Genomic DNA, 72,089 nt, shown 5'->3' on the forward strand with positions numbered 1-72,089 from the left:
AAGTTACTTAAATTCCTGGCTGGTTCATCTTGTCCACAAAGCCAGCACTAAACAGACGGCCACATTTGGACTCATTTTGAGCCAGAGCAATCTGGCTGAGATCTATGCAGCTACGACACTAGCAACGGCCTGAAACTTCTCTGTCCCCTTCCTATAGCTTTTGCTCTTTTACAGTACAAAGCTTAAATATACTAATGTACTGTGAAATGTTTTGTGCTTTATGAAAGGTGGAAGCAGGTATCCTGAAGTGAATCTCTTAGCAAAATGCGTGTGCTTGTGTGAAAGCGATGAGTTTCAACGATATAGTCACTTCAGCCATTAAATTCTTGTTTGATTTCCTGTATTTTAAAGTCATAGCTATTCTTCAGAACGTTTTGAACAGTGTGGAGTAGTGCTAATTCCTGTTGGCTGTATTGCCAAGATGCCTAAAGAGAAAATTGAAGAAGGCTGTAGTTGGTAGGTTGTCTCTTGGCAGTTTTCCTTCCACCCGTTTGGAACTTCTCTCACAGAAAACTGCACCTACTGGATCAGTTTCAGTGAACTGAAATCGTTAATTTCCTTAGCACCCTATTAAAGCCTATTCATTTTGAAACCATTACTGGAATATAATTTCTTTAATAACAGAAATGTGGTGTCTTATTCTGGTGAATAGTAAAAACCCCAAGAACAAAATCCTTTTCAAATCGAAGTATAACAGGCAACTACATGAAAAAAATGATGCGATCAAATTGTATCATTTCAGTTTTACTTTGGCAAATAGATAATACAATCATAGTGTGAGAGCATGAAGAATATGTAGCTCTCCCTTTTTTTGAAATGTGTAGAATGACATTGCTCAGGAAAACATCTTCCACCACAGTTGATAATGCTTTTTCTTTTTATACTTACTAAGGAATCTGTTGTTTGCTGCAGCTGTGTCATAGCTGAATAACATTAATATTTTAATTGGACTTTTTAAGGGTGTGTGGTGTTAGGGTTTCATTTGTTCTCAAGTCAGCTTGGATTTTATGAGGCTATGGCTTTCCTTAAAGAACTGCCCTAGGTGCTTCACCTAGGTTATCTAAAGACATTAGCACATCATTTAGTTGCTTGAAAGTTTAACCAGCGTTTTGCTGTTCAAATGCTTAGTAGGATTAAAGACATTATCACATCAAAAGACCGAGTTTTGCCTTCGTCTGCATCTTCCACCTCCTACTCCCTCCCCTTCCTCCATGACTGCCTAAATTGCCTCTCAATTTAATTCAGAGTGAATTGACTTTCAGTCTCTGAACAAAAAATAAAAAAGTAAAGCCGATTTAAAAGATTTCAATTGAAAAAGAATCCTGTCGACTTTTCCCCACTGGAATTTCTCGACAAGAAGTGTCGGGGATTGACTTCGCTTGGCCGTGTCAGCGCAAAACACTTCTGGAAACAGTTTCCTCAAGAGCTCTTCGTGGACTCCTAAAACCTGCATCCCCCCCGGCTTTGAAACGCTAATTTCAGGCTAATCTAATTAGGCTAATGACTTGCACGCCACCGTGCAAAAAAGCTGGGACAATCCTCGAGATTTTCCTGCCTCCCAGACTTGCACTTTCTTCGTTGAATCCGGCTGGCTCTGAACAGCAAGAAGTACAAACTTCCATTTCACTGGAGGGAACGGGTCTTGAAATAGGCGGGCTGCTTAGCAGCCATCCTTGCCCTGCAGTTGAGGGAGACGTTGAAAAGAAAGTAGGTTTTGGTGGTGAAGGAGCAAAGCATACTTAAATATCGATTACGTATTGTCTGTGTCTCAGCAGGTTTGTCTGTTTCTCAGCGGGGTGAGTCTTCATTCAGCAGGGCACAAAGCTAGTGAGATCGGCCAACACAACGGGCGCGCAGGAGCCGGCTCTGCTCCGCCCTGCGCCTGCATCGTTTACAGCAAAGATCGCAAGCCTAGGCGTGGAGAAAGGTAGCCTGGTCCCCTCGTAAAGAGGAACGGGCCAAAATCTGTCCAAACGCTGAGCAAGTTGTGAACTCATCCTTCTTTTTAAGTGCCGACCGGGAGGAGTAAACCTGAGCGTGTGCAAGCCAGGCTCTGCGCTCCTTGTCCCAAGTTTGATTAACTTAGAATCTGGCAAGTCTTCCCGTTCGGCATTTACTTACTTGGCTTTCTGCGTTTTCTGAGCTTGCGTGGCACAATCACAAAGCAGACCGAAAGATCTCATATCGTTAAAAATATTGAGCCGCAAGGTAGCGGAAAGCCGGCCACAGAAGTTATGTCAAAGGACTTTCGTTTACCTCTCACGGACAGCCAGAGTCAAGCCTGTCAATAACGCCCCCACCCCCCCCTTAAAATGACAGATGTTTCCCAGGTTTGTGACTGTTTGTTCTGTTTACTGGATATTAACTGATTTGCTTATGATGTGTCAGCCCGACACTCTTTCTTTTCTTCAAGATCGTTCCCAGAGATATTTTTCTCATTTCTCTTTCAGACTCAGCCTTTCCCCCTCCTGCCGGGAGGAAATGTAACGCGTTTTATTTATTTTTTCTTTTCTTTTATTTTTTTTTTCTTATCTTTGTTGCTGCCTCGAGAGCCCGGTGACTCCAACCGCACGTCGCACTGTAGTTCGTCCGCCCCGCCGCCCCCCCCTCCCCGGGCATCGCCGGGGTGCGCGGTGCCCCCCGCCCCGGCCACAGACAGCCCCTCCCCGCCCCGCACAACACAGCGTTGGTCCCGAGGGGAAGCCCCCCCCCCCCCCAAGGGCACCCGCTGCCCGGGGCGGAGCTGCGGGGAGGAGATTTGGAGGGGGCGGGGGCTGGTTTGGGGGGGGGAGCCGCGGTGGGTTTCTCAGCGGTGTGTCGTGTTCCGTCCCCGTCCCCGTCCCCCCCAGAGGGGAGGAGGCGGCGGGGAGTGATGGACAGCGGCGGCCGCGGGGCCGCTCCGCCGGCGGCGCCGGGGGACGGAGGGGACCCGGCAAGACACCCCCCCCCCCCCCCCCCCCGCCGCGGAAGGGCGGGATGGAGGGGGGGGGGACGGAAGGGGAGGGGAAGGGGGGAGGGAGAAGGCGAGGGGAGAGCGGAGCGGCAGAGCAGGTGGGAGCGGCGCGGGAGAGCGGCGGAGCGAGGGGGCAGCGGCTCGGCGAGCGGCGCCGGGAGGGCCGCCCCCGCCGCCCGGGGCTGCGCGCTGGGCAGGGGCGGTGGGGATGGGCGGGCGCGGGGCGGCTCAGACAGCCGCCGTCCTCCGAGCCCCGGCCGCCTCCCGCCGCGCTATATAGGGGAGGGAGGGGTGGCGGAGGACGGGGGGGGTTGCCCGGCGTGGCCGAAGCGCACGGGGCGGAGATGCCTCCTGCCCGGGGAGCGCACAAGCGACTGGCGCCTCTTCCCATGCCCGTCTCCTGAAGGGACCCCTCCTCACCCCCCCTCCCCGGACCCCTGCCCGGCATGGATGTGGCCAACAACACTACCTCCCCAGCGCGGTCCCCCGAGGGGCCCGGCGGCCCCGGCCTCGCCGAGGTGACCCTGGGCTACCAGCTGCTCACCTCCCTGCTCCTGGGCACGCTCATCCTGTGCGCCGTCAGCGGCAACGCCTGCGTGATCGCGGCCATCGCCCTGGAGCGCTCCCTGCAAACAGTGGCCAACTATCTCATCGGCTCGCTGGCCGTCACCGACCTCATGGTGTCCGTGCTGGTGCTGCCCATGGCGGCCCTCTACCAGGTGCTGAACAAGTGGACGCTGGGGCAGGTCACCTGCGACATCTTCATCTCGCTGGACGTGCTGTGCTGCACCTCTTCCATCCTGCACCTGTGCGCCATCGCCTTGGACAGGTACTGGGCCATCACGGACCCCATCGACTATGTCAACAAGCGGACTCCCCGGAGGGCCGCCGCGCTCATCAGCCTGACCTGGCTCATCGGCTTCCTGATCTCCATCCCGCCCATGCTGGGCTGGAGGACGCCCGAGGACCGCTCGGACCCCGATGCCTGCACCATCAGCAAGGACCACGGGTACACCATCTACTCCACCTTCGGCGCCTTCTACATCCCTCTCTTCCTCATGCTGGTGCTCTACGGCCGCATCTTTAAGGCGGCCCGCTTCAGGATCCGCAAGACCGTCAAGAAAGCTGAGAAGAAGAGGATGGCCGACACCTGCCTCACCCTCTCCCCGGCCGCCCTGCAGAAGAAGAGCAACGGGGAGCCCGGCAAGAGCTGGCGGCGGACGGTGGAGCCCAAGCCCGGCGCCTGTGTCAACGGCGCGGTGCGACTGGGCGAGGACGGGGCCGCCCTTGAGATCATCGAGGTCCAGCGCTGCGGCAGCTCCTCCAAGACTCACCTGCCGCTGCCCAGCGAAGCGTGTGGCTCCCCGCCGCCCCCCTCCTTCGAGAGGCGCAACGAGAAGAACACGGAGGCCAAGCGGAGGATGGCTCTGTCCCGCGAGAGGAAGACTGTCAAGACCCTGGGCATCATCATGGGGACCTTCATCCTCTGCTGGCTGCCGTTCTTCATCGTGGCGCTGGTCCTACCCTTTTGTGACAGTAAGTGCTACATGCCCGAGTGGCTGGGGGCAGTCATCAACTGGCTGGGCTACTCCAACTCCCTCCTCAACCCCATCATCTATGCCTATTTCAACAAAGACTTCCAAAGTGCTTTTAAGAAAATTATCAAGTGCAAGTTCTGCAGGCAGTGAAGCCCGATGCTCCGGGACGGGGGCAGCGGGGGTCGTGCCGCTCACTCCATCCGCCCGGCTGTCCCCGCCGCGGTGTCCCTTCCTCCCCCGCCCAGCCTCCCCCCCCCCCCCCCCCCCGACGCCAGCAGAAGAGCGGGGGGCTCCTGGATCCCCCCCTCGGCATCGTGCCCGAGTACCCTCGCTCCTCCGCCCGTCGGACAAGCCCCGCGGGGCAGGGCAGGGGTCCACCGGGGACGGCGGGGGGACCCTCGGGCCGGGGAGGGGCGGCTTCGCGGCGGCCCTCGCCTCGCCTGGCCCCGCCGGGTCTCCGCTGCCGGGCGCCGGCGCTCCCGCCTCCCCCCCCCCCCCCGTCCTTCTGGGCAGATTTAGGGTTTGCAGGTCGTTGCTTGTGGTCGCTGTAAACCACGGTGTCTGCCCGAGTAGCATCGGTAAAAATAAACCACCCTATGCAGAAAGCCGCCGCGTCGGGGGTTTCGCTCGGATTGACGAGGAGGCGGCGGGGGGGCTCAGAGCCCGAGCTCGGTCTGGCGGTGTGAGTATGGAGGATGGAGGCCACTTCCCGAGCGGAGGAAGGGGCTTCGGGCTCCTCGCTTCCCGGGCTGTGAAACCATCGAGTGGATTTTCCTAGGAGGAAAAGCGACCGTGTTTTGTCACCTCGCAAGCTACGTTAGAGCAACACCCCCGTCTGCGTTATGTCTGTCTAACAGCTCTCCTGCTACGCTAGGACCTTCCAGTTCACCGGGCTTCCCTTCGTCAGAGCGCGCGGAGGTGATGCGGCTCCAAGCACAACCGCACGCCTCGTTATACGGGGATATTTTTTTAAAATGCCTTTGACCAAGGGTTTCCCACCGAGGAAAGGCTTGGCGCTGTGCAGCTGGCTCTGAGCTCGCCGCGCACGCAGCGGCACAGGGAGTTCCAACAGCCTGCGGGGTAGCGTTGCTTTCCTCCTTCTTACTTTTTTTTTTTTTTTTTTTTTTTTTTTTTTTAATAAGCCGCTTGAAAGTTTCTCCGGAGACTTTGCGGTTGCTTCGGAGGCAGCCAGCTGCGGCCCGTTTTGCTCGGGGGTGATGGGGGGGTGGGAACCCCAACCCACAGACAAGAACAAACCGAACCCAACCGATCGGCCGCGACTCCGCCGTGTGCTCCGCAGCGGCTGGGCGTCCCGGCGCGGCTCCGACGGGCCAGGGTCTCTCATCCATCCCCTCCATACCCCCCCTCCCACCCCATCGGCGATCCCAGCTGCTTGGCCCCGGGAAACCCGGGGTGCTTCCTTCTCCTTCCCCGCCCGGCCCGGGCCCGGAGCGGGACAGCCCTGCCGGACACACAACCGCTCCGCCCGGCCGGCCGCCCTGCCCCGTCCCCGCCGTGCCCCCGGCTCTTTCCCCGGCTGCGGCCGGGGCCTGGGGCCGTTGTCGGGCCGGAGGATGCTGCCGCGGGCAGCCTGAAGTGAATGCTTGACCAAATATACACACATATTTATTTTTTTTTTCCTGTTTATTTTTGTGTAATCTGTGTTACCTATAGGTAAACGGGAATGTTAAATCTGTGCGTCGCGTGAATGTAACTGTCCGGTCATTTCTGAACTTCAGCCGCTGATATTAAACGACAATAGTGCTTTTAACAGCCTCAGATATACAGCTGATTTTCTGAAAATCTTCTTTGACCTCATTTTCGCAGTTAAAGTGATCATTGATCGTATATCCTCTTTGATCGCTCCTAACCACGTGTGTCCCAGATACCCCTGAAGCGCCGGCCTGTCCGAAGAGCCCGCCTGCGGCCATCGGAGGGAGACGGAGCTTCTCCGGAGCGCTGGGACGTACCGCGACTCCGGGACCCCGACACCCGCCCTGGGGTGCGGGATGGGCAGAGCCGCCGGGCTCCTCGGGACAGGGCCGGGGGCGGGAGCGGGTGCGGGGACGGGAGCAGGGATCCGAGGGGGACGGGAGCCCGGGCCGTGACGGTGGGAGAGGTGCCCCCTCCCCCGAGTGCCGCCGACTCCAGCGAGTGCGTTTCTGCACGTTTTGCCCTTCTTTTTAAAATAAAACCAAAATTCTTTTTTTCTTTTTTTCTTTCCTGCAAACTCCTCGGGAACGATCGCAGCTGGGAAAGCACGGCCGCCCTCCGGCCCCGCACGCCAGACCGCCCGGGGTCCCTCCCTGCGCCCGGAGGGCTGGCACCTGGCTGCGGGAGGGGGGACGCCCGCCCCCCGCCCGGAGCCCCGGGACCTCCAGGCAGGGCCCACCCGGAGCCGCATCGGGCAGGGCGGGAAGGGGGGGTGCAGCTCCTGTGCCCCCTCCACCTGCCTCTGTCCCCACCCCGTCCCCCCGTCCCCGTCCAGCTTAGCCGCCTGCCTGCCGGTGCGGGCGGGACGGAGGGAGCGGCCCCGGACCCCTGCCAGCCTCCGCCAGGCGGAGGGTCCGCCGGAGCCCCGTCCAGCCGGGGACGGTGGTACTCTGAGCGGCTTTACGCTTCCTGCTCTCTCGGCTGTTTCGTTTTTTTTTTCTCCCCCTTATTAAATTCCGTGATGCGGAGAGAACGGACTGCTTTAAAGGACGGGGCTTTTTGTTTTTGTGCTGTAGTTTTCAAAGTCCTAATTTCATTTCCACTGAGATTTAAAAAAAAACTAACCAAACAGTGGATTTACTGTTTTTCGAGGGAGAAATCAATGCTACATTAAATGAAGATTTGTGGTTGGTCGCAGTATTGTATTTGCTCCACTAACGAGCAACCTCCTCACAGTTTAGAGAGCTTCTTCAGTTTTAAAGGACTTATGGAAGCTCAAGCAATGAACAGAGAAGAATCCAAATAGGCAGTGAAAGGTTCTATGTTTTGAATAGGGCTGCAGAAAATTGAGTTTTAAAGACTTGAGTCAGTTGTGAATACCAAAGATGGGCGAAGAAGGGCTTTAACCTTTGCTTCCTTTAAAAATGCTTCTTTAGCCTGCTGTAAAACAAGAAGGAAGTTCCATAACTTTGAATGTTCTCTGCTCTGTGGCTCCAGTCCAGGCTGAGTTTGGGTCTGAATCCACATCTGACAGGAAGCACTGGCAGAACAAGCCAAGCACACGTGCACTGTCCAACAGTACTTATGGTTGGGGATGGGGAGACAAAGGTCTAGGAAAAAGCAAAAGATGTGCTGGCACAATCTATGCTGGAAGAAACTGCAAAATGGATTTTGTGACCATTCAATTTCTCCTATTTAAATAGAAATCTTTCCCGTAAAATGTTTAAGAGCACCTACTTTTCCCCATCATTCCCGTCCTGACAGAAACGTGGCTGTAAGTCTGGCAGAAGCAATAACAAAATCACCCAAACAAATGCTCCCCTCTATCTCCTCATAGTTTAAAAACCTGGTCTTTAGAGTCTGCAGTTTTGAACATTGCTCAAGGCAATGTTTTGAGTCTTACGTTAAAACACATAACCAAGAAATTTATCCCTCAGAGAGAAGAAACAGAAAAGGATGCTGCAGCTGAGTTTCTGGTTCATAGCTGCTTGGAGAAGCATTTTTGACAGTATGGGTGGCTATTACCTCTTTGGATACAGCTGGAGAAAATCCAAAATGGCTGTTGTGTAGCATGCAAACAGTCCTGGTGGGGCTCTGTGAAATCTAGAAGCGATCACACCTCTCATACTCTCAAAAAATACTGTATCTTCTCTCTTTCTGGATCTTAGCCCAGGTCACCCTGCTTGGGTATATGTTGCTGTGATCCTCACCTTGTCTTGCTGCCTGCACCTGAGCTCCTGCTCTCTGTAGGCAGCCCACGTGACTTCCAGCCACAGAGACAGGCAGCTCCGCAGCGTGAAATTCCTTCTGTTGGACTGGAAGCAAAAAACTTCTGGTGGATGATCCTTTCCACAGCAAGAATATAGTCTGAACTATTTGACCTAAAGGGATGGCTTCTTGACTTGGGCAGTGAGGGACGGAAGATTTGTTGATGTTTTCATACCTTGCTCAATTAAGAGAAAAGGCAAATGCTCGGGCATGTGAAGGGCTGGAGACTCAACGCTTACAAACATTTACATGTGGCCACAAATCCCAGCCTTGCAGATGTCTGTGCCAAGTTAGTTTGGCAGGCTGTCAGCATTGTCCTGTAGAATGTAGATGAGGGATGTGAAACAGATGGATTATAAAATATTTTAAAAATTACTAAACCTGAACAAAATCTGATAGGACTACAAAAAAATGAGGAAAAGGCACGTGACCATCCAGATGGCTCTCGCAAGCTACACAGACCTACTGAAAATAGTGAGAGTCTTAAAAAGGAAAAAAAATTCTTACAAACAAACTGACAGACAAAGAAGGCACGAGAGTCTTGTGATGAAAATGCTGGCCAGCACAAGCAGAGGTCAGTATCTTCTCCCTTTGTAATAATGTCTTATTTTGTTGTTTGTGCTAAACAGCACTGGAGGCATCCTTTGCTATTAAGCAGAGTCAATATAATCCTTCCAAATCGACTTTCACATTTCAGAGCTATTTACACCCACTCTGTTGAACCATAACTTACACACAGAAGCGAGGAGGATGATGTAAGCTAAAGGTGTTATCTGTGGCCTATTTTAACTTGTACCTTGTTCCTACTTCTTGGCATTCCTGCTGCGGTTGGTTTGGTGGGCGGACGTAGGCCTACGGGATTTTGTACAGAATGGACTGGGGGGAGTATCACACAGCATACACTACAGCATTTCACACGTATCCTCACTAGGGAGTGTCATGCGCAATCCCATCTTTAAACTGAAATCAGCTTGGTAGGACAGAGTTGGCTTATACCGTAATCTTTTGTTCAAGTGGCTCAGAAGGCAAAAGTCATTATTCAGTTTGATACCTAAGCAGCTGGTTAGGATTTTACACTGCCCAGTGACTAAAAAAAATAGAGATAATGGTCCTCTGCTTTCCACGTGTAAGTCTTTTGAACCAAAGTAGGTTATGAAATATTTGAGCAGTAGTCAAATTTGACATGTAAACATTATGTCTTGGAAGTCAAGATCTCAGTAGACGTTCATTTCTAGACAGGCTTTGGAAGAATGCTGCTACCATGTGAAGGGAAGCTGGCTTGGATTTGAAGACAGACACAGGAAGCATCAGATACAGCACCTGGACCACACTCGGGGGTGTTGCCTGGACTCAGGTTTGGCCTGCTGCCTGTCATCCAGGTGCTGATCTCAGGCAGAGATTGTGGAAAAATGCCAGTGAAATGTCAGGCTGGGTGTTGCCTTCAAATTGGTGGCCCTTCGGCTTCCACCATTGTCCAGCCTCTTTTTCTGGCTTCCCATATGTGGTGAACAACATGAGCAATTCACATGGGACTGTGCAGGCAACAGCCCCACGGGAGAGTTGCTTCTGATAGTCTTTGGGGTTTGCCCTGGAGGAGCTTTTTGGCACCTGCGGTCTCTTGAAGGCAAGAAAGGAGCAGTCAGAAAGTGGGAGCATTTGGGACAGAGAGTCAGCTCAGCCTGCTTCTGGAGAGGAGGCTTGACACTGAAGAGCAGTCTCAGAAATATCTGCTCCTGAAATGGAGACAACTGCTCTTGTCACACTGGGCGGACTATTACAAACCTCAGGCCAGGCCAACACTGAGCCGAAGAGGGTCTGGTCTGGTCAAACTGCCCATTGAAAATTGCTTCCAGCGCACTTTGTTCTTTGTCTTCACTGTGCCCAGTACTAAGAGCTACTGCCAGCTTTGGGCAAGCCAGGCAGGTGGCTTTTCCTCCTGCCTTTGAATGCTCATTCATGGACTCTCTCCCAGCCTCTGGCTCGAGCCTCGGCACTGATGACATGGAGTTAGTGGCACACATCCGCGAGGGGTTGTCTCTTTGTCCGAAACGGCCTTGACTGTCCGGGCTGCCTGGAGCTCCTGCGGTTCTAGCCAAGCAGAGCTGAAAACTGCTGGAGAGCTGATGTAGGCGGGACAGTAACACCCTTTTGGGTTTGGCTTGATTCGCTACTTTTGATGTCCAAGAGTGTGCAATGTTTAAAGACTCTGGCTTTTTCTTACACCTCAAGAGAATAAATGCTCTGTAACAAATCAGAAAAGCTTGTTTAACTGCAAAATAGGTGTAGAATTTGTCCTTTTTGATAGGAGTTACGCTTAGGATACACAGCTATTTTCTTTAATATCATGTATGTCTTTATTCCCATAATGTGCATGTGTGATTAGATAGCAATAGACTTGGAGGAAAAACTGTGAACTTCCAGGTTCAAAGCTCTCCTCGCAAAGCCTAACACCCTCTTTTATCCATCTTCTATGCAAAGGAAGAAATATCCAGACAGAAAAAAAAAAGGTAGGAAACTAATTGGATCAAGTCTGTCACTTGAAGAACATTGCTGTCTTCAGAAGAATGGCAGAAGACATGAATTTAGTTTATTCTTTCTTGAGCCAGCTGATAGGCTACCTTACGTTGTCATAGTTCAGTGCTCGTGCACTAAATCAAAACACCATATGGGTCAAAGAGGCAATGTTCCTCACTGTACTTCAATTACAGACATCTGCTGTGAAAATCCTTGGGCTGGTTGCCTGAAAATGCCATTTTCAGTAGCCTTCAGAATTTATTTCTCCCCTTTCCTGTGGGCAAGTCAGCCAATTGCTCAAAATTGCTGGGAAAAAATTCTTCAGTTTTTCAAAATTACTGCTGTGAAATTACTATGAGATCTGTCTTTGAAGACTCATTTTCTTCTGCACTTCCATAAAACTTAAAAAGAAATTGGATTAGCACAAATTCTAGTCTTGCTTCAGCAAGGGAAACAGAGGGTGACAAGCACTCTGTCTCTCCATCAACCAGTTTACATAGCTGTGGCTTTTTTAGTAGATACAGGCGAAACAATGCTTCCCTATGGAATTTAACTAAATGTGTGTGGAATATTTTTGAAAATGTTGCAACTTTTCACAGCACCACAACAGAATGTGATCAGTTGTAAAAGGTCAATGTAACAGCATAAAAAGATTTTTTAAGTTATTAAAATGAAAGACAAGTATCATCTTGTCTCACCTAGATATAATCATCTCCTTTATGAGCCACTCAGTGGAGAAAAATGTTTCAAGCAATATGAAGTAGCAGCTGTGTTTAGTGACTTATGGCATAGACACAGTTTATGTCCCATAACACATTGCTAATATTGGCATAATGAAATCATGTGAAAATAGTCATGTAAGAGGCACTAGCCACACTCAGAAATGAAACAAATTACTGAAGTTTTAGAATTTTATAGTATCTCATTTGAAAAGTAATGTATTTTATACAAAACAGGTGTTTTGGCTAAACTGTTTTCTCCCCATCCAATGACTGCCCAGGCACAAGAGTTTCTGAGGCAGCAGTGCTATTCATAGGAGAGGTGGGCACTTAGATGTGCCTCTGCAGTCCCCATCGCCGAAGGATGCCAAGGCTGAACACACATCCCTGTCTTTGCAGGGATCTCTCCATTGGTGTGGGCAGCTGCCCAAGTGACCTGCTTTGGGAGCAAAACTTCTGGTGCAGCTCCTGGCTGCCAGTAGGATACTGCAGTACCTACCCACTGCTAAGTCTTGGTGTTGGCATGCAGTCCATGGAAAACTGCATCACTCGCACTGCGAAGTAAGGGATTTACATATCTGTACACATGATTGTAAAAAGTGACAGTATTTATGAAAACCATGTGAAGAAGAAGTAGACAAATTATGTTTGGAATTGAAGTATTTTGTAAATAAAAAATGAGTAAGGCTTGATTTTACAAGTATTTTGTTTACTTGCAACTTCCAAATCAGTCTAATGCTGCCCTAGGAAACATTACTAGGTTGCTGAAGACAAAGGTGATAACTTGCTAAGAGAGAAAACTAGCAGTGGATTGTGGGCTAATCAGAAATGCACCAGCATGGCAACAAGCAGAGAACTTCAATGGCCTGCTGATATGTCACATAGACCTTTTTTTATTTCACTCAAATACCAGAAGTCCCAACCATGACTCACCTTTCCAGTCTGGAAACATTATATTCTTCAGTAACTGTATTTTACCACAAAAGAGAAAGAAAAAGCAAAGGATAGTGACCTGTGCCTTGGAAGGAGACACAATTACATTTCATTCTAAGAACTTCCTTCAGATATTGATAAATAAAGAGTAAAAAAAAAGCAATGCCATTTCGGTTATAATTCATTCAACTTTTACAGCTGTGTTTCAATGAGTAAGGACGGTTATGGTCAGCATGCTCCCTTGCATGGAAGGCTTCCTGTTTATTGAACAATTGAATTTTTCCTTTGCTTTTCTTGGTGGATTTTAGGATTTATTGTGTGCAGGAGATTAGTTGCTGTAATAGTAATGTGATACAATGTAATACAGAGTAGATTATGATAGAGAGCAAAGCAATTCACGTATATAATCTGCAGTAGAAGTCTTTACAGCCAGAATAAAGATTAGCTTTTTTTTCCTTTTGTTGGATTTGTAAAATATATTTGTGGAGTTTTACCACTTTTATCTTGTGTCATAAATTAGCCTGGTAAATCTGTAATTCTAAAGGCAGTTATTATAGTTGTTATTCTGGAATGCTACTGGATTTTGGTATCACTGCTCATGAATAGAGACAGTAGTTGCTGTAACGAGAATCTGTCAGTAAGCTTGTAGAGTGGATCCATACCACATACCGCTTATTATAAACTTGACTGGTTATGTTTTCTTCTGGATGTAATTCCCCAGGAAAGTCTACACAAAAATGCCAGCTCCTCCAAAGAACATAACCTTGAGAGACCCAGAGAACTCACTTTAATTTAAAGAGTTTGCATCTGAAACCAAGCACTTTGTATTCCTCCCAAAGTATCACACACAGAGTGCAGCTCATTGTTATGTTTGCTGCAGCCTGCGCCAGAATGTCTGGATGAAGAGTTAGAATGTACCCTCTGCAAGTTTGCTGATGACACCAAACTGGGAGGTGTGGTAGACACACCGGAAGGCTGTGCTGCCATTCAGCGTGACCTGGATAGGCTGGAAAGCTGGGCAGAGAGGAACCTGATGAGGTTCAACAAAGGCAAATGCAGGGCCCTGCACCTGGGGAGGAACAACCTCATGCACCAGTACAGGCTTGGGACGGACCTGCTGGAGTGCAGCTCTGCGGAGAGGGACCTGGGTGTCCTGGTGGACGACAGGTTAACCATGAGCCAGCAGTGTGCCCTGGCTGCCAAGAAAGCCAATGGGAATCCTGGGGTGCATCAAGAAGAGTGTGGCCAGCAGGACGAGGGAGGTTCTTCTTCCCCTCTACACTGCCCTGGTGAAGCCTCATCTGGAGTACTGTGTCCAGTTCTGGGCTCCCCAGTTCAAGAAAGATGAAGAGCTACTGGAGAGAGTCCAGCGGAGGGCTACAAGGATGATGAGGGGACTGGAACATCTCCCCTACGAGGGGAGGCTGAGGGAGCTGGGCTTGTTCAGCCTGAAGAAGAGAAGGCTGAGAGGGGACCTAATAAATGCTTATAAATATCTGAAGGGTGGGTGTCAGGAGGATGGGGCCAAGCTCTTTTCAGTGGTTCCCAGTGACAGGACAAGGGGCAATGGGCACAAACTGAGGCACAGGAAGTTCCGTCTGAACATGAGGAAGAACTTCTTCCCTCTGAGGGTGATAGAGCACTGGAACAGGCTGCCCAGGGAGGTTGTGGAGTCTCCTTCTCTGGAGATATTCAAGACCCGCCTGGACAAGGTCCTCTGCAGCCTGCTGTAGGTGACCCTGCTTCGGCAGGAGGGTTGGACTAGATGACCCACAGAGGTCCCTTCCAACCCCTACCATTCTGTGATTCTGTGATTCTGTCTTGCTCTTGAGTTCAAGGCACTGGTAACTGCACAGCTGACTGCCATTCTCCTGCAAGGTAAATTTGAAATAAAACCAGAATGTAAGAACTATTCAGGTCAAGGCATAAGTATGACATCTGAAGTACCCCTGGCATTGAAGACTGCGAAGATCAATACTAAGGTGCACCTACTATGTGCCTTTAAATTGAAGAGGAAGGGAGAAAACAAAATCTTTCTCCTTCCTCACAACTTCATTCTCTTTTTCCTGAGGAAGCAGGTAAAAAAGCAAAAAAAACCATCATGTCATAGGATGCCTGAATTCAAAATCTAAAAGCAGCTACTTTTGTTGTAGATTGAAATTGTAATTTTAAACTTAAAAATATACATTTAGATCAGTCAATGTTATTGAAAACAACACTTGCATTACTAAAGTAAAAAAAAAATCAGCTAGTTCTAATCAAGATATCTCTTTGCTACAAGCATGGTAGCACGCTGAACCCCTGTTGGTGAAAGGTGTTTGACTGTGCCGTGGGGCTGGTTAGATGCTCGTCAGAAGGCAGTGAGAAGGGGGAGACACCTGCAGCAGTTCCTGCAGAAAATGGGTTTTGGCTTGAACTTACCTGAAAGCCTGAAATACTGATAAAAAGAGTTCTGTTCCTGAAGCTTGAAGATATCTGTGTGATCAGAATCACAAGGCACAGCAAGCAAGTCATATTTAATCCTTTGATGCCACTAATGTCTAGGACAGTCCGTGCAGCCTTCTTCCTTTCTTTCTATTTCTCCATCAAAACACGGTAATTGGCAGGAATCACAGTTCCTTTGGGATTGTTTTGTGTGTGTTTGGTAGTTTTGCTGTTTTTTTTGTGATTGTGGATTAATTTTTTTTCCTTCAGTGCATGTAAGAGCAGCAGGAAGGAATGCAGGAGAATATCAGCACTTAATCCCTGTCCCTAACCAGACAAAAGTTTAATAAAAAATGTATTGCAGCAGGATGAAATTCAAATGTTAAACCAGCCTGGGATACAATCAGTCTCTGGAAGAAGGAACAATGAGGAGGAGAGAACTCCCCTAATGCACTCAGCACTAGCATTCGATGAAGTAAACATCAGTTATCAGACATCTCATTCATGCTGGCATTTTTAAAAATCAGATAGGATTAATTTTTAAGAAACGTTTTGGCAGTGTCCTGCTACCATTAGTTTTGTGTGTTAAGGATCAAACTCAATATAATTTGGGAAGTTAATCACAGCATGCATGAAACAGTTTTCAGTAGTGATGTCCGAGGCAAAATGCCTGTGGCTCAGTCTGCTTATAGATACAAAAATTTGCATATACAAGAGTTTTTGGTGAGAAGTCTCAGAGGGCAAGATGGAGCAGGACACACTGGAAAAAAGCACCAAATCCTTTCCCCAGAGCAAATCTTTGATCTTAACATTTGTAGCTGTCATGAGTGGCAGAAGGTTTAAAATACCAGGAGGAAGACTGTTCTTATTCTGTTGCTAAATGTTAGGAAAGGAATTATTCACATGCAGTGCCCTGTCTTCAGGCAAGAGAGTGTCGCATGGTTTAGTTAAGTGCCAAATGAAGACCGAGAGCTGCGCTATCTGCCTGCACTGAACCAGGAGCCTGTGGCTTTTCAGCTTCCCCTGTTTCTACTTCTCTGCCCCATTCTGGTAATCTCTGTTTTACACAGCTATTTCTACCAACAGACCTGGGCCATCTCTCTATCACTGTGTTGGTGAAGAGAAAGCATCATAAGATGACATTATACGTATATATGTATATATGTATACACACATATGCATTTCAGCTTCCTGTGTATAGCAATTGTTACAGATGCTCACACCAGTTCTCCATGGGTGCTATATCCTGCAGGCTGCAATACAACCCTTAGAGAGAAATGTTTTATATATGGAGCTGGATCCAGATAGTCTTTTCCACTTGTCACAGTTTGGATGAAGGCTTATGACTGCAAGACTTGGCAGACAGGCAGTCAGACCATATTAATTCAAATGGGTTCTATATAGGGTTGGCTGGACTGCATGGCTATCTGTACGCCAGCAGACACAGACTCTGACGAATGCGCTACAACACCCAGCTTTGAAGTCTTACATTTTTACCACAAAACTGTGGTAACTGTAAATTGCACAAGTCAGAAGCTGAATCTAAGGGAGGTGTCTGAAAAAACAACCAAAGGGAATATTTTTCCACCTAGAATAGCAGCTGAATGTAGAACTCACTAAGTTGTATTTTATCATTTGTTTGCCCAGGAAGTCAAGGCACCACATTCAAGTAACTGCTTCACATTGCTGCATCCGGATTTACACTAGTGTTTTGCAGGTGCATAATTTACAGGTTCAGCATGGGTTTAAACCCCCATTACCCTCAGTTTTCATCCTTGCTAAGGCTGCTTTACAGTTCAGAGAAGTTCCTTTGTACGGGGTTTGCAGTGCCATGCAACCAGGAGTCATTTTCAAACAACATTTATTGTAGAGGAGGGCTGGTAAATGGCTCGACAGTATTTCCTCCAGGAATGCTCTCTGAGGTAGTGATGTATCAAAAGTGCCCTCCTACAAAAATCTGAGAGGTCCGTTAAAATGGGCCACTTCAGTGAAAGCTGGTCAAAGTGCAGGTCTCTTCATCCATGTTTTACTACTTGCAGCTTTGAGGTGGAAGGGTAGTTTCCAGAGCAGGATGACAGGGAAACTGAGCGCTTGTAGTACTTGCTTTTCTTATGCATTTTCATAAGGCAGGTGAAGCAGAGATACAGGTATTACTGGGAAACAAAGTCGAATTTGTCATTGTGAACAAATTATTGAGAATTTTTAAGTTCTTTTTTTCTGCTCACAGGCTACTAATGAACATACTCCACGCCGTTGTGACACTCAGCTCTGCCTGGTGCTGTAGCATTGCCAAGAGTTTGGAAAGTCACATTGGGCACTTTCTTCTAGAGCTTTCAGTGAACTCATTCTGGTTTTGGGTGTTCATGAACACTGCTGTTGCCCACCTCCCGTTCTTCATCTGTGGGTGCCGCTGATTGCCCCTGTCACTTAGCAGAGGCTCTGCTTCAGGATTAGAGCAGACTGTTTAACGGCAGCAGAGGGGTGGCAGCAGCAGGCGGGCAGTTGTGAACGGAGGTGCTCTTTCCTCAGGAGCAGTACCTACCGTTGTGGGAGGAATTGTCCTTTGCCGAATGCAAAAGCCCCACTGAAGCATGTGTTCAAAACAGCTATTTAAGAATGCTGTAAGAGCTGTGGTTCAGAGTATGGCTATTTGTAAAAAATGTTTTTGCAGGGTTAGCCAGCTCTATATGTTGTATGACTCCTTACATGCCATTTTTTTCTGTATAAAACGTGCCTAAAATGAATCGTACATTTCTGCATGAACAAGATCAAAAGAATCAATGGACTTAGTCATGTTTAATTATTGTTTATAGGTATAATATCTATACATACCTGATACCGTAATTCATGTGATGTTGAACAACCTGTTAATGATTTCCCTTAATCAAATGCAGATCCTTACACATAAGTAAACTGTTTCTCTTAATTTAGTCTCTTTTCCTGTTTGCAAAGCCTTGTGTGTTGCACTGTAAAAAATTAAAGAGCTTTCTGAATAGGAGCAAGGACAACTGTTACCACTGGTACAAAATTTTACAAACTTTCTCTGAACGTTCTTATTAACAAGATGTAGTTAGCAACATACAAATAAAAACAAATAAGAAAAGGGACCAAAACCTTGTCTTACTCTTGGTTATATGAATGTTGGGGTTTTTCTTTCATAGTGTATTTCAGGTACACAGTATGTTTGCCCAACCACTTCATCTCTTTCTACAGTATTGCTGAAGGCTGTTAATGACCATTTCAGTCAGCTGAAATAAACTGTGCCATAATGAGGGCAGATCAGTACAGAGAACAAGTGAATTTAAAGCTCTAACATTAACAGTCTGTACTTTAATGTATGCCTCTCACCCCAACATTAGACCTCTGAGACAGGTGCAGCAAGATCTGAAGGAAGCATACACCTGAGCATACCTGGACAGAGCTACTCTTTGCCTTTGTGTTTGGGCTGCTCATGTCAAAGCTGTGACACCTACTATTGCTCCACAATCTTTATCAACCAAAGGATCACCTAATACTTTTAAAAAATCACCCAAGATGGTCCAATTATTTTGAAAATAATCCACTTACCATTTTTCCAGTGCTCACACTGTAGTGCTCGTTTTGAACCAAATATAAGCTGGCATGTATTCAATGTTTATTACTTTTAATCTTCCCCAATTTTATTCCATTCCCATTCACAGGGAGGGTTGTGTGTTTTCATAATGTTCTGCAGTTGTAGCATTTCATAATTTATGGCCCACCAGCGATTCACTGCACACAGATTGATACATTTCTAGACAAGGACAATACGGCACACATTCAGTCTTGGTTTTTTTTTGTAGTCTCGTGAATATATTACCTTGGCTTTCAGAAATGTGTAGCCATCAGAATCAATTATTAAAGAATTAATAGCATCTACTCTCCCTGTAGATTTCTGAATACAGAAAACAGAGGTATTTTGACTTGTTTTTCCTGAACAAATTCAACTGCTTTCTGCCATAAGCATTAACTGACAAAATGAAGCAATTTCTCTTCTGTGAAAAAACCTATGGAACAAATTGCAAAATCAGTGGTGGTTAATATAGCAGGAGAAACTCATCTAGCAGCATAGTCACCGTCCCTGATGTCAGATGAGATCATTGTTGATATGAAGACAATAAGGCTTGTTTAATGATGCAGGTCTACTGTTTTGTTGCAAGAAGGTTATGTACAATGTGGAAGCTTACTCACTTTGCATAATACAGATAGAACAGGCCATTGTCAGGAAAAAAACGTGACAAAAATTAACCAGTCAATGGAAGTAATTCTCACGCTGCAGGTGTATGGGGACTCGAACAATTGATGTGAGCTTCACACACTGGCTGCGACTGCTATAAAATTGGTGACCAAGGCGATTCGTGACTGTTAAAACAACTGGTCAAGAAAATCGACCTTTTTGTCCCTCTCCTTCTTGACTACTTCCATTTAGAAGAGCTTTGTGCAGCGACAACAGTGCATGGGCTGGCTGTGTGTGACCCCAGGCACCTGCTGGCTCCCCTCCAGCAACCAGCAGTCCCTCCTGCAGCTGAATGGGTCAGAGGACAGGCCTTTTTTTTGGCACAGCAGGAGGCCCAGCAGGGCGAGGGATTTTATTTGACTTTCGCCAATCGCTATAACTCAAGAAACATGAAAAGTCAGTGTTAAAACAGTGTTGTAAATGGTGAAAGAGATGTAGAGGTAGATGTTTGTCTTATCCTGGGATGGGATGGGTTATTTTTATATTGTTTTGTCTTTTAAATAGAAACAAAAAAGTGAGCAGATGTCCTGAGGAGTTAGACGTACCTGTAGCTGATTAGAAATGGTCAGGTCACTGCTATTAACCTACTTGAACCAAAACAGCACTATAAATGGTCATTACCATCCATGTCTGTTATTTATTCCTGTTGGCATCTGTATTTTCAGGTGCCTGATGTAGTAAGAAAATCAGCAAGCCTGGCTGATTGCTTGTTCAATGGGGGAAGTAAGGACTGTTTCCCAGGCTTTGTGGCCCAGAAATTGAACACTTTTTCCACTGGAATCATTGTACCATAACTTCTTGGAGTGTTTACTGAAAACACATGTTACGGAAGTAAAGCAGCGAGCTGCAATCTACACATGTGATATTTAAAAGAGATAAATGCCTCATTTTAAAATGTCATGTGTGAAATGTTTTTACTGAGGGCTACTGCTGCTTTTCTCCTTCAGCACCTTCTAGGGAGTAATTAGCCCCACCTTCCTATACCTTTTGCTGCTCCTATTTCCCTTGCGCAAATCCGCTGCAAGTCTGTTGTTTGTCTGCAGGCCAACAGACCAAGTTAAATAAAACTTTTGCAAAGCAGTTAACACATATTGTCTGAGGTACCCCTTGGCAAAAGCAGACACACTTTTGCTCACCAGCTGGTCATTCTTTGCATAGCCAAAATATTCTGCCAGATTAACAAAGAAAGGCAAAGAGATCTCATACGCTTTCTTTGCTCCCTTTCATTATCAGCCTGGACTTCATCAGTTTCAGGTTTTAGTAGAAAGAGAGACTTCTGAACAATGTAGTAAATTTTAGCTATACTTTGGGTGTGGCTATCTAGCAGACTCCTAATTCTTTTTCTTTAAGAACTACACGAGTAACTTTCACCTCCCTTTAGTCAAGTTATAAAAATTATACATGGATTGAAAGGGCTCCCTAGTTGAACCGTTACGATGCTATGGCAGCATGTTCTGTACTGGATTTTGGAAAGACAGCTATAAAGCGTGACTGTGCCTGCAGGAGTGGGACTAGATAGAAGCAAATCTTAATTTGGGCTTTCCTTTGCTTATCTACAAAAAGGAAGACATGCATATTACTAAATGACTGTAACTGACACCTCCATTTATGTCTGTCTTAAATACCTATGGATTCTTTAATACCATTGAAGCCATTTAGAAAAGACCTTAGCAGTAGACAGATAATGAATCAGGTAAAAGATGTGAATACTTAGGTAATTATGTTTTTATTTTGAAAGAATGAATTCAAGGAGGGAAAGTTTATGCTAGAAAAAGGAGGCCATTTATGTTTAGTGCAAAGCTTATAAATACAAGGACAATTTATGGTTAACAACCATCCATCCCCAGAGGATTAAGGACATAGTACAGTAGCTTTTGAGATAAGACTGAAAAAATGAAGCAGAATGTTGATGCATGACCTCATTTTCCCTTTGTAAAATCAGGTTCTTAGCAATCTACTGTATGTTACAGATTTAGCATAGCCAAAACCTTTTTGGCTGATGAAAAATAAAGAACCTCTTAGAAAATTTAGGGCTGAGGTGAAGCTTTCCTGTCTCTTCTCTGAATATTGGGTGGGATATCCATGAAGCAAAAGATCAAGTTCAACGAAGAGGAAATAAAGGAAATTTTTTAGGTGGACACATGTTCTAAATGAAAAAATTTCAGCAGATCCTCTCACAAATGATTCCACTAAGTGAGACTTTTCTGGAAGAAAAGAGGTTGAAGGGGAAGGGACATTTGGAAAGATCTGTCTGTCATAACTGATTCACTTCTGATGTGTGTATACCTTTCCTAGGTCTAGGCTCAGTTTTGAGCTAGTTAAGAGCAAATAGGTGGGACATTCGAGGTGACCCCATTCAATTTGATTGATTTCAAATCATTCACTTAAACCATAACTAAAAATGAACATATATAATACTTAAAATTGGTGTAATAATTTTACTTTTTGACATACTTATTTAAATAATTTATTTATTATTTGATTTATAAAGAAATTAATTTTTTTGTGAAAATAATCCTTTTAAAACATGATTATGACATGTAATTTATATACAGTTTAGTATTTCTTAAATAATCAAAATATTTCGCTTTTTAAATGAATCAACTTATTCTACAAGGAAAACTATGTGTGTGAACCAACCAATTCCAGTCATCATATACTTCAGGATTTAAGATTGGAAAATATACTTCCCTGTCATCTCATACGTGCTGCATAAGAGGTAAATGTGCTGTATAGTTGTCCCTCAGCTCCTAACAAGTTCTCAATTTTAAAATGCCCAGTTGTTGAGATAGACTTTAAAATCAGCTAAAATCAAGAAAATTTCTGCTCTGAACTGCTGAACTAGGTGCTGATGCCGCAAACCCCACAGAATTTAGCACTTTTACAAGCTGTGGTTGTAGGCTAATGGCAAGAAATTTCCATCAGTCCAATAGGATTGAATTCTTCAAATCTTCTTTGATAAAGTTTTTTTTTAATTAGGTTTAGTAAGAAGTAGGTGGTTTAGGCCTTATAGTAGGTGATTAATATTTTTAATTTAAATTATGAACAGAGTACAGGAAGAGACTTTTTTAAAGCTGGTGAGGCAATGTTACTGGAATGTCTTACCCAAGTACTCAGTGGTTAGTGTGGAACATGACATTAAACCTCTGTGAAAAAAACCCACTGTCTTTTCTATTTTCAAAGCAAAATGAGTAAATAATGAAAATCCTGCTATTCTAGTTACAATGTCATATCCCTCAGTATCATATAACACCTCGAAGCCTTTGGAGGCTCTAAACACAAACAGGCGCACAGAGTGAATAAGGAAACAGAGAGGTCATACAGGTAGGGGAATGGAGCACTGACTTCACAGGGGACTTCAAGGAATATGTGGATATAGGCATAAGAATCTAAAGTTGTACAAAATGTTCTCCACATGAGAGTGAGTGAAGGGTAAGAAGGCAAAACGTGGAAGCAGGGGCTTCTTGCATGTGGCTTTCACATCCTGGAAAGCTGAAAGGTGTTTGTCCTAGCATGGCGTTTTTCTCAAACACCCGCAATTTTGTGTCTCCAAAAACCTGTTTGTTTCTGCTTGTGCCTTATTGTATCTTGCAGGTGGCAAAGTCGGACTCTTGCTTAGGTTTTGCTTGTTTACGCACAAGAGGAAGACTTTATTTTGTTTTGTAAAAATACATGATTTCTGAGCCACCCCTCACCACCCAGCTCTGTGCAGTTTGTGACTGCCACAGACTCCTTTACAGCCTGCGCTGCCTCTTCCTCAGCCCTGTGCCACTGTCTCCTGGAGAAGAGCAAATCACCTGCTGAGTCTTGGGACCTATGTTCCTGGAGCAGCCCGGTCCAGATGGACAAGTGCCCCTGAGCCCAAGCGGTCATGGTCAGCATCACGTGCCCACCCACGAGAGACTTCTCTCCTTCCCCACCAGAGCAACCTCTGTGGAGTGCACTTCCAAAAGGTAACCTTGCTTTATAAAGAGCTGGTATCTGCTATTTTTAATACTTGTTCTAATTAACACAGCAGGAAGTATTATGGTTTTAGGTTCCTTAAAAGCAGAATATCCCCAGGCCTCAGAGCTGTTCTTGGCTCCTTCCAGCCCTGTCTGAAACTGCTGACAAAAACATTGCTAAGTCTAACTGTGAGGTTCATTTTCTAAATCAACACTTTCCTAGCAGAAGCTTGACTTGCACCCTCGGTTCATCTGCATTTTTTGTATTTTAAACCAGTGCCTGCTCGTATGGCAGCCCTTCAGCTTGGATAACTAAAAGTGATTCCCTACTGCTTTCCAGGCTGACATTCATCTGCCTCTTCTCCCCACCCTCACTTCAGATATCAATCTTTTTTTTGATGGGAGAAGCGAGAGGGAGGATTTGAAGACCGGTGGAGGAGAAACTCGGGTAAGGGAGGACATATCCCAGCTGTGCAGCAGGGATTTGGGGAAGTTATTGACGCTGTCGCTGCTGGGGGAGAAAGCAGTGCCTGAGAGGTACCTGGCCCCAGCCTGCTGCCTTATCTTGCAACCTGTCAATGACCTGAGTGGGAACGTACCAGGACAAATGTGTCTGAGCCTGGCCCGATTCGGGACCTCTCTAGGACCTTCCTAAGTAAAATTCGCACAAACTGTGAAGGGTCAGAAAGCATGAACAATGCAATTTGCCCTTCCAGAAGTCAAGGGCACACTTGCCATAAGGACCTGTGATGTGCATGGCTTCCTTACCACGTGTAAATTTGCTGTGAAACAGGGCACGGGCAGGTACCGTCAGGGAGCTGCTTTTTTGACTTGCCATGCAGTAAGCAGCACGTGTTCCTCCCCAGCACCGTTTGCCAAGTAGTGTTTTAAATCCTCTGCTATATTTTGATGGATGTTTTTTACCCAGTCAGAAGCAACAAGAATCCAGCTCAAAATTAGTCTTTTATTTTTTGTTTTGTGCCTTCTTTGAAAAGTGATCAATGAAGTATTGCTTCTGCATTGTGGGCAGAAGGAGCACATTGTTATGATGGCTTTCATTTAACTGCAGCTGCAAATATTGTGTTAGCAAATCAGCTCTCTGCTCTCGTTGAATTTGATCTCTACAGCCCTATAGTTCAAGAAAACTGTACCAAAATACACGAAACACTGAAAAGCAAGAAGCCACTTAGAACAGAAACGGCAATGGAAAATAATCGACCAGAGCCAGCAAAGCCCTGTATTAAATTACCAGTGACAGATCAAAGGACAACTGCAGAGCTTTGAATAATGGAACTTTGCATCTTTTTCTGACATTCAGACCATGATTTGCTTTTAAAACTGAGGTGTCTTATCTCTGCTAATGGTACCTTTGACAAACTCCAGCTGCATTTACTCTACAGTCTGGGGGAATAAAAACCTCTTCTTCTTTTTTCTAAAAACTAATTGAGGTCAGCAGTTATCATGAGCATTTACACAGAATATTCAAAATACTCAGTCTTACTATTGCTGAGTATTGCAGGAGGAATGAAACCTCATTTGTTCTTTGCCACAATAATGAAAAACAGGGGAAAAAAAAGGCGGAGGAGATTACTATAATTTCAGCTATCTCAGCTCTCTACCATCCAGCACAGGGACTGGTGTCCCCTTTCAGATCCAGCAGCACAAGCACTCATGTCAGTCAAAGCAGGTGTTGGCAGTGGTTTTGTGCTAAGAAGAAAACCCAGAGCACTCCCTTGCTTCCACCTTCTACAGTTCATCTGAACCATATCCGTCATGGTCATACAGGAGGTCGTACATCAGACTAGGAGCTTCAGAGTGCTGGAAGCAGTCTCCTCCATCCTTTGCGACCAGAGGAAGGGTTAGGAAATCCCTGTGTTGAGGAAAGCACAGCAGTAGTTTCCTTGGTAAGGCTGAGGGTTGGGGAGGAAGATACACGGAGTAGAGGAAGCACCGATTAATGGTCAGTGAGCATATTCTGCACCCAGAAAAGGGACTGAAGATTACTAGAGAAAAAAAGTCCATTCATGCAACCACACCAAGAATTCTTTCAGAAAAAGTGTACATTACTAACTTGATACAGTCCTTTATCTAAGACTTGCTAGTACTTGGTTTTTTAGCTCCTCATCTTCCTTACATCAAGACCCAAATGATATCCTTCAGCTGGTGGAATTTGGCACAGCTCCATTAATTTAAGTGGAGTTGTGACCGTTCACGCCAGAGGAAGATCTGCTCTCAGGACTAACAAATGTTGCTATCGTTGCTGTAGGATCTGAATGTCAAAGCTTCCTCCTGGCCCAGAAGACGCTGAGTACTGCTGACCTTAAAGAAGTGTGTCCCAGCTGCCTTCCTGAGATCTTGGCTTCTGCTTGAGAACTGATGGCCCTTAGCATCAAGTACCTTGTTGCTGTGCTCACAAGACCAGCTCTCGATGAACATTTCAGCTGGGACTCTTTTATTTGTATTCTTGATGTTTGCTGTTTCTAGAAAAATTGCTGCCGTTACGGTCACCGAATCACAGAATCGTTGACATTGGGAAGTCTGGCATTATTAATCATTAGAAGCAGTGTCTGTGTTGCACATAGAGTAGAACAGAGGCTGAAGAAAAGCTTTAAAGTCACTGAACTAATTTCTCTCCTGAAAGCTTTTTTTTTTCCCTTGGATACTTGCAAATTGTACAGAAAGGAAAGTTTAAAATAACACTATATATTAGATTATATAGTTTTACTGAATAATGCATAGTAAATGATATTCTGCAAGTATATATTTCAATGTATTATATACACATGTCTATGGGATAGATTCATATAAAACAGAAAGCATTTTCCTCCTTTTGAACACATATGTTTAAACAAGGACCCTTCATACCTGTATGAAGCATGCCTGTGGCACTGGTTAGCTGAGTAAACGGAGTACTTTTTTGGGGCCTCTACTTCATTAATTTTAAGTAGGTAATCCAGAGCTATGGGATGGGCATAAAGAGAAAAAAGATCTTGTTACTGAAGTGTCTACAACAAATTCTATAGTCTTTCTTGTACATTGTTGTACTCTTTTTGATCTGTGTTCCTGTCAGTTGTGTGTACCTCTGCATGACCATAGCACAAGCAAGGAATAAAATATTTGTAAGTGTTGGGCATTTTCCATCAGCAGCCAAAACATGTATTTTTCTGATTACTGAGGAAGCCTTTGGCTGATGTGAGATTAACAGACCATATAAAGCTTTTCTGCATCTGAACAGTAGAGATTTCACTACTTTTGTCTGTTTTATTATAAAAAAATATGGACATTTATTCTAATACGCAAATTATTCTTACCTTGTAGGCTTGAAAATTATTTCAGGGAGGGGGAAAAGGACTTTAGCTTATTTACAGCAGCAAAACATTTTTAGACAACTATTCAGCAAAGTAGACAGACACACCATAATATCTGAGTTCACAGTATATTCAGGAGAAAAGATATGTTGTGTCAAGCTTCATAGATCTACTCAAGTCTGGATAGGTTAACTTTCAAAATATGATGGATTTATCACAGACTAAACTGCTCTGTCAAGGGAAATAAGCCAGGTAAATACTTGAAGAAAGGTAAAAGAATAAAGCTTAAATTTTTGCTTGAAACTTAAATAAAACACTGAACAAAAGATTTTTTATTGGCTGGATGTTTTGTTATTTTTTCTTATTTAAACAAATCTGTGATCATAAGAAGAAATAGGTAGATCAGACAGATAAACTGTTCTGAGGTAACTAAATACCGAGGGTTGTTTCTTAGATGCGGAGCACCAAGGCTCACATGGCTGTATGCAGAGAACTCCAATTGGAAAGAAACTAATTTCTGATCTGCTCTCTTGCTGATAAACTGTAATTGGGAGCTGAATGAATATGAGAAGACTTTAATTCTTTTCTACCCAGTCTGACCTGACAGCCCTGGTCATTTCCTGCCACAGGCTGGAATAGGCTTTCTCAATCACCAGCAAAATGCATTAAGCTTGCTGAGAAAAAGCACTTGAGTAGTGTCTTGAAACACTTCTCATTTACTAGGCAAAATGGGATGCAGCACACGAGGGAAGCATTTGAAAGGTGGACCAGCATTTTAAATAGGGGTTCAGCAGCAGATCATCAACTAATCAGTACTGCTTATTTTTCCAATCTCTTGTACAAATGCTATCCCAAAGTCATCCAACATGATCGACAGCAGGATCCTTCACAGCCATGTCTCCCACTGTCAAGGCATACCGGGCCGCTCTGCATAGGCTTCTTGTATCATGCAAATACAGCTGAAGTTAATAAGCAGCAAAAATGCAAGCTTTGCATGGGGTTTGCTCCTGGTCTTTGCTCCCATCCCAGTTTAAAGGCTGATGGGGAATTTCAGCTCTCCGCTGTCACAGGCAGCACTAGTTTTTGAGCTGGAGAGCCTGCTAGGATTTCAGGAAGGCCTTTGCTGAAGCTTGCAGTGCCTGAGGGTGGCACTGGGCAGGTTACCAGGCACAATACCTGTATGGGTCGCTGGCTGGCTGCCAGTGGCCAAGGGGAGCGACGCAGTAACAGGAGAGGGAGAACACAGGCCACTAAGGAAGTTCCTGCTGATGCTGAGCTCCATCCACAGTGATCCTAGTCTGGTTACAGAACCGACTCTCCCTAGGCTCCTGAGGATGAGGTGTGATGGAGAGCTCTTAACTTTCTTTTCATGTTTCACAGCTGTCTATTCACTCCCATGCAATAACATGATAATAGTGCTCATGAGGTCTCAGGACACACAGCAGGGTGCACCGGCACTACCAAAAGAAGTAATTGTGGGGACCTTTGTCTACAACTTTGGAGACTGCATCTGAGCTCAGGCTCTCTCTTGCTACTTTTCAGTTCCTAAGAGGTAATACAGTAGTTTAATTTTTACTGTCCTTTTTTGAATATTGCTATATTAACATTACCCTTCTTGTCGGCTGACCTGATCTGCAGAGAGTCTTGGATACTAGTTTTGTAAAACAACCTGATCTGCAAAGGGTCCAGGTTGCAATAAAGTTTTGATTGTCACAGATTTTTTGTGTTGTCATTCCACCGGGGATCACCAAAGAACATGACTCTCCCCACAGACATGTTTGGATGGCAGCATGTCTCCTTTTTCCTCTTCACTCTTCTGTGCTTGAGCTTTCTCAGCCCATTCCAATATCCAGTAAACCCACAGCACTGTTTATTTTTAGTTCACATAGCTTTGCACTAAACCTTTTATGAACCCTTAACTGCTTCACTCATGCCTTTCTCACGGTTGGGAATTCCTGCCATGTAAACCTTGCTGTTCCATAAAAAAAATTTACTTGCGAAAATCCACCTGTTCTATAAAGGAACTCATTATCAATGAACACTGTACTTTCTTGCACTTGTACTTTTGCATTTGTACTTTTTTTTACTCTTACTTACTTTACTTTTTTTTACTCTTGCACTTGTACTTCATTTTTTCTTGTACTTTCTCTGTTATTAGGGAAAGTACTGTATTGTACAAGCTTTATCCTTAGATCAAAGGGAGAGGCTTATTGTATTTGCCTTCCATTTTCCATCTACAGCAAAGCATCATGTACTACTGTGTAGTACAGTTTCTTTAGCAAAGTTTTATAGTGACTAATTGAGAAAGTAATTACTCAAACCCAGTGAGAAGAAGTTGAACTGTGGTAATTTATTCACATCTTTATGCATAACAGACAATACTTGAGCTTCCATTAACTGCAGGAGCACAAAAAATTTTGGAAACTCAGTGTTGTGTGTATTGTTCACTTACACTTGAGGCAGCGTCATAAAAACATGCATTTTGAAGACAAGGTATGTGATTAGAGCTGGAGGGATGACCTATATGTTTAATCAACTTGCTCTATTCTAATAAATGTCACATTGTAGCGTACAGTAACGTGTAAATTTTGTTCAAAGGTGGAAGTAAGCTGGAAAGAAGGGACTAGATTCCCTTGCTATTGAAAGGTGTGGGATTTAGGATCAAGAATGCACTTAAATACTTCAAAAGAAAACTGGATAAATATTTACTGACACTGAACAGCGTAAGGTCTGTCTAGAGCTTAAAGTCACTAGTATGCATGGAGGGAGGGAGTGGGAGAAGGCAGAAAGGGCACTGGCTTCTTACCTTCTCTTTTGCATTTTGGAAATCAGACAGATTAAACTAGTCTCCTGAGATATCTGACAGGGAGAAAATTTACAGTTCAACGTGACTGTCTTACAATGAAGACTGGATATGAATATTTTGTTTTCTTAATATTTGCAAGCTTTTATTGTTATTCTTGCCAAGACGTGGATGTTAAAAAAACATACCATAGTTTAACACAAACATTAAGTCAAGAATAGAAAATATACTTCAGTAGTTCAAAGTTATTTGTGTATGCTTCTGACTGTTTTGCCCTTCAGGTCTGCCTGATTGTCCCTGGTCTGCTCTTCCAATAATTAACACCTGATAATGTTATCTTCTGACTAGGAATCATTCTGATAGGGATACATGCAGGGGCAGGAAAATCAGAAGCAATTAAAATGCTCATTTTTACTATCAGTGGCTCCATGGGAGATCAAGTTGCAGGCTTGCCCAGGCTAACCTTACCACCTTTGAAGTTTCCACTAACTTTGGCAGAAAACTTTCATACTTACCCACTTTGAAATATCCTTATGTGAAAACACCCAATGCTTTGTCACACAAAAACATCCAGAAAAAGAAATATCACACTACTCATCCATTGCTCATCTGGACAAAATATAGAGCTAAAAAAAGGGATAAAACAGATGTAGCTGCCACATCACTACTCCAGTATATGATCAAAGAAAAATGAAGAAAGAGGGATAAAGGCTGGATATACTTGGTAACTGCAGAAGGTGGTGGTGCTTAGGATTATGTGCATAAAACTAAGACTACCTCCCAAACCAGCACAGCTATTGAGGAGAAAACACAGCATCAATTAAACAAAATTACCTGTATAGGCATCAAAGCAAGATTAAAAGCACAGCTCCTCTCTAGGCAGGAAAGTGAATAAATGTATACCTTAGAAGTCCAGGGATACGAATAAAACCCAATCTCTTCTTAAGACACATGTCAGACCCATTCAGCTCAAACCTGCAGCCTCCTCTGAGCAGTCTAGCTCTTGCCCTAATGCTCTTTCTTTCTGAGAGCATCATTTAGCCCCAAGAATACATGTTCTACTCAGGAAGTTGATCTTATTTATCATTCATACCATGAATTGTGAGCACTGTGTTTTTGTACAATGGATGTGAGAAACCTTGCTGTTTAAGACTCTTATCCCTTTCGCATTAAGGAATTAATTCCTATTATAATCCAGCTGCTTCTCGGTGGCTGACTGCCCTTTGCTGTGGTGGAACAATAGATCAAGACAGTCACACATCTACAGCTGAATTTCTTTTAACGAAAAAGTGACAGCTTATGAAAAAATGATACCACTGTCATTTACTATCTCATACTCTTTCATTTAAAATGTATTGTGCAGCTGCCAGAATTGTGGACTAAAACAGATAGACAACAGCAAAAAGAAATTCCAGTTCTCACTTTTCTTGTTATAGAAATCTGACTTTGAGGTGGATCTTTATGGTACATGGATAATGCCAGAAAAACAGGCCATTCTCTGCTAGTGATTTTCCATTTGGTAAAATCTGAGTGTGTCTTTTGCTCTATTATTTCACTCATTTTTTACTTTAACTTCTAAGAAACAGAGGCTGTTAGCTACCTACTACCATAGAGGAAGTCACCATTAAACCTTGCATCCACCTAAATTTGCATTGTGTTACTACCACACTGCTTAGCTGAAAACAGTATTTGATATGTAAGTATTTCCTGCTGTTGAGCCTTGTTGTCAAAGGAGCATCTGGCCCATCATTCATGGGTCATACTCACACTTCTGCGTAACGGAAATGCAGTGCAACAAACTACAGACAATCTCTGAGACTTATGTTTCATTTTCCTTGCTATAGCCCGTATAAGCTAGATCCACAAGTCTGTTACTCTAATACACGTGTGATGCTTTCCCAGTCTGGTAAGTGATCCTTTTCTATACTACTCATCATGGGAGAGGAATGACAGGAAAAGTTGTAGCTCCAGATGAATATAAGTATTAGTAGAATTGTATGAAATACATATATATATTCACAAACATGTCTCATAATATACTGCTTTTTACCTGTAAATGCAACATACTTTTACCGTATATAAGGAGCTTTTTTGGGTGGGAGAGTATGAGGGAATGCTGTCTGCACATTAACTGTCATTTCAGAATGACTGTAGAAAGCAATCCCTTAAATCCCCAATGATATCTTTCTGACAGGTTTATAATCTCTGCAAATTATCGGTAAGAGCAGCAAACAAACCTGTCAGCAATTCTGGTTCTCACTGTTCTAATTTGAAGGAACATGCAATGTGCTGGAGGAAACTAGGAAGCTGCAAATAGCTTGTTAAGTGCAACTGATAAAATACAGACTGTGTTAATGTGCAGGTATCTGCCAGATCTTAACGCTGCCTGTGACTGAGAAGGTTAGATAATCTTGCTGCTAGAAGTGCCTTGGTATCTTACCAAATTGGAACACTCAATGCAAAAGGAACAGGGGACCTGTGCAAAACCCAGCACTCATGCAGCTGACCTTTGAGGCCTGACAAATTCCCTTGGTCCTACTATCTGGAGCAGGGAGTGACAGCATATGGCTGTGGGCAGCAGCTGTATTGCCTACGAGGGCTTCTCTGCACCCAAGGCTCTGCTGTGTGGTGCGCTTCTTGCCTCCCCAGTGGAAGCACCATGCGTTCGCCCCTGCTCTGGCCCTGTGGACTGGGCATAGCCCCTGGCAGGTTGTCAGTGAAGCGAGAGAACTGGAGATGGCTTGCAAGATCCTGGATGTAGGCTACTGCACTGCATTAAAGACTTGAAAGACGCAGATGTCCTGGTAGGGGACCAAGTAATCAAGACAAAATTAAAATCAGCAGATCTGACAGGCCCACAATAATCTGCATAGATGTCACAAGAAATCTGTCAACTTAATACCTCTGGGTAAGTTTCATAGAATCATAGAATGGTTTGGGTTGGAAGCGACCTTAAAGAGCATCTAGTTCCAAGCCCCCTGCCATGGGCAGGGACACCTTCCACCAGACCAGTCTGCTCAAAGCCCCATCCAACCTGGCATTGAATACTTCCAGGGAGGGGGCAGCCACAGCTTCTCTGGGCAAAGTTCTAACGATTAGAAAAGCCTGGAGATTTTTAGCCCAATATCAAGGTTCTCAAGCCATTTGCTAAAAAAAAAAAAATCTACAGGACAAAACCTAATGGTCTTCTGAAGTTCCACATAAGCAAAAAATAAGGCAGGCCCCAGTGCCTGGGACCTGAGGGCTCCAGTATGTGCGAGTGGTCCTGAGGAGCCTCACCTGAGCCTCCACCCAAGCTCCATGTCCCTGGGTCTGGGAGCCCAGTTTCAGCTCAGGCCTGGGAACCCAGTCTGTGCCTGAGCTGCATTAGGGATGTCCCTGTCTCCAGCTCTGTCTCCTGCATGGATCTTGGACATGCTTGTGGGTAGTGTGTTTCGTGGATGGACCCCATGCATGTGTTGTAGCTTGTCTCCAGTCCTGCTTTTGGCCCTGTTAGCAGGATGGACTTTGGACCCATGTTGTAGCTTTGCCTTCAGTCCTATCTGTGGCATTATCTCCTTTTGCTGCTGACTGAGCTCCCTGCTGTGTCCGGGACTGTTGATGTACCCTGTCACAAGCACCCTGCTCTGCATCATGTGCATAGCCCCTGTGGGAGTGTGCCCCATGGGCGAATGCATATCCTGCACTGCGGTTGCCCTTGACTCCTGGCTTGCCTGCACTTTGGGAGCAGCACCCCTTGCTACTCCTTGCCATGCAGCTTCAAAGCTTTGCATAGCTTGTGAGTGCATCATATGTCCTGAGTTTGCATACACAACTAGTCTGATAGCATAGGCAGATTATCTTTTGGCTGTTCAAACAGCCTGTTAGAAATGTAAGCCAGCCATTTGAACATGCCAATAACCAGTCGTCATGTGCAAGATTCAGCAGTTTGCAGGAGACCTGCCAATGTCCTGGAGACTTGAACAGTGGAGATGGCCAGGTCTGTTGTCTCTGCTGAATGTGGAAGGTGGAACGCAACTCTTTTCTCCTTGCAGTACTTCAGACTGGTGTCATTTCTATGTTGGAACACTGCAAGGCTTAGTGTGTTAGCTGTGGCCCCCACAGTACCCAGGCTCTACCTCTTCCAAGGTGGTACTTCGATATTTGCAATCAGCAGGCACTATTACAATCAGCTGAGCAGTTTGAACTAAAAAGCTTCTCATAAACAGAGTGAGCTTGTCTGCTGCTTAAGACAGTTGTGGGCTCCAGACTGTGCCAAGATATATTCATGCAAATTAAGAGAGAGCACCACAGTGGGTGGTAGACAGCATGGGAAATGTCTCTTTAAATTTTGAAAACCAAAACAGAGCAAGGAAAGGCTGTACATGGAGATTATACAAAGACCTATAGGAATAGAATGGCTTTCTTTAATTTTGTGTTTTACCTAATTTCAGGCTAAAATGACATTCCCTGCAGTTTCTTGGCACCCTCACATGACAGTGTTTGAGTGCTCAGTATTTCAGCAACTGGAGGATGTTTGAGAACAAATTAATTGCTTTCAAGGAATACATTGAACATTTGGAACTTTCTCTGTCCACATGCTTTAGTGACTAGAAAATTCAGTTTCTAACAATGTTTTTCTCTTTTGTCGGCCTCCAGCCCAGAAGATTTCAGTGCTGTCAACTCTTTCAACTTTCTGTTATAAAATGTGGAAACAAAGCTCAGTTTTGAGAAACTTTTGGTTTGAGTCAGAATAGTTTGCTGCATAGAAGACCCTGATTTGGGCTGGGTCTGTAACCCCATTCCCATTGCGGCCTGTCTCTCAGTGCAGCAGGGCTCCGGGCTGCCAACTTTACACAGCTGCTTGTCAGTGTTTCTTGGCTTCCTCTGTCCCCTTATCAGTGGAGTTCCCCAATTCCCCACTCTGACTGGATTGTCTGCTGCAGGCCCATGGACCAGCTCCTGGACTGGCTTTGCAGGGCAGCCCCACCTTGGCGGGGGGAAGGCAAATATTTGGGCTGCAGCCCTCTGCACAGGGATGATACTTGGCAGGTGGGTGAAACCAGCAGCTAATCAGCCAAACCTGGGCAACTGTTTCCAAAGGTCCTTATAAACCATTAATCCTGGTAACAAATAATGGGCAGAAATATCAATAAGTAAATGAAATTCACGTGCTCTGAGTTTGCCTGCAATTCACCAGTTTCCTGAGACTGAGTCCAGCAAGTCCAGTTGTTTCAGGAAAACAATATACTTATCTGTACCACTGAAGAGCACTTATACAAAGGTACATAGTGACAGACTGTCATTTTAAGCAGCTAGGTTTGGAAAAATTGAGGCAAATGTTAGTTCTCTTAATCTTTTCATCCTGACTCAACTCATCACTGAGAGTTGCATTGCAGGAATGAGGGGCAAACTGGCAAAATCCAATTTTTAAACCCTCAGAACTTGATTTCAAAAGATTCATGAAACAAGAATAATCACCACTGATGAGGTATTACAGATTTCATATATTCTCTTATTCTTTTTCACCAGCCATCTTTCTTCGCCAGCCAGCCTGCTGTTTGTAAGATAACTCAGAACAATGCTGAGGCAAGTCAACAGGAAGGGGCAAGTATTCTGCAGTGATCCGCTAACTCTTCTTCGATTCTTTTGTGTGGAGAAGATTCCCTTATTATAGTGCATTATTGATTTCACCCAAGCAAGATCCCCCCTACTCCCCTTTTATTTTGATATTGTTTGAAGCATTGATAAAGATTCTTTTATAAAGCTTCGCTTTTTGGAGGAAGGACCGGGTGCTAGACCAGGGTAAAGATGATGTTAGATTTCCTCTCTTAACTCTTGGAAAGGTACTGCTGGTGCCTAGGCCGCTGATTGCAAGCCAGTTATATAGGAACATCTGGTCTTCGGTCCTATAAAAGCGTGAGACTAGCATGCAGGGTAACACAGCTGACAAGCAATGACATGTTATGGAAAAGGAAGATAATCCCTGGAAATTTGTTTCTCATCCAGGCTGCACTTTAGTGCTGAAGAATTGTTCCACTATTAGAAATGATGCTTTGAGAAGTAAAATTATTAATCCATTTCCTTGGAGCCAAGATTTTCTTACTTTCCTGAAAAATGCAGAAATCCTTCAGCAAGGGAATTTGCTTAGTCAGAAAATACTGGTCCGATCTCACGTTTGTGGCAATGTTTGAGTGCTGACTGGCCTGGGTGTACTTCAGAGGTCCTTCCTTGCTATTTCTATGATATTCTGCTATACTACCATTTTAAAAAGAATTTACTACATCTCTTCAATGGAAGTCAGTCGGTCATCTTCCCAGCACCATCCCAGCTGTCTCCCTCTTGTATCTCTTGTCATAGTTTTTCATAGAATCTTAGAGTGATAGAATAGTTTGGGTTGGAAGGGACCCTTACATGTTACCCAGTCCAAATCCCCTGTAATGACCAGGAAAATCTTCATCTAGATCAGGTTGCTCAGAGCCCTGTCCAACCTGACCTTGAATGTTTCCAGGGATGGGGCTTCCATCACCTCTCTGGGAAAATTCTTCCAGTGTTTCACCACCCTCATGGTAAAATCAAATGCTTCCTTATATCTAGTCTAAATCTATGTTCTTTCAGTTTAAAGCCATTATCCCTTGTCTTATTGCAACAGGCCCTGCTGAAAAGTTTGCTCCTGTCTTTTTTATAAGCCCCCTTTAAGTACTGAATGGCTGCAAGAAGGTCTCCCTGGATCCTTCTCTTCTCCAGGCTGAACAACCCCAACTCTCTCAGCCTTTCCTCATAGCAGAGGTGTTCCATCCCTTGGGTCATTTGTGTGGCCCTCTTCTGGAACCGCTCCAACAGCTCCATGTCTTTCCTCTGCTGAGGGCTCCAGAGCTAAATGCAATACTCCAGGTTGGGTCTCACCAGAATGGAGTAGAGGGGCAGAATCCCTTCCCTCAACCTGCTGGCCACGCTTCTCTTGATGCCGCTGAGGATACAGTTGGCATTTCGGGCTGCAAGCACACATGGCTGGCTGATGTCCAGCTTTTCTTCCATCACTGCCCTCAAGTCTTTCTCAGCAGGGCTGCTCTCCACCACTTCATCTGCCAACATGTATTGATACTGGGGGCTGCCCTGACCCAGGTGCAGGACCTTGCACTTCACCTTGTTGAACCTCATGAGGTTCACATGGGCCCACTTCTCGAGCCTGTTTGGGTCCCTCTGGATGGCATCCTCTCCCTCACCACTCAGCTTGGTGTCATCTGCAAACTTGTGGAGGGTGCACTTGATCCCACGCTCTTTGTCACTGATGAAGATATTCGACAGTACTGGTCCCAGTACAGACCCCTGAGGGACACCACTTGTGACCGATCTCCATTGAGCCATTGACCACTACTCTCTGTATGCGACCATCCAGCCAATTCCTTATACACCGAGCTCATCTATACGTCTCCAGTTTAGAGAGAAGGATGTTGTGTGGGACCGTGTTAAAGGCCTTACAGAAGTCAAGACAGAGGACATCTGTAACTCTTCACTTGTCCACTGAAGTAGTCACTCCCTCTTAGACGGCCACGAGGTTGGTCAGGCAGAACTTGCCCTTGGTGAAGCCACGCTGGCTGTCCTAAATCATGTCCTGTCCTCCGTGTGCCTTAGCATAATTTCTTGGAGGATCTGTTCCATGATCTTCCCAGGCATGGAGGTGAGGCTGACAGGTCAGTAGTTCCCAGGGTCCTCCTTTCTAGCCCTTTTGAAAACAGATGCAATGTTTCCCCATTTCCAGTCACCAGGGACTTCACTTGACTGCCATGACTTTTCTGCTGGTACCAAGGAACTTGCTTACACACAGCAGTTGGAGCAGTTTTGCAGCCTCACTTCTTAGGTGAAATTGCACTTATCCATGGCAATTTCATCCATCCTTCATGCCAGCTTCATCTTCCTTCTCAGATAGCTCTTCTCTTTCACTCGTGTTTATCCATTCAATGTACTTATAGACATCAATCACTTTTTTTTCTCTCAGCCTTCAGTCTAGCAGATCAAGTGGTCTGGCCTCATTTAGTCCTATATGTGCGTGTCAGTGGCCTTTCACGGTACCTTTCTAGCTTGAGTTAATATTTACATTCATGAAGATCCTGTAGACAGAGTTCCAGAAGTGCTACAGCCAGTGTCTCTACAGTGGCACTAATAATTCTTTCAGGAAATATATTTCCTTTTGTATCCTAGGAGCGCATTTTCTTTGTTTTGTGGCTGCATTACACTGATTGTATAACAGAGAGTCTAGCATCAGCTAACATGCCTTTTTCATTTCCAAATGATCTTCTGTGAGTTTATAGAGAAGTTCTGGGCATTTCTTACATTTACATTATTTTTCACCTTGTATGAATTCATTTAATCAACCTCTATTATCCTGACCTTGAAGCCATATAGTAATTTTTGCGTGATATTTCAATTTCCTGCATTGATAATGGATCCTAATATTATATCATCTGTACTTTTCATTAGCAGATCTATGCTCTCAGCTGAGGTCTATAATGACCTTGTATTTTGTAGCTGTTCTCCCTCATTTCCTACTCAGCATTTATTGCAAAAACTTTGCTGGACACTTTTTCACCTCACTTCTAATATGCATCTTTCTCCCTTCTATTTGCAAATAGATTATCTTTACGCCCCTCTGCCGGTGGGTTACCAGCTGTTCGAAAGTGCACTCCAGGAAGTTTCCATTAAAGGAAATGGTGCTAATAACAGAGGAGAGAAGTTGAGAAAGCAAGCAGCAGCCTTCCCTTCCGCTTCATCCACTCAAACAACAGCCAAGCAAGAAGTGATAAAAAGACAGAGTCAGCTTTGTGGTCACACACTCGTGTGTGCTCAGAGGCCTGTTTGGGGACCAGAAAGAAAAAATGGCAGGAAAAAAGGGGATACTCCTTAGCTGCTGTTCTGTTTCCCCTGCTTATCTGCTGTATTGTTTTCCTCCAACACCCAGCCTAATCTATACAGTTCACAAGCTGCTTGGGATGGGAACATCTTTTACTGTTAGTGTCTGGGTGTATATATTTATTTAGCATGGTCTTGTGACTTCTCTTCTGAAGATACCTTAATGCAAATCAAAAATTATCAGTCTCCTTTCCCCCTTGCCTCAGTTGTTACAATATTCTTCCTCAGAGCAGGCTGCAGTATATACAGCAGCCTCAGAACACTTGGAGTAGGAAACCTGCATTGGTTCTGTTACCTAGCCTGAAAGTGGTCCTCTGGAGTCAGGATGTCTGGAATATTGTATCAGGAGGTCATTTCTTCTCTTAGGGCCTGACTACAGTGAGGTGATGAAGAGATTAATCTAGTTTAAGTGTGTGAATACTCCAATGTCCATGTTAATTAAACTATAGTAAAGAATTGTTAGTTTTGTTTTAGAGTTTCAGTGACATCAGCAGAACAAGTAAAACAGTAATTAAAAGGTACATCCTCTGCACTCTTACCAAATTGCTCTGGGTTTTTGCTTGTTTGTCACAGAAACACTCAGATTGCAAGGGAAAACCTGAATGCAAAGTTTGCATAGGACTTCAGGAGTCATATGTGCAATATATATATAAAGTAGGATGCTAGTGTCAAAATGCATCAAAAGCCTTTTCCAGATGGAACTTTATCGCTTGGCAGAAGCTAAAAACAACTTTTTTTTTTTTTTTTCCTAACTGTTTATTGATGGAGGAACTTCTAGTTGCACAGTAGAATTGACAAGCAGCAGGCTAAATCAGAAACCTGGGACATGTACTCTAACTTTGGTACAGGTTATTCCCTTGGACAATGTGGCAATATTTATATTTATAGGGAATCTTGCATACTGAATAACTTGTAAAGTTGTTGCTGGGAAAATTCTCATGATAAATTTAAAAAGCCTTGGTCTATCTTCCTTAAGGACAATATATGGCTTCTTCTTTATTAGGATGGGATCTTCTGCTGCAGGGAGGCTTGAGGAAACTGATGATAAATTTTATTATCTGGGCTGTATGGAAAGGGAACATCACTGATTTCAGTGGAGTTGTCACTGAGTCACATGAAGGTAATGACATGAAAGTCAGTCCTGCTATAAATTTCCAACACAACTGATGAGCTACTATGTTAACTAGTTCAGAGCTACTATGTTAACTAGTTCAACAAAGGAACATAGGTGCTATTAGACTTCTGTAGGGAATGCCTCTGTGAAGCATGCCTAGTGCTATTAGAAAGATAGTGAGGGTCACCTCTGCCTATTGCCCTGGTAGGAGTGGTGAGCAGTGAGTGCAGCCCATGGCCGGATACACAAGGCTGCCCAGAAGCCTCTCTGCTCCTCACAAACCTAGACCAGGCTGACAGCACCCCCTCTGAGCTTTGGCCACCTTGAAAGCACAGCTCACTCCTTACCCCGCAGCATGGTGGCAGAGGCAGCTTGCAAGGGGCTGAAATTGTAATTAGTCCATGAGAAACATGGCTTCTGTGCAGCCATACTGGCAGCTTCTTGCTATTGGAGAAAAGAGGATGTTTGTTCCCACTGCACTGGCCTGTGAAAGAAATGCACTACTTTTCCTCAAGAGATGCATAAGGTCTGTGCCAGCTCTCATACCTGTAGCGCATTACTCTCTGATAGCTGAATCCAGCCCTGGGTCTCTAACAAAATAGGAGATATTTCCTTTCTTTTTTTGTCTAGTTTGTTCTGTTGACTGGAAGCTGCTGTTCTTTACCATATTGAGCAGTACTTGTTGTTTATCAGCAGGACTGCATGGACCTTAATACCATTCAGACCAGACAGCTGCTTTCAAGCTATGTGAATCTTGCAGGATGCAGTTCTTAAAAATTTGTGTAAACAGGGATCTGATGTGGAGGAGCTGGACCAGCCAAAGGACTTGCAGGGATATGTGGAGGACTATGTGGAATCACGAAAGTGCGTAACACGGAGGGCAGTTCCCATTGCTTCATCTGAAGAGTCTAACTGTAAGTGCTCCCTGTTTTACAAAAGAGAAGGTCTGAGTACTCCTACCGAGGTACTTGCTGAATAATGCTTTGCTCAAGGGTGTGATGTTGTGTCGGTAAACATTTAGGAGCCTGAATCCTATGAAGGTGTTTAGCTGGTGGGCTGCAGCTATGCCACAGCCAATATTGCTGGAGAATTCTTGAGTATATTCTTCCGTTTTATTAACTCGAAACACAGAAGAGTGATATAACTGTTGTGAGTTGCTTTAAAGGCTAGGATTATTCTAAGATGAGAGTCATTACAAGTTTTCCCTCCAGCTACTTACGTGAAGGCAATGTGGACAAAGTTTTGAAAAATGAGGATGCCAGTATAACAAGCAAGGGAGGGAGGGAGGTTATGTACATAAGCACTAATCAGTTCAAATTAAATTTTCAAAGAGGTTAATACATCTAGCCAAAGTCAATCTTCTGTCCTCCATATTTTCTTCCACCACTGCTGATTAGAGTACAGGATGAATTCAGAATTTGAATGAGGTGAATCTTAGTATGTCAACTTGGTAACTAAACATGGCTTATTGGATTAAAACTGTTTTGAGGAACCAATGTGATTTGGATAATTCATGCAGCATAAAACTATTTGTCTACCTAACAGACTTTATAATCGATACATTTCAGGACCTCATTCTACTTGTATTAAATAAATTATAAAGTCATCTTGAACTTCAGTGAGAGCAGAATCAGGGCATAACTCACGAATATCGCAGTATAAATGGAGAGACTTTCAACACTAGGCATGAGGAAGCACAAGGCAGGCTCCTGGCAACTGAAAGGCTGTGGGCTGGGCCATTACACAGGCTGCTCTATATCATTCCCATTCAAAGTTGACAGGCTTTATGCTGGGGAAAGGTACTTACACTATTCGCTGTGACCAGCCTTTCTGGTGGGTGAGCTTTCTGCTCAGAAGGTTAAAGAAACAGTGTGTGGCTGCACCTTGCAGGGGTTGCTCAGGATTTAGGAGAAAGGTGAAACAGGTGAAAAGAATGTCTTGCTGGCTTCAAATCCAGAAGAATATACTTTTCAAAGGTTTTGCTAAAAGTAGAAGTCACAGAGACAACATTACTCTGTCTTCAGGGCTGAAACCGGTAACCTATAGCCAGTTACGAGAGCTGACAGACACTTGCTGGAGAAACACCCCTGCTCTTCTGTCAGAGATGCAAAGAAGTGCAGAAGTGGAGTGAGCTTTTGCTAGAGATGGAAGCCCTGGCATATGGCCCCCCAGGCTTGATTCAAAATGCCTTCAGACATGCCCATCTGCATGAAGATGAAAAGCAAGCCTGCAAACTGGTTGCTAATTGGTTCACTTGCTTCATCTGTGAGCCATCCCTTAGGAAAGGAGGGAAGAAAAACACTCTTATAAACCTGGAATATAACCTCATCTGTTTAGCAACTCTTTTTCTCAATTTCTGTGATTGTTTTATTTAAAGCCCTCTCTGGACCAAGAATGTTTTCTAAAAATCTCAAATCCCCTATCAAAATAAGATCTATCTGATGTTCAGGGCACTATCTGAGTAGGACAATGGAGAAAGTGCCAGCAGAAATAAATGTACAGTCTTGACTTTCAGACAGCTGAAGGCAAAAAACTCCCAAAGGATTTTGTTTAAAAATATTTTGAAAAAATGATGAGAAAATGGAGAAGTGCACAGAAAGACACAGAGTGCCAATTAATTCAATAGTTTTTGCAAGCTTAGCTTGCAGTAAATAGCACTTGCGTGCTAAAAAATGCTCAGAGGGATTGGTTTGCTTTAATTTTAATGTACAGGAGAAAGTGACTCTAAAAAGCCTCTGTATTTTAGGAAAGAGAATACTCCAAGTGTTTCCATTTCTCTCCAGGTGGACAGAGAGAGAAGAGCAATCTGGTTTTGTTTATAAACAATCTGGAACCAGAGGGGCAGTCAAAAGAATAAATAGGAGCACTTGGAAATGTCCAAAACTGAAGTAGCCATACTGTGACAAGATAAGGGTTTTAAAAAACATTTTCACTAAACAAGTGCTAAAGGGAGAAGTCATTTACAGCAACATTGTAAAAGTGCCGATTGTCAAGAAATAACTACCAAAGAAGTGGCCAGACTTTGTGCATTTTACAGGCAGGTCCCAGGGACACATCATGATAGCCCGAAGCAGATGAATCAGCTCTTAACAGTAGTATTGGATCATATTTGAAAGCTCCATCTCTGAAACCCAGGGAAAAACCCACAAACAAATGCCCTCAGCACACTTCTTCCAGAAAAAATGCTGTAATATAGAAAAAATGCGTAAGCACAGAAGTTCAATGCAACACATTACAGAAGTAAAACAATGTTTCGACCATTTTTTGAGGATTTTCTGGGAAAAAGAAGAAGTTCTGAGAAAGCTCAGTGCTACTGCTGTTGGAAAGACCCAGCTTGTTTTATTCTGTGGGAATGTCCGTAGATGGAAAAGTTTCAGAACTACTCATCTACCTCCTGTTCTGGGACAGAAATTTCTCCTGCCCAAGAACAGGCTTTGACAGAATGACTCTGGGTTTAGGTCATCTGTCCTCCATGGCCTGGGCCCAAGGGAGGAGTTCAAGATCTTGTGTAGGAGAGGTGGCACTGTGGGTCCTGCTCTCTTATGTGCAGCTTTTGTCCCTTCTTAAATGCCTCAGCCTATTGTAAATGCAGTAACATTAGAACAAAATTTAAGCTTAGATTCAGATCACTGAAATGGAAAATGGGGAAGGCAACAGTATTCATAGATCTAGATGAAGAGCATCAACATGCATGATTTTGAATTGACCTCTTCAATTTGTTTCATAATTCAACTTAATATCTGACTGCCTGCCAGTTCTACTGAGAAACAGGGACAAGCATCCACTTTGCAAATACTTTTTGTATTAAGTAGCTATTCCATTTTTTAATCTGAATAAATCTCTTAAATCTTGCCTGTAAATTATGTATTTTGATGAAGCTGCAGGTCAAGAAGAATTAATCTCTTACATAGAGATCAGAGCCCTCTCTACACTAGAAATGTTTATAGGTACAAAGCGTAGCATGTTTTCCGTAGCAGACAGAGAAATTTAAATTCACATTATACATACTTCTGTAATGTCTCTCCAACCAGTTTAACCCATTTGTTAGTTGTGTGTGATCTACCTGGTCAGCCTCCAATTCTTATAAGTTTCCTGGTAGAATAGCAGATTATTAAAATTCCTTTCTGCTTATCAGAATTTGAAATCTTTTCTCCTTCATTGTAGAAACAGCTTGAACTTTTATTATTTCACTTAGCAAGGTCTTAAAAGTCCAGTGGTGATTTTACATGCAACTTCCAAATACATCAACTGCAGCTATGTTGGCAAGTGTTACAATGCAGTCTTCTGTTCATTTTGCCTAATTTTATTACTCATTTTAACAGAAAATGATGCTTTTGTCATGTAAAGGTTAATCAGCAGAGATCAACAAAGTGAACAGAGTGTAAAGGCACCAATCACACTGCATATTGACCAAGGAACAAAACAATGAGCTACAAATAAAACAAATACTTTATGACAATTGTACTGCACAAAAAGATGGAAAACCTGATTACAGTCTTGCTTATTCCAGTAGAATAGTAATATCCCTCAGACTGAAAAAGGCATGAAACTGATGTAAGACTGCAATCACATTTGAAGGGGAGTTCAATACAGATCAATAACAGAACCAAAAACAAGTCACAGGAAGTAATATAAAGTGATTATCACATTCAGCAGATTATTTAATTTGTGTTCATGAACTATTTTTGCTGTACAAGAAGCATCAAGTCAAACACTTTAATAAAAAATAATAGAGACATTCTATTTCTACAGAACAGACTCAATGAAGCTACACATTATTTAAATCTTCTGTATACCGAAACTATTATGTGCCTCACTAAATAAACATTTTACCTCAAGTGAATGTGTTCTTTTGTAGGCTGTTATCTTAGAGACCACAAGAAGACAAGCATAGGTATTTAAAATTATACAAAAGGGCTAGAAAGCATTGATGTTAAATTCCTTGTAGAGCGTCACCTGTTGCCATTTCCCATAGCACCCTCCTTTTGAGAAACAAGGATCTGACAGAGGAGAGCTTGGAGGTATTTTGCTTAAATTCACATTTGCTAGGTTCCATGAGACTTGTCACTGTGTGCATCCAGTTCCATCCCCTTGGCTAAAGAAAGCCACTCCAATATAATACCATAGAGCCCCAAACTCTCAAAAGTATGTCCCATGGGCTCTCAAGAGGGAAACGCGAGTGAAAAAATTTTGGAAAGGAGGGAAAATTGGCCAGGAGGAGGAGGCATGATACAGCCACATTTTAGTCCCGCATTGTAAATAAGCTCTTGGTGTCAAAGTTTTCAGAGCATATTTTTCAGGCCTCAGAGACAATTAAAAAATATTTCTACTTATATTTCCTCAGCAAAAATCATAGTCTTTTATATTCAAGCATCCTGTTTTTTGTTGGGCTCCTAAATACTCTGAAGTTCAGCCCATCATTGATTTTACTACTGCATGACCTAAAGTAGTGTTGTTATAGTCCTACAGAAAATTTTGAAAAGAACTAATTTTCACTTGCTTTCTTTTCTATTTCTGGGCTACCAATCTAGGGCCAAGACAGTAAATTTACATATAGAGTACCATGCAAGCGAATCTGCTGAAATTTATGCAAGAGGAAAGCTGACCAACACTGCAGTCATGAGCTTTCAACACATCAATGCTGCTTAAATGTAATAGAGAAGTTGTAATGTCCTCTTCTGGAAAGAGCAAAACTGATTATTCCTGGGAGGAAGCTCCAGTACAGTGATACCACTGCCTGTACTTTCAGACTTGTGTAATCTCTACAGAAACCCTTCCTTCAACTCTTGTTTTGCTTTCCTGTTAAAATATTGTGTTGTAAGATGCTTCTACAGGCTAGTTTAAAGTTAGTTATTGCATTAAAATGGCAAAATCCTACTGAAAATAGTTTAAGAGTTTAGGCAGACCAGGCCTGCAGGATGCTGCTCTGGGATGCCTGGCTGCTCTCTGTAGGTCAATAACCACACAAGCAGTATGTCCTGGTTTCGCCTGGGATAGAGTTAATTTCCCTCTCAGTAGCTGTTGTGTTTTGGATTTAGGACAAGAAGAACGTTGATAACACGGATGTTTTCAGTCATTGCTATGAAATCAAGGACTTTTTCCAGTCTCCTGTATTCAACCAGTGAGCAGGTGTGCAGGAGATGGGAGGGAGCAAGGCCAGGCAGGCAGCCCAAGATACCCAGTGGAAATATTCTGTACCATGGGCGGCACACTCAGTGTGTGATTGGGGGTGGGCTGGGGGACAGGAATCTGCTCTTCTCTCATTTCCATGAGTTCGAGTCCTCTCTTGTCTGGGAGGTCGAACTTTTTTAGGAGTTTGGTCTTTTTTGACAGTTTTATGAAATTTGTGATTTCCGGGTTTCGCAGTTCCTGCTCGGGGACTGGCAGTGAATTGATCTTTGGGTGGTGAGAAAATTGCCTTGTACATAGTTTATTTTGCATATTCACTATTATAATTATTATTATGGTTACTAGTATTAGTATTATTAGTATTTCCTTTGTTGTCTTATTAAACAGTCTTTATCTCAACCCATGACTTTTATTTTTTGTCCATTTCTCCTCCCTAACCTGCTGGGGGGAAGGGGAGGGGTGAGTAAGTGTAGTGCCGAGTTGCCAGCTGCTGGGTTAAACCATGATGCAGTACATCACCAATTTTTTTCTCCAAATACGTGAGGTAACAAATTGCATAACACTGCACACACACTCCTGAAGGAGTGTGCCTTTAAACTTGATCCCTTAAAGGACCAAACAAGTACTTTTGCATAGCAATTGCAAAGGAAATAGTATTTAGGTGAAGAGAGAGCCCTCTCTATAATAGAAAACTTCCATTCGCCTCCTAGTAAGAAACAAAGAAACACTTTTCTGGAAATAATTTGTGTGACAAGAAAGCATCTTTTTCTGGCTACATGAAGCTATGCTACAAGCTCCAATGCCTCTCTCTCTTGTCCATTTTATTACATTATAGATTATTGGATTTTTGTATTTAAGTCACTGTGACTTATTTTCTGTGGGAACGGGATGATCAGAGTAATATTGCTAACTGTGAAGTTATTCAGTTTTGACTGAAACATGAAGTTTTGAAACACGCTCAACATTGGACACAGGTATGAAAGTTGTAACTTGATACCTGTTACTGTACTCCATTAAAGAGTTGAATAAGGCTTGAGTAATTAAACACTGAGACCTAATTTCTGCAGTTTTACAGGGACAACCACCATCAAAGTTTTTTAGCATCACACTAAAAAGAGGAGAAAAATAAGTGCTTTCCCATGCAAAATTTTCAGCAGGCCTTTCTATTTAACAATGCCCTAATTTTATTTTCCTTTAGCTGTAAACAATTTTAATATGGAAAAACAAATCAGCCATTTGACAGGTTTTTGTAAAATATTAGCACAAAAATAACTAGGCTTTTGGCTAAAAAAGAAACAGTTGACTGAGGTGAACTGCATCCTCGAAAACAGAACAAGAAAATTACCCATAAAGAAGAGAATAAATGCCTTTACCAACACACTTTCTTAGATTATCTCTACTGTTTGTTGTGGCAATAGAAGGTGTTTACTGCTTGGTTGTCTCTGTCCCTCTGTCTGAGGCAGAAGGAAATGTGCGTTGGCATCTTAACCCCTCCCCAAATCACTCTTCTATGTTCCAGCTCTGACCCATTTTATCATCAGTTTAAGCTAAGAAGGCTGGCTAAGATACATACATACATTTCTTCAACTATCCCTGCTGTGTTGGAAGTAACCTCTGGTAAAGGTGCAGGATGAGGAGTTGCAGTTGGTAATATCCTAAACCTCGACAGCAAGAGTAGCTAATGCTTGCCTTTCAGCATCCCACTGGCAGCAACGCTGATGGAGAAAGACTAGCACAACATGCGAGCTGAACTACGCCAAGATTTGTCAAATCGTTTTCAAGATCAGGCTGCCTGAAGACTGCTTTTTGTCTTTCTAGTCAGCAACTCGCAGCAGTACTGCAGAGCATGCCGTGCTGCTGGAGCAAGGCTCTTGTTAAACAACAAGAGAGAAGCAATAAAAAGTGGGAAAGGAAAAAAAGGGAGGAATACAAGTCCCATATTTGAAATATTATTCATGTTGGTTCCAGTGGTGGGACCAATATTAAGTGGAGACTACTTTCTGGCTTGGTTTTGTCAAGATTACAAGAATGGAGGCCGTGGGGCATGGAATAAATTTCAGCATCCTAGATTTCAACTTCCTAGAATACAGTGGGATTGAGAAAGCTTGCTCAATCCTGTTCTCCCTTCTTCCAGATGCTGAAGTTGAGCTCTGGACTGTGGTAGCAAGAAGTCAGACTCCATGTTTTTTTTGCCACTTAGGCTTGTTTCCAGATGGGCTGCTGGGGTCTTTTGCTTTATGGTCATACAGTTCTCCTTGCAAAATGAACAGGACATTATCACAATCCATGGACTATAGAAATTCATGTTATTGTTTGGACTAAATTGGCTCTTCTGCCTAATTTTCTGACCAGCCAGTTTATGTTTTAGAGTACACTGCATTTTTACTGTTTGAGCAATTCATATTCCACTGTAAACAAGTCAATACCAAGCAACTACGGAAGAAAAAATCTTGAAGTGTTTACCTAAATCACACTTTTGTGAGCCCAAAGAGTTACAAAAAGCTAGCCAAGCAGCAAAATGTGAGATTTCTTGTTAGAAATGAGATCTTAGAGTATTACTAACAACTAGCAAGACCACACCACAACACTGCAGCTTTGAACTGTAAATTAATTTGAAGAATTTTAGCTGTGATCTGCAAATGATATCTTTGTATAGGAATAACATTATGTGTAGCCTCTAGACATTCAGACCAACTAGCTGGACTGTGGCTTTAATTTTTTTAAGGTAAGGATTTCCCAGTGAGTATATGTTGTATTACCAGAAATGTGCAAGATATTTCAAATTGCACAGGAACCAAAGCAGAAAAGGAAAACAGCTGTGATCAATAATGGCAATAATCAACACCTTTGGTGTTGCTGGTAGCACTGCTGCTACAATAATAAGACAGTAAGAAAAAACCATAAGTCTCAACTCTAATGAAAATACTGTCACTGTAATTACCACTTGCATAAAGACCCTGGTCTTATAAAGTGACCCTCACGCACAAAATACAGCCTTTCATAGGATGTCCCATTGCATTAAGTACAAAAGTGATTTACAAATATGTTACGATAATTTAATTTACGAGTAAACTTCTTTTAGTGTCTCTTCAGTAAATCATACTTCAAAATTTGCATCTAGATCTCCCTGCCAGTTTTTTTTTTTGCGTTTGTTTGTTTGTTTTTTTTGACCGGGGAAAAAGCTACCTGCAAAGGTAAAATGTGCCTCTTCTACCCTGAAAACGGAATTAACACCATAAATCAACTGTCCTCTGTCCTCAATCCTTTAACCCTTTCCAGAGATCAAAGACCAGATAAGTCAACAGCAGCTAGACAATTACTATCCAAAGTCACTTTCAAAAGAATTAGGAAATAAATAACAATACTAGTACTGTCTCTTTCCTTATTATTTGTACTGAAAATAATTAAGAGCTCTACAGTTCTACTATTTCTAATGTATGTGGAATAACTAGGCATTGTCTTTTTAATTTATCTTTTTGCATGAAAAGAAAAGTTTTATTTTAAGTGTTCATCTAGTAATCAGAGCTGCTTTAGTTCTACTATCCCATAGTATTCAGGTTTTTCTCCCGCTTTTTAATCAGATATATTGAAGATAGTAAAATAATTCTCTGATCCCTGGATTATAAAATCCAATCTCATTAAATTTGTGTGGTATGATCAGAAAGTTGAGACTCTGAAAGTTCATATGTCTAGATTTTCTTACTCTGTTTTGCCTAATCCTGGTTTCAGTTATTCGTCCAGAGCTTTGGCTGGAGAGTTTCCTTCAGCGATCGTCTGTCTGTGCTACAGCCTTGGCCAGTTCCAGTTCTCAGGTAGCAAAATCTCACTGATTTGTACCCTCTCTCTGCTTCAAATGCAAAGAGGATTTAGCAGGAATATAGCGGAAATAGCATCTATATACTTGATAAAAGCAATTATGTAACACTAGGGAATATTTATTACTCTGTTACAATATATTATAACCCAAAGTTAATTGTGCCTGTCTAATTTCGGGACATTGTGCACTCTCATGCAATATCCTTGTCTTTGTACTGTCTTTCAACTACTTACAGTGGGTTTCCTGGCCAGTCTGTCAAACTTTGTTTTTCTCAGTGTAACTTGTTAGTCTCTGGCTTTAAAGCAAGGATTTCCAAAGTGAGGGACTTCGTACTACCAGCAGGGTGGGACACAGTGAATGAACAGGCAGTACCACTACTGCTAGAAGAGCCTATAGTATCTCAGGTCTTGACAGCAGGTACTGAGCTAGGTCCTCTGGAACTCTAAGGTTTTGGATTCCTTGAATCGCCTTGCAAATTAGAGGTGTCCAGTTTTCTTCTGCAGCATAGCGAGTGTTGAGCCAGCTCATGAGATATGCTTCATGTTATGCACCAAGTAGGCAAAGGGCTTTAGCTGGGCAGTACCAGGCAGATCTATCAGAATGCAGAAGTCAACTCCCACTGAATCCTCTTCTAAGCAAAGACAGCCTAAAGGCCCAGCACTAACCCTTAGGTAGGGTGAGCCTTCGCTGCTAGCTGAGAGGCCTCTCAAACTCAATCTCTTGGCCAATCCCCATTGTGCTCCTGTTCCAACTCATATGAGCAAGGAAGAACACACATCAGACAGTTGTTTCTTAGGTAAGTTGTCAAGGGACGGGTTCTCCTGCTCATTCATGACAGTCAAGTGGTCTGTTAGAAATCCTCTGTTCTGGCCACAGATGGAGGGGCTCCTGCCAGGCTCCATGGTTCTCCCCGAGGTAGGTAGTGAGGCTGCTTTCTACCTTCTTTTTCCAAGGGAAGCTATTAACCCTTTTTACTCTTAGTAATCTATAATGTCATAATGCTGAACAAGATAGTAGGAGGCTTGTTTCTCAATATGCTTTTTTTCCATCAACTGTTAGGTCCTTTTCATGCAAATGATGCCATTACATAGGGAAATCCTTCACAAAACCCAAAATCTGATCAAAGATATAAACAAAGAAAAAGACAAAAGGTGAGAGGGGAGGGAAGGATCCTCTTAAGTGAATCAATTTTGTTAGCCAAGTTTTATTCCTATGAATAACAGTCATTTTTTTGTTATGGGTTGCAGTTGTCATTGTCCCTTGTGGAGAAGGAAAGGGTCATCCGTAAACTGAAATGTGAAGCCTCTACTTTAAAAGGGACCTTGCCTGTAGAATATAGTCTGACTGGTTTGTTTTTCTTTGTCTGTGAATCAACATACATTCCTTAATTAATAATGGTCCTTATATGTCTCAAACAGCATCCATAAAGAATAGTTCCACTGAGTTCTGTCTTAGAGCATATATTAATTTGCTTACCTGTATTAGTATATTGTCTTGTAGTTAGCTCCTTTGTAGCTGGTATTACAAATGTTAAATGAATGAATTTTCAAGTATTTGCTTTCATGCTCCCTCTCTCCCCATTGCCCTGTTCTTATTCACAATGTAATAAAGCTACTGGTGTAAATCTTGAGGAATTATTTTTACTGAGAGGTTTTTTTATTGACTTGGTATTTTTAAGTGGCTTGCCCACCTGCCTTCACTTTATACATAGTCATTTTGGCTGATTATTTCGTATACTGTACTGTACTACATTTAGAAAAACTCCCTTGTAACCATGGTAACTATTTTTGCTTAGGCACAGTTGAGCACGTGGGTTCATTTTAATTTAGATGAAAAAAATTGAGAAATGCTCTTGAAAGCTCCTGAAATCATTTGGGTTATTATTGGCTTTCATTTCAGGTTCAACAAAGATAGAATTGCTCATAGCCTCTCTCTTTCTTGTTTTCAATGCCTTTTTTTTTTTTTTTTTTATTATTTAAACTTAGTAGGTGTGGGCTGTGAAGGATTTATATAAAAGTTTTGGGAGGTTTTCCACAGGCAGCTCGCCTTTCTGAAGATAAAAATCTGTGTATGATAAGTTTGCTTAACCAGGAACAACACTACAACATTCTTATCTTCTTTATTAAACCAGGGAGAACACAGCCTCCTGTAATCTAGAGTCCCTTATACCCTGTGCTGGCTTGGCCCAAAATCTTTGCAGGCCAGATGGGACTGGGCTGTAATAACCTTCAGAAGAGCCAAGAGGGCCAGAGGGAGGAGAAGTACTGGTTCCACTTACCTGTCCCTTTACCTTTGTGGAGACTTTGAAGATTATTTCCTGATGTCCAGTTGTGTAAAGTGTTTTCTGAGATGGGTATATCCAGAAAGCAGTCCTGAAAGGATTTCCTCGGCAGATGTCTCTGTGATATTGATACCGTGGTAGCTCAGCCATCCTAGTAATCAGAGAGAGAACAGAAAATTCCCGTTTCCTTCTGAAACTATTGATTCAGCATGCAGCCAGGTACTAGCATAATCTCATTCGATCCAAAGTTCAGAAAAACTTTAAGGAAGAGAGAGAATACTGAATCCTGAAGATCGTCCTTGTTGCAAGAGAGTAACTGCCTTCCCGTGGTAACATCCTCAGCAGACCTCTGTGTGTGTGCATTGCTTTAGCTCTGCTTCAGGACAAATGTCAGGACTCCAAGGTACAGCTTACAATCACAAATTTTTACTGTCCTGTGATACAGAAGTTACAGTACAAGCTAATCCACATCCAGCTGACCACAGTCTGCTAGCTGGGATGTTAGCTAGAACACAGTAATCTGAAATACTCCAGGCTGGCAGTGAGCCCCATGCATGGAGCCTGATAGCATCATCAAAGCAATCAGGCTTGAGTTCCCATGGGTTTCTCCTTAGCAATTATGTGATACAACATTGGTATCATTACTATAATTAGCTGAATAACATTTGGGAAATCTGTCAATATTTCTTGCTCACCAATTGACAAAGCATGTGTAGTGATTTGGCTGCTTCTGCAGATGGCTGTACATCACGTTTTACAAATTTTCCTGTTTGTTGGGAATTTTTTGTCTGTCAGAGCACTATTTATTCAATCAATCTTTTAAATGTTCAAATGAATCTAGTTATTATTCAAAGAGGTAATAACAATATCTTTTCTTTGCTGTCTGTTGCAAAGGACAGTGCTGCATATCACCCAATGTAATGCCTAATGTTGAGATTTTTATATTAATAGGAGTTTTACTTTAGAGAAAAATATATTCCCCTGCAGAAACATGACGTCTCAAGACAGTCCAAGGCTAGTTTTACCCAATGCTGTGGTTAGCAGTGACCAGTTGTAGTCTCTAATAAGTATTCCCTAATTTCTGCTATTGTCTCGTTGCCTGTGGTGCCAGTAAAGCGTCAGACACCTGACAGAAGTCCTCCCTCTGTCTCCTTGCCTTTGTGTACTTCAGATAGCTACCTTGTAAAGGGGTGGGGAGAAATCAACAGCTCTTCACTCAGTTGTGACTACTTTGCTTCTGCTGAGAGACAAGTGGTTGATTTGCTTCACCTCCCACTCAAAGGCAGCCACAGCTTTTCTATTCATATTGTACAAATGGTAAAGAAGGGTGAAAAGTGTTATACAGAGGCATATCTGAGGGCAAATGTCAATCTGCATAGTTCATCACTTGAACTGGCTGTTGCTTTAATGAGGATGCCTAAGGAGCTACCAGGAAAAACAACCCATATGGTTAGCTACAGAGTTTTGTCACCTGATCTTTAGTTTATCAGTGTTGAAATGTTTATTCGTGCTCTTTTATCAAAGACCATAACTCCATTGAAAGGATTCATATGTCAATTTATATTGGTTATTGGATTCCCTCAGCTCATTAGCTCAGAAGAGCAAGGTAGTTTTCAACACAAGGGAATGGAATACCTTCCTGAAAGTGGAGATGCATTACAACAATTCCCTTTTATTAAAAAGTACAGGTTGAAGCTTAAAACAGTATTACGCTTATTGCGTGTGCTACATATCGTGCTTTTTGGAAGCTGTATTTTGCTTATTTTAGGAACACACTGCATGTTTTTATTGTATTCTTCTTCAATTGAACTGTTGAGTAAAATGTTGCTATCAAGAATATACAGAAGAACAACTATGGAGAATTTTTGTCTGGATCTAAAAACAGAGAAAAATGTCATAGCAGGTTGGAGTACGGGTTGATAAGTTTATTATTGTACTTTATCTGAGACTAATGTTACCCACAGAACTAACAGCAACTTACCTATTTTTAATATTCTAACACTGTCTAACTCTATTATGGTATTTGAAAAAAAAGGAGGTTAAATCTTGAAATCTGGTAATATGGTTCAAGATATTAGGACAGAAAATAAAGAAAAAAGATGGAATTTAGTAGCAGAACTAAAGAAAAGCGTATTTTTGTATGCTTAAAAAAAACACAAGGGGCTAAAAAAATCACAAGGGACTCAAAAAAGTCAGGTGCAAGTACTAGATGATTATATTAATTTTCATTAGGATTCTAAAAAGTCAATATGTGATTTTCTGGGATGCGCAACTTTCCAAAACAAAACAGTGTGATTTTGTTAGAGATGATTGGACTATTCATAATTATGTACAGTGAATTGTTTACTGGAATATTTTTAGAGTTATCTTAAACTGTTTGTAAACACAGTACAACTGGAGTAAGTTTCAAGCACACTACTTTTAGACTAAGGTATTTCTCATGTGGTGTCCCTAAGACTTTCACACAATTACTCAATACTGTATTTGTATGGCTGTAGCTGATGGTGCCACTGTTTTAAGCAGGGTGTGCTCGTGATGCAGGACAACAGGCCTTGTGCCAGGGAACTTGGTGTGCAAGCGTGTACTGAGAAAGAGGTGCTAGCTGTTCGCCATTTGCATGATGTTTGTGATGTTTGCTGTTGTTGCTGGCACAGTGGTGACTGAACCAGAGAATTAATCTTTAACATAGACGTGTGCGACAAGGAAGGGTCACTAAATGCACTGTACTCTTCTGTCATTCTCTTACACTTCCCGTTCCATAAGCAGAGACACAAATCTTGTTCCCTTCCTTTCTGGCCAGTACTCTCTCAACTCTTCTAAGCTGCCTGTTCCCCATAGTCAAGCTGTATCCGCTGTCCTGAACAGGGTCTGGGTATGCTGTTAGTGAGGTACTAAGGGGTATGTCAGAGACCATCCATCACTCGGGAATGGATTAACAGCGTGGTCTTTCTGATGGCAGCCCCCCTCTTGGGCCTGGCTGGGTTGAGGTCCTACTGCGTATAATAAGTAGGGCCAATGACACCCTGGTCCCCTCCCGGAATGTGCCATGGGGTAAGAGGCTGCCTGCGGCAATGATCTGTGCATCTGCCCAATTGCTCTGTGGGACCCCACGTAGCCTTATGTTCTGCAGAGCTTTCTTCAGTTGCTTCAGAAAAGACTGCTTTTGCCTCCTTGCTTTTGACAGCCTGGCATATTCTGTGGATTGGGTAGAGAAAAGGACTTATAGCAAACAGTTGTAAACATGCTCTAAAGAAACCCTTCCAGCCACTCCCCTCAGCAAAAAGTGGCAGTGAGGCGAAAGCACACATTTTATTGAAGAGCTTAGTGAATAATTTCTTACATTATTCAGTTATCTCTGCAGGCTGTAAAAATCAGGTGGTACCGACTGAGGTTAAGAGCAATGGGAGTACAAGCCTGGTGCTTGCAAGACAGTTCTGTTTCCTTGTTTGGCCACAAGCTTCATCACTCCACCTTCCTACCTCCAGTTTCACATTGCTTCCTGTCTTTGGGAGGATACTGTGAGGGTAAATACTCTGCAATATTTTGAGTGCATAAACTGGAAAGGAAAATTCATGCCGTAAGTGTTAATGCCTGCAGGACATTATTATTCACTTCTGATTATTTAGGGTTATTTGATAATCATCATATAGATATGATACAATCACACATTCTGTGTGATTATGTGATATGAATGGCGCTAAGATTTCTAAGAGGGTGGAAGAGAATCCCATAGGAATCCAACAGTAATTTACTAGTCATTGGGACTGTTTTTTGAATGTTACACTTTAAGCGTTTGGGTAGGTTTTTTGTGATTTGTCTTGTTCAACTGCAGTGGAAACCACTCTTTCAAGACCCGAATGAGAAGTTTGTTAATTCAACAGCAGCAATTCCTTTGTTTTCCGTGGTGCCTGAAACTGGGCTTTGGGAAGAGATGTCAGGTATTAGCAAGTGTTAGTATTGAAAATGTTTGTTTCCCAGGCATGAATTTTGCAAAGCCTGAATGGCAATAAATAACACGAATATGGATAGCTAGTTGTCTCAGTCTGTATTAAGAAGCCTTGGTGGCCAAAATGCTGCCTCTGACATCTCCTGCTCACCTCTGGTGAGCTGACAGCAGCCCAGAGGATGGCACAGCATGGATAACAAATACCTGCTGGCATTGTCCTGACTCTTGCACCTGCAGAACCAGCTGGTGAGCTACAGTAAGGACAAGATAAATGAGATAAAACTTAGCTGGAATCAGCTGCTAAGCTACTGTCTTTGGTTATTCTCCTGTTTCTCTTGAAAATTCAGTGACTTTTCATCTGTGGCCTGCAGAGATCATCAGAGGAAGCATCCCTGCAGCAGTGCTAATAAGCCAGGGAAAAGCAATTAAGGAAAGGGTCTGTTGGGATTGTCTATGTGAGCTCCTGGCACTTGCCAAGTGGTGGCCTCCAGTTGATGGGAAAGCTTTAAGGTGTCCGCAAGTCAGTAGATGTTGGAAATGCTTTGTAAATCACTGGCAAAGCTCTCCCAAGTCAGAGTGCCCTGTGTCAGGTTCTTTTTCTGAGGAACGAGATTATTTTTTTTTTGTATTCTACATAATTGTTTCCACCATAAATGAAAGTCCCTGACAGCGCTCAGAGTCACAATGGGGAGCCAGCTATCAGCTTTCTGTATACTTGAATAGTGTTCCCAAATGTGGAATTTTTTGTGCCGCTTTGATTTTCCTCTGTATGGGCATGTCTTTTTTGGTTAAGGTGACACACAAAAATGCTGTATATTTAGACACCAGTTCTGCACTACTGCAGTAGTGACTGGATCCCATTTAGCTCACTGTGCTCGGGACCTGGTCTTTATTCCACTTTATGTTGTAACAGATGGGGGCGTAAAACTCCTTCTCTGGTGATGCATGTAATTTATAAAAATTTACTATTGAAAATAATTCCTTTCTCATTAGCAAGAATAAGAGAAATAGTGTGTGGATACATCAAATATGGTCTTCTTCTTGAGAAGTATCTTTTCTGAGTGCCAATATAAATTTTATCTACTTTGTAAAGTACTGCTGAAAGGCAGTGCGTTTAACAGTTTAACGTTATGCGTATAATAAGGTGGAGAGTATCTTCATGTTGGTTTGGGATAGCTGTCCATCTAATAACTTTGAAAAATCACTGTTTGATATGACTACAGACTTGATCACAAAGAATGTGTGTTGCAAAATTTATGAAGGTCAGACACACATTTTGCTTGGGTTATGAGAGTGTGTATTTGTTTCAGAAGTTCTATGTTCAAAATGTAGAGAAGTAATCCCTGGCAATTCCCATGAGTGTCAGGTTTGAGGTTGCCTCTGCAATAAAGTTCTGCTGTCCGAAGGTTTGTGTTGGACCTCCGTTCCCCAGTGATCGGCTATGGAATTTCCTCTGAAATATACCTCTCGTTCCTGCAAACACATATCTCCAGAAAGGAACTGGCCAACCTTTCATATTTCAGCATCAGAAAAAATATTACTCTGCCTCTGAAATTCCTACTTGGTTAAGTTTTAGCTGGGATATGTTGTGAGGGCTGTAATTTCACCAGGAACTGACTAGATCAGGGCCTATGAGACAGTAGTGCAGCTGAGATGGGCAAAGAAAAATGTTAAGGACTGTTTGCAGTTCTTATACCTTCCTAAAGAAATATGAGAATGTGAAGAGGCTGGATTTTTGTCTCATAGACAATTTTTTTACACTCAAAGTATAGCATAGACACTTCCAGATGAAAAAACCTGTCTCTTTGAAAAATGTTTCATGCTGACATGTCAGGGGGGAAAAAAATAAACTTATTATATATTTACGATGATGAGGCTAGGAAAGGATTTTCTTCTAATTGAAGGATGTGCATTATCAGTGTGTGTATCATAAATTGATATCTCTTATACACTTCTATTATGTATAGCAAATAACTGGTGATGAACACTTATTTTTAATGTAAAACATTTTTGGACAGTGACATGAGTTCTAATACAGAGACTATGGCCAGATACTCCATATGTTGCTGCAGGTCGGTATGATTTATTATGCTTGACTTTTTAATGAATTGTGTTCAGATAAATGGGATATCACAAGTAACTTCCTCATATGTATTCTGTGAACCTATGAACAGATAAAAGTCCATATTGTATCAAATGGAGTACCTTCATTTCTGCAAATAGACCTCTTAAGTCCTTACTAAGAATAATCCAGTCAAATATCCTACTCAGATATACATTTCCTCACTAAAGTGTTTGTTTATTTCTAACCTCTTCATACCTTGTTCTTCCTTATAGGAAAACTGAATCTGATTAGAGCAAAAAAGTCTGACAGCCAGGATGAAAGAAGTATTTCTATGGTCTTATCAAACTTGCTTAGAGACTACACGTCAGGATTTCTCCGTTCCATGACTGTTATTAAATTATAGTATTGGGTGCAGGGCCTCACATGAAGGATAGGACAATTTTTTTTCTTCTGTGTAGTGAAATACTTTTTTATTTAATCTTGACCCAAGTTTTAGTTAAAGTACTGCCTTGTACTCATACAAAGTTTGCTAAGATTTTTGCACAGACAATATTGCAGGCAAAGAACACATTTTTCTTACACTAATGTGCACGTACACAAATGATTATTTCCCTCAGGTTAGCCTCAGCACAAAGATGTTTTTATGGGAGCACTCTCCAAAGCTTTTGCTCAACAAAAATTCTGTTGGAAAAATAAAATAGATTCGAGGGAGTAAAGAAATATTAGATTCTAAATGGCAGGAATTTCAGTCATTGTGTAAGAATTTCAGATTAATGTTTGCAGGGAAGTTAAAACAGTTAAAGATTTTTGTCAAGTGTGGTCACACAGCCAGTGGCTTGTTGAGCCACATTTTCTCCAGATTAACTGTGAGATCAGGAATTTGTGAGATGCTTTTAAACTCTGCCCTGAACTGAACCTGCTGAGCAATGAAGAGGATCTGCTTTCTGTCGTTGCACATCTTGAAAAGAGGTGACAACGACAAGACGTGGTGTGCCAATCCATGAATTATTAGGACAAACTGAATAGTGAAGAAAATAAATCCTTTCTTCCACCTGTATATCTGAGCTTTGTCTCAGGATCCTGAGTCCCTTCAAATGGGACCTCACTTGTACTCAGAGCTGCAAACAGAACAGTGACTCAATTTATGTGATGCACTATGATGAGGGGACTGGAACATCTCCCCTGCGAGGAGAGGCTGAGGGAACTGGGCTTGTTCAGCCTGAAGAAGAGAAGGCTGCGAGGGGACCTTATAGATGCTTACAAATATCTGAAGGGTGGGTGTCAGGAGGATGGGGCCAAGCTCTTTTCAGTGGTGCCCAGTGACAGGACAAGGGGCAATGGGCACAAACTGAAGCACAGGAAGTTCCCTCTGAACATGAGGAAGAACTTCTTCCCTCTGAGGGTGACGGAGCACTGGAACAGGCTGCCCAGGGAGGTTGTGGATTCTCCTTCTCTGGAGATATTCAAGACCCGCCTGGACAAAGTCCTGTGCAGCTTGCTGTAGGTAACCCTGCTTCGGCAGGAGGGTTGGACTAGATGACCCACAGAGGTCCCTTCCAACCCCTACTATTCTGTGATTCTGTGATTCTGTGATTGGGCTGTGGTTAACTCCCAGACAGACTTGGAGCTCAGCTGAAATGGGTCTCAGCCCAAAGGGTCTGGATGCCTTTGAGGAGCCAAGGCTGCTCTGGCTAGCTGGATTTGGACCTCAGTGTGCTCTGCAGAACTTTTACAACAGCAGCTCTGGCACCTGCATGGCATTTGGAAAGAGGAGGGCAACAGTGAGTCTTAAAGCATCTGCGAATCTTTGCTTTTCTCAGACATCCGCCCTCCAGTCACTTGTAGGGGGTGGGGGGAGACAGCATGACTTTTCTGAAATAAGTTTTAGCAGATGTCTTGGGGAATAATGTTAGTCACACAGCAGGCATCCTGGAACTACAGGCACAGAGAACATACAAGCACTCTGCCCTCCAACCCCCTCTCTAACAGCACTTTTACTGGATTTTTTATACTCTGGACTTACCGTGTGCGTTCTGCAGACCTTCACCTGCATTTGATGCGTTTTGACAGAAGGAAAATGATCAATACCAAAAAGGAACAACACCAACTTCTTCTGTGGAGTCGACTCATAATAGTTTCACAATTCTTTTCTGTGAGCCTGGCCCTTCTGAATGCAAATGCTGTATTTTTTGTGTGTGTCCATATACACACATATTGCAACAGTTTTAGAGTAACCTGCAAATACTAGCAACCATAGCGTATTGGCCCCTTTGAGCGGGAGGCAGAAGTGGCTGGTGTGCTAAGGCAAACAAAGTGCTGTGAATTAGGACAGATGTTTCCAGAAGCAAGAAAGGGAATGAAGTTGCTCTGGCTCCTCATCAGCCCAGAATGGGATGTTCCTCCAAAGCGTTTCCCTCGTGCAGGTCTGTGCGCTATTGGACAGAGGAGGATGTTGACTGACTCAATGGTGAGCATGTTTCCCGTTTCTGCCCCGGATGACATCTGGGGCTCTTTTCTTGCACCTTGCAAGAGTAAAAGGCAAGGGATGAAGTGAGAAGCAGCAGCAACATCCAGCTCAAGTGAGCGTGTTGCTAAAAAGGTGACAGCTTCGACCTGTTAGAGTCAAGAATGAAGACATCCGTGCTGAAGAAGGTCTCACAGAGGAGAAGCAGATGAAAGTACCTAGGGGTGCTGTTATGGAAGGAAGAAATAAGGGGGGACTGTAGGGCGGAGAGAGCATGAGCAGCAGGATTTTCATGTCTTGTGGGAGAACTGGTGAAGGAGAAGAGGAAGACCAGGTTTGGGAAGGAGTCTGAATGTGTCAGCAGGAGAGAGACATGGGCTCTCCCATCTTAGCTTGTTCCCATCCTTCTGCAATTTCAGTCATCGATGACTTTCTGCACCTAGACACCAAAAGATCATAGAATCATGAATCACAGAATCATAGGTTGGAAAAGACCTCTAAGATCATCAAGTCCAACCACAACAAAACCACCGTGCCAAGTAAACCATATCCCAACATGCCACATCTACACACTTTTTGAACACCTCCAGGGACAGTGACTCCACCACTTCCCTGGGAATCCTGTTCCAATGCCTGACCACTCTTTCAGTAAAGAAATTTTTCCTAATATCCAGTCTAAATCTCCCCTGATGCAACTTGAGGCCATTTCCTCTCTTCCTATTGCGAGTTACCTAGGAGAAGAGACCAACAGCTGCCTCACTACAACCTCCTTTCAGGTAGTTGTAGAGAGCAAGAAGGTCCCCCCTCAGCCTCCTCCTCTCCGGACTAAACAGCCCCAGTTCTTTCAGTTGCTCCTCATAAGACTTGTTCTCTAGACCTCTCACCAACCTTGTTGCCCTTCTTTGGACACGCTCCAGCAACTCCATGTCTTTCTTGGAGTGAGGGGCCCAAAGCTGAACACATTTCTTGAGGTGCAGCCTCACCAGTGCTGAGTACGGGGGCACGATCACCTCTCTACTCCTGCTGGCCACACTATTCCCGATACAAACCAGGATGCCGTTGGCCTTCTTGGCCACCTGGGCACACTGCTGGCTCATGTTCAGCCGGCTGTCGACCAGCACCCCAAGGTCCTTTTCCGGCAGGCAGCTTTCCAGCCACTCCTGCCCAAGCCTGTAGCATTGCCTGGGGTTGTTGTGACCCAGGTGCAGGACCCAGCATTTGGCCTTGTTTAACCTCGTACAGCTGGCCTCGTCCCATTGATTCAGCCTGTCCAGATCCCTCTGCAGAGCCTTCATTCCCTCAAGCAGATCAACACTCCCGCCCAGCTTGGTGTCATCTGCAAACTTACTGAGGGTGCACTCAATCACCTCATCCAGATCATTGGTAAAGATGTTAAACAAGACCGGACCCAAAACTGAGCCCTGGGGAACACCACTCGTGACTGGCTGCCAGCTGGATTTAACTCCTTTCACCACCACAGTCTGCACTCGGCCATTCAGACAGTTCTTCATCCACTGAGGAGTACACCCATACAAATCAAAGGCAGCTAGTTTCTCCAGGAGGAGGCTGTGCGGAACAGTGTCAAAGGCTTTATTAAAGTCCAGCTAGATAATGTCCACAGCCTTTCCCTCATCCACTAGGCAGGTCGCCTGGTCATAGAAGGAGATCAGGTTAGTCAAGCAGGACCTGCCTTTCACGAACCCATACTGGCTGGGCCTGATCCTTCACATGCCTGGTGAGCATACTCAAGATGAATCAGTCCATAATCTTGTCCGGCACCAAGGTCAGGCTGACAGGAGTGTAGTTCCCAGGATCCTCCTTCCGGCCCTTCTTATAGACGGATGTTACATTGGCGATCCTCCAGTCATCTGGGACCTTCCCTGTTAGCCAGGACTGCTGATAGATGATGGAGAGTGTCTTGGCCAGCTCCTCTGCCAGTTCCCTCAGCACTCTTTGGTGGATCCCACCCGGCCCCACAGACTTATATGTGTCCATGTGGCATTGCAGGTCACTAACTACTTCCTCCTGGATTATGGGAGGTTTGTTCTGCACTCCTTCCCTATCTTCCAGCAGAGGAGGCTGATTATCCAGGGAATAACCAGTCTCACTATTAAAGACTGAGGCACAGAAGGCATTAAGTACCTCAGCCTTTTCCTCATCCTTGTTGGCAATATTCGTCCCCTCACCCAATAATGGGTGGAGATTCTCCTTGGCCCTCTTTTTGTTGTTGATGTATTTGTAAAAACATTTTTTGTTGTCCCTTACAACAGTGGCCAGCATGAGTTTTAGCTGGGCTTTTGCCTTTCTAATTTCCTCTTGGCATGACCTAACAAGATCCCTGTACTCATCTTCAAGTCACCTGTCCTTTCTTCCATAGGTGATAGACCCTTGTTTTTTTCTTCAGTCCTAGCAAAAGCTCCGTGTTCAGCCAGGCCGGTGGTCTTCCCTGGCGGTTCGTCTTGTGGCTCATGGGGACAGGCTGCTCCTGTGCCTTGAAGACTTCCTTCCTGAAGAATGTCCAGCCTGCCTGGACCCCTTTGCCCTTCAGGAATTTCTCCCAGGGGACCCTCTCAACCAGCTTACTGATCAGTCCAAAGTCTGAGCTTCAAAATCCCATGGTGGTGGTATTGCTGGCCCCCCCTCTTTACTTCACCGTGAACTGACAGCTATCATTTCTTGGTTGCTAAGCCCAATACAGCCTCTAACCATCACATCTCATCAGTCCATCTCTATTAATAAACAGCAGGTCTAGCAAGGCACCTCCCCTGGTAGGCTCACTTACCAGCTGCGTCAGAAAGTTATCTTCCGCACACTCCAGAAACCTCCTAAACCGTTTCCTCTCTGCTGTGTTGTATTTCCAGCAGATGTCCGATAAGTTAAAGTCCCCCATGAGAAAAGGGCTAGCGATTGTGAGACTCCTGCCAGCCTGTTGCAGAGAACTTCATCTGCCTCTTCATCCTGGTTGGGTGGTCTGTAACAGACTCCCAGCAGGATGTCTGCCTTGTTGGCTTTCCACCTCATCTTTACCCATAAGCACTCGACTTTGTCATCACAATCGCTCTATACAATCGAAGCAGTCCCTAACACACAGAGCCACCCCACTGACTCTTTTTCCTTGCTCATCCCTTCTGAAGAGCTTATAGCCATCCATCTCACCACGCCAGTTATAAGAGTCATCCTACCATGCTTCTGTGATGGCGACCAAATTATAGCTGTCCTGCTGTACAAAGGCTTCCAGCTGCTTCTGTTTATTGCCCATGCTGCATGCGTTGGTGTAGATACACTTGAGCTGGGCTACTGATCTCACGATACTATTTAATCATGTTTTTGTTATGATTACCTCTCTTACTGTATTTATGTTTGGAGTGATTAGTTTATATTTACTATAATATCTGCTGCAGCCTCTACTCTAGGATGTTCACACGCAGACAGGCCTTAAATAATAACTTTAAGTCCTGAGTGAAATGACAGTACAATGCTCTGAGAACTTTACTGTCACAGATGGTTCTGAGGAAATATTTCACAATGAATAATTTATCCAGCAGACAAATGTTATGTTCCCAACTAGTTCATGAACAGATCATGAAATTACTTATTATTCAAAATTATACTTTTTTTTTTTTTTCCAGCAAATGGTCCTCTGCCTCTGGTACATTATCAGTTTCTTCCGATAATTGTGATACGCACTTTTTTCTCCACTGGGAGGTTTATAAAGTGCTACCTTCTCTTTCTGTTCTCATTCAGTTGGGTGATGTATTACTGCCTTGAAATACACGGTGTTGAGAACCTGTTTACATGACATGGCCAGCTGACAGACGGATTAGATGGGTATGACTAAAAAGAGAAAATGACAGAAAAACGCACAATACAAATGATGACACAACTTCCTAAAGTGTTAGGTAAGCATCATTTTTAGAACAGAATTTGTTTTCATGATGCACTATCTAAGAAAAATCAGTAGCCTCTGTCTCTTGAAAACGAGGAGCAATGTTGAACCAGATCATCACTTAGTATGACAGATTATCTCAAGTTTCCAGAAAATTGCTTGATGGGCACAAAGTAATGCTATGCATGTGTGGCTTTATAAGGGAAATATATTCAGAATAAAAGACTTATTTGAAAGCGCGGCTCCCAGGAGGTGGTTTGTATTCTAAGCGTAATATTCTATTTCACTGACTACAATAGTAGTAATCTGTTAACCTCTGACGCAGCACAGCAGTGAGGCCTCATAAATAAAGCCTCAAAAATTGAAGAAAATATATAAAAATAATAAAAGCCTCACAGCTGCTGCTGAACAACTTGTTCAGGAAATGGAAAGTTCTTTTCAAGGTGTGTGAAGAGGTAGATAATGAAGCTTGAGTTTTTGTATAAATACAGCATAAAACTATGTATTGAAAAGGAATTGGTAAAAGCTATAAACCAACGTACCCTAAATGATATCTGGGACTATACTTTAATAATCCATGGCAGCTTCAGCCTGTCTCAGTCACAGAATCTGTCAGATTGCCCAGCAAGACCAGAGTATATACTTTTGCAGTGGCTTACTGTCACTGAAAGGTTATCTCACCCGTATTTGGATGGTGTCTCTAATGAACCCTCTGCTCCATCATGCAAATCCGTGGGAATGTGATGCTACTCTACATCTGGTTGATATGGTTTGTTTAAGATCTTAATCTTGGCTACTTAGCTTCAACTGCTAGCTAGCCCACTTTCTTGGCTGGGGAACCTAGATATTGTCCTTCTGCTGTATTTCCCTTAGTTCCTCTGTGAGTTAAAGAGTGGACATATTCTTGCAACATTTGACTGGGTTTAGAGGGGCTCAGCTTCACTCCACTGTGGAGGCAGAACCAAGGGAGTCCTTGTGTCCACAGGGTGTGGGAATCCTCTTAGTACTTCTGCACCCAGATAAGCTATGAAATAAAAGCCTGTTCCTTGATGTTAAACATTTGTTCCAGCTGTATCTACCCACTGGGTTCAAACTGAGCCCTCCTAGCTGATGCTAGGATGAGAGTGAGGTGTTTGGTTGTGGCAGTGAGAATCTCCCAGGTGTTTTCCACTGCTTCAGCTGCTGTACCCAGCTAGAAACAACCTCTGTGAGCTGGGGAAGTTCCCAGCCAAGCAGTGATAGCATCAACATATGCATTCATATACAGAATGCAAAGGATGCTGTTTAAAAGGAGAAGCACGTAAGCCTCCTGATGGATGATAGTTATATCTGGCACATGGAGACCAAATTTATTTCTCAATTGGTTTCAAACAAAGCTTTTATTAAGGTGGAATTAGGAGAGGACTCTAGCAAATGATTGTCTTTTCTTTAGCCACACTACAGGCAAGACAAGTTATCATTTGAAACCTCTTCTGTAGAGAATATCTCCAAAGCAAACCAGTTAATTTTAGTAACAATTGGACTACTGGAATAGAAATTTCCTAGGTAAGTACAGCAAAGATTTGTTAGAAATAGATATTTTTAAAATGTACCCTGTTTTAAAACAGCTGGATCTTGGGAGGTTGCATCTCTTGGCATGCATTTTGAAAAAAGTATTATTTTTGCCCCCCAGATTTTTGGAAGAAAAACCCCCAAACTATCATGCAAAAGATCTGTTCTACGTGCTTCTTTGTGCTTCAGAACATGAGTTTGAGGGCTAGTTTTATTAAAAACAATTCCAGGGCAAACATGCATTTGAGAAATGTGAAGGAAAAATGCATAGTAGACTGGGGCAGTAGATATTAGTTCAAAGCATCCAAGTCAGTAGCTATGCCTTATTTTGATTTGAGTGGAAGGGAGGGGATGCCCTTAGGAAAAAAACCCAAAAAGGCAAGGCAATTCCCAGCTGGGTTTGAATTGATATGAAAGTAGAAAACAACAGTGCTGACTACAAAATGGTCATAAAAGAGGTTGAGCAGAAGTGGTGGAGGACAACAAAAGAAAATGGCAGTTCTAATTTGGGAGCATGAGCATTTGTATTTTCCATGAGTGAGTTCATTTATGATTTATTTCAAAACTGCTGAGCTCTGGTCTGTTTGGAAGTTTAGCATGGAACAACTGAAAACAGGCTAGGAAGAGAATGGCATTTCGTCACTGATATGACACAGGACACAACTGTACAGAAAAGGTAATAACCCTGTAGAGTCTGGCAACTTAAACCAATTCCACTCGGACTGGTTGAGGAACAGATGCGTGTACAGATCTGGACATACATCTGTGCACCAGGATTCCACCTACCCTAGTTGTAGCCTTGTAGCTTGGTAAACATGGTATTGCTATCACTAGTATAGAGGCAGCAAGCTTCAAACTAACCTGCAAGGTGACAGAACTTGTCGGGCGTTGTCTGAACCTGGACTGCCTGGAGCTTTGCTTCAGCTTGTTTAGCTGTAGCTGCAAGTTTTTTCTAATGGTTGGGTGGCTATTGCCAAATATTTTACTTTCGCTTATATTCATGTGATATAAACATAATTTTTATATAGCTAATAACAAGTAGTATTCTGTATAGAATGAAATATTTATGTCCGTAGCATGATGATAGTATATAGAGGAGTATAGTTATGGTGTGACAGCAAATGCCTGGCAAGCAGGGGCACAGTGGAAACAGCCTCTGCGTGTGGGGTGAAGTGGTGGGATGATAACCAAGGAAGCACAGCAGGGGAGTGGGATGTCCAGGCTTCTTATTTCTTTTTCTGTAATAATTTGATCTGGACTGATAATTCTTTGAGTCAGTTATTCAACTGGTAAGCTTTAAATTCCGTGAACAATACATTTTTGGATTGGTGTTTCCTTTTTGTCCATGACGATAATTTGAACGTAGCAAAGTATCTATGTCTAATCCTGACCAGAGCATAACAGTGCCACTGAATTTAAGCCATTTTTAAATGAGCTCTCCACTTGTGGCTCACTTCAATTACAACCCTGCCACTTTATCAGCAGGGTCAGTTGGCCCTGCTGCACCACTTCTCTCCCTCCCTGACAGGATTTTCAGGCTGCTGTGACTGGGGCACGTTGCATGGGTGTAGGGTAGGAAGTGGAGGTTGAAGCTTAAACTTTTCCATCCCAAAAGCACAGAGCTCACTTTTTGGCAAGCGCGTGGTTCACTCTGAATTTGAGTCAGGGCAGGGGGTGCAGCATGTGGGAACAGTGTGCATGACAGGGTCATATGAGCTTGACCATCCATCCCTGTATTTGTGTGATAGTGAAGATGTTCTTCAGTAACTACTTTACATGTGAAAGTGATTCACACAGTTACTGGGTGTCATGAAATAGCTCAGCCTACTTTGGCCAGCTAAACACAAAAACCCCAGCATCTTTGTGAGAAAACTAGTTCCCATAAATGGACAGAAGTTAGGAGAAAACAGTGAAATTCTGCAGTTTTCCTGCTGGTCACCCTAGTAGTGCGAAGCTTTGCCAAGATTAATCTTCTCAAACACTGTGTATAACGGAGGAGAAAATAGCTTTATTGACCTGTGAAGTATAATCAGAACATGGTAACAGAAATGGATAAATGTTGTACATAGAAGCTGCCATATTTACTTGCTATACATAAAAACCTGAAATTGGATCTTTATTTAGCTAAGAGTTCTTGATTGTGTATTATGAAGAATTGCTAAATAGGCAAAAGAAATGTAAATCAGACACAAAAATCTTATTACCTAAGCTTTAGATTTGTGTTTCTAAAGCTCACTAGGATGAAATTTTATTCAGAAAAGTGCTGGAATAGAGCATGCCTAGGGTAAATGAACTGAAGATTTCTCTATAGAAGAGACCAATGAATTTGTGACATGAAGTGTCTTACTCAGTGACTTTGCAGTGAATCTTCTCTGCTATTTTTTCACTTCTGTTACTTTAGAAAAAGAAATATCTGACAATTGACTGTTTTTCTCTGCTTTTATTAAAATATTCAACTTAAAAAAGGGCAATATTTTTGTCTTTATCAAATTGGGATATCAATCTTCACACATTTCAGATCCGTTACGGCCCATTTGATTTAAATATATTCTTTGGGATTTTTTTTCTTTTTCTCCACAGCCACGATTCCAAATGTGCATAGATGTTCCAAGTAACTTCCCTACTTTAACATTTTTTGAATGCATCAGAACTTCAATACCAGCATTATGGCTGGGAACACTGATCTTAAGCAGCCACATGTTCACTTTCCTGAAGTGAGGGTACCACAAGTGCCATTTCAGATCAGCCAGGTTGCCTCACCCCATCTTGCCTTTCAACATACAGGAGATCTTGACTATTCACCTCTCCTGCCGTATGTAGGAGTGACATGCTTCTCTTGACTTCTGCAAATAATGATGCCTATGAGAACAGATTGTTTTTATTGCTATCTTTCACTGTCTTCAGAGTGTTTAGATAGATGGCAGATTTATCTATCACACGTAAACCCAGCAGCACTAACAACTAAGCAGGTAAGCGAATTCAACAAAAACTGAGCCCCTGAAATACCTGCATGTCATAACTCACCCCACAGGTGAAATCTGGACTTACTGGAAGCAATGAGTTCTGCTGTCACTTTCAACATCTGACAGCTCTCCTTTTGGGAGAATCACTGCCTTCCAGTAGCAGCCACCTGTCCCACCCTCCCATGATATCTTGCTCGGCCTGATCCTCCTCTCTTTTTCTCCATGTGTTTCCTCACCAAAATGAAGGTCCTAGCCAGTCTCTGGCAGATTTGCCCAGATAGCACATGTAATGTCTGGGAATCCTGGACATGTGTCTAATCTACATTGTTTACATTGGACAAAGCCTTTTTCTGTTGGCCTTCACTGTATGTTTTACCTGCACCAGTGAGATTAAGCTGGCACAGCCAAAAAGTACTGTAGTTGTAGCTTAATTTTGCTGGATGCAAGTAACTTCGGGCAGGGGGCTGCGTAGTGCAGGGATTACTGGGCTCTGCATCCTGAGGCCTCATCCTCAGAGGCAAAAGGAGTTTGACAGAAGAGCAAAGTGAGGAATATGCACACCATTTATGGTGAGCCAGGACCCCGTCTGGCAAGGCGCAAACCTTTACCGGGGCTCGATTTTCAGCAGTAAGTGCCCAGTGCTTCCTGAAGGCAGGTATCTCTACAATGCTTCTATGAGGACAAGGCAAAATGAAAAGAAAGACAAGCTGCTTTCATAATTTTGCCCTGCCATGGTTCAGTACATTTTCTGATCAGGGGTTAGACTGTTTCAAAATCTGCAGTGTTCTGATTTCTGAGTTAGTAGTTTCATTTCCATTTGCACTATACGATTGTTTGTAAAGGGGTGAGAGTAATGGATTTGTTTCATGGCATCCACTTCTACAGGTGGACAGACTGACAGCATTATAAAGCCCCAGTGGCTTTTCAGCATTTGCATGTGACCACTAGACTGGGCTATAGAGAGTATCAGGTTTGGCCTCATAGACAGCTCTAGTTTCTTCAGAACAGGCACTGCTTCTCACCTAGACCATACTATCAGCTTTACAGAGTTTGATATGTGCCACTTCTCTTTATTGTATTTTGGCAATGGTTTTGAGCAACCATTCTGGACCAAGAACTTGTTTTGTTGTTATACAAACAAAGAAGGCATTTCTGATTCTGTTGCACCCCAAAAGCTTGCAGCTGAAATAACAAACAAGGTAACAGATGGAGATCAGATAGTTGTGGGTGTACAAGGAAGCAGTGAAACAATGTTAGGCAGCATGATAAATAGCCTAATCATGAAAGGGTTTTTGTGTGGAAATAATGGAAAAGGGGAGGTTCAAGAAGATTAATGAGTTAATTTTCACATCTATTTATAGAGGCTTCTCCTAAGTATGTGTAGCAGTGTTGGAGAAAGGACAAAGGGCTCTTGAAAACATAGCAAGTGGCTGATAGTGGCTGACATTTTTGCCCTTGAGTAGAAATAAGGGGAGAGCTGGCCTTGTGATATCAAACAGGAAGTGGCTAGGGGACTAACGAACCAAAACGGGACTTGAACACAAAGCAGAAACACAATTAATGTGAAAAAAAGAAGGAATAATGGAGAGAGGCAAAAAGAAGAGAGGCACAGTCAAGCCAACTGACCATCACAACAGCGTTCAGTGTAGACATGCGCAAGGCAAACGTGGATCTGTCCAGGTCAGAGACAAGGTTGCTGCAGTACTGGAATGGCAATTAGTATCAGCTATTCACTGGCAGCAGTTCTTTATCTACGGGTGGAGAGAAAAGGCATATGCGGAAATAAAATGCAAGGCTTATGGATACCTGGGAAATGAGAGCAACATGGAGGGAGGTTTGAGTCAAGGAAGACACAGTTTATGGACCTGACAATAAGCAGGGCTGCAGCATTGTTTGGAAGCATCAGGGTGGGTTGAAATGATATTAAACACTGTGCAGTAGCTGCATGCTGTTCAAACGGGCAGCCAGGTGTCCATGAGAATTGTCAAAGAGGCAGACCAGGATTTCAGTCTGTGCTGAAGGGAACGAGTGAGGAGCAGAGAGGTAGCTCTGTGAGCTGTGTGTGCTTGAGATGAGAGTGTTTCTGAGATGAGTGGAGGGGAGAGGAGGGTGGCAGGGACAGAACTCCCACAGAAAGCTGAAAAAAGATGAAGAGGAGCCTCTGAATAACGTGTCACAGGAGCGATTGGGGAGGAGGGAGCAAAACCAGAAGAAGACAGAATATTGGGCGCTAAATAAAAACTGGATCCTGGAGGAGCTTGGCTGCTATTGTTACAGGCAGATGACAATTCAAGGTCATTGAAGACAGAGTACATGTGGAAAAATAAGTCATTAAGAGTCCTTCTGTTGATACTCATTATACCTGGGTACAGAGGAAAAAAAGTTGGCTTTGCAGCAAAACTGAAGTTATTCCATCAGATTCCTTGATGTCTCAAAATTTACACTGTGACGAGGTGCTTTATAGGTATATCACAAACTTATGAGTGATTTAGAAGTAGTAACCTATTATTTTTGAAGTAGAGAGTAACTTACTGACTTCCTTACAAATATTCATTTCCACCTCTGCTTTTGTAGGACACTTCCCACACTTCCCAATTTCATGCAGCTTTTTATGTGGGAATATAATTTTTTTTTTCTGAATCTATAATGATCATATACATTAAATATTCATCATAGACCAGTAAAATGAATAATCCCTCCCCCTCCCGAATATGTTTATAAGTATTTTAAATACTCAGAACTATTGTAAGATAGTTAGAAGATTAAAGGATTAAAATAAAGTTTTATGGGGTGGCCAAAGGGTAAAATTGTAAGAATAGAATCATCTTAAGCTTTTCTAGTGTTAAGGCCGGGAGACAAAAAGACTTGTGAAAGTAGAGATGGAAGATTAACTAAAAATACCATGTCAAGTTAACATAGAAATTATACCTGTTTATTTAACTTCTCATTTGTGTTTTTTATTGGCAGACTACATTTGCCTACACAGAAATGGTTTGCTTGTGAGACCAGTATTTTCAAGGAGCTAGACCCATTTAGCTTGTGCTAGAAATTAGTGAGATGATGATGTCTGAATGAGTTTATGAAAAACTTTTTGCAATTAGAAGTCATGGTTGTATTTTGATAATGTAGAAAGGTATTTATGCAAGGCTGTGTAGGAAGAACACATTAGGACATACAGGTTTTGCTTAACATGTTATTCAAGATGAATCCGTGACTCCAATACACCAGTGGCAAACCTGTCACTGATCCTCTGGGAACAAGAATTCATCCTCCAAAGGTATTGTTTGAAACGTTTAACTTCATGCTTATGCTAAATGCTCATAACTGCTTAACATAGCATTTTCTACTGCTACTTCTAAATAACTAGCATTTAGTCAGCCTCTAAGATTTAGCTCAGAGTTGGGCATTCTGCAAAACTTTCTTAAAACTCCTGAAAATACGTATTGCAGAAGTAGAGATTCACTGAAGAGGGCAGTCAAGGAAGCATATGGCACAACAGTTTTTCTTCTTCATCCCTGCTGGAATACCAGAAAGTTTGATGCAAGTAATAGGGATTGTCCAGAGACCCACTATTGCTATCAATAGAGAGATCCACTGCTGCTCGCTTGGGTTGACATGCCCGACTACAAATGACTTATTCACCACAATATTTTGCCTTGAAAAAAAATCATC

The 72,089-nt window shown here is 43.1% G+C and overlaps 1 protein-coding gene across 2 annotated transcripts; it reads left to right on the forward strand.

Moving 5' to 3' along the window:
• The first annotated feature begins 3,203 nt into the window (after nucleotides 1-3,203).
• Nucleotides 3,204-26,912, forward strand: LOC142358800 (5-hydroxytryptamine receptor 1A-like). Of its 2 annotated transcripts, XM_075410605.1 has the most exons (4): nucleotides 3,204-4,489; nucleotides 22,852-23,210; nucleotides 23,542-23,649; nucleotides 25,468-26,912. In XM_075410605.1, exons 1-2 carry the CDS (start codon nucleotides 3,400-3,402, stop codon nucleotides 22,938-22,940), a joined length of 1,179 nt encoding a protein of 392 aa, XP_075266720.1. In that variant the 5' UTR covers nucleotides 3,204-3,399; the 3' UTR covers nucleotides 22,941-23,210; nucleotides 23,542-23,649; nucleotides 25,468-26,912. The 2 variants fall into 2 exon arrangements, with proteins under 2 accessions (XP_075266720.1, XP_075266719.1); XM_075410604.1 differs by lacking the exon at nucleotides 23,542-23,649.
• Nucleotides 26,913-72,089: the final 45,177 nt, after the last annotated feature.

This window comes from Opisthocomus hoazin, chromosome Z, assembly GCF_030867145.1.
Source record: "Opisthocomus hoazin isolate bOpiHoa1 chromosome Z, bOpiHoa1.hap1, whole genome shotgun sequence".
Taxonomy (NCBI): Eukaryota; Metazoa; Chordata; class Aves; order Opisthocomiformes; family Opisthocomidae; genus Opisthocomus; species Opisthocomus hoazin.

What these genes read in the sequence shown, in the direction of transcription:
- LOC142358800 (XM_075410605.1), top strand. Translation starts at nt 3,400, where the DNA reads ATGGATGTGGCCAACAACACTACCTCCCCAGCGCGGTCCCCCGAGGGG. An exon ending in GGTCCTACCCTTTTGTGACA is followed by an intron (nt 4,490 to 22,851) that starts GTAAGTGCTACA and finishes TGTATCTTGCAG; the next exon opens with GTGGCAAAGTCGGACTCTTG.